Below are 71,349 nucleotides of genomic sequence, written 5' to 3' on the forward strand. Positions count from 1 at the left end.
TGTTATGCAGAATGTATAAAAAGTTTTTACAACTCATCAACAAAAACACAACCCAATTTTTAATATGGACAAAGGATTTGGATACATCTTTCCCCAGTGCAATCATAGAAATGGTGAATACCACTTGAAAAGATATTAAACATCAATCGTCCTTATGGAAATGGAGATTTAAACCACAGTGAGATACCCTTTTACACGCACTAAAAATGCTCTAATCAATACAACAATAAAATAACAAATGTTGTTAAAGATGTTGAGAAATTGGAACCCTTCAACCTTGCTTGTGGAAATGTAAAATGGTGGAGACTATGTGTAAAAGAGTTTGGCAATTCCCCCCCCCCAAAAAAAAAGATAAAAACATAGAATTACCATATGGCCCAACAATACAACTCCTAGATGTATATCTCGAAGATTGAAAACAGTTGTTTAAACAAAGTGCATGTGCACATACATAGCAGTACTGTTCACAATAGCCACATTGTAGAAACTATGCAAATGCCTGTCGGTGTGTGAATGGATAAACAACCTGGGGCAGACCCTTAAGCAGGAATATTATTCTGTCATACAAAGAAATAAAGTAAAATGTTGTGGCTGTAGAGAATACTGGTTTCTCAGAAAGCTATCACAGAACTCCACATCTGCACTTACATCTGGAAATTTAAAGCAAAGCCTTGAGCAGATATTCATGTTCCCGTATTCATAGCAGCTTCTTCACAACAGCCAAAAGATGGAAGCAACCCAAGTAACTATTCACAGGTGAGTAAATAAACAAAATGTAGTATATACACAATGGAATATAATTCAGCCTTCAAAAGGAAGAGAGTTCTGACACACACCTGCACACCGACTGAACTTGGCAGTCATTATGCTGAGTGAAATGAGCCAGTGACAGAAGGAAAATACACTATGGTTCCACTTAAGTGAGGTGTCCAGAAAAGTCATACTCAGAGACACCAAGTAGAATATGGCTGTAGGGGCCGAGGGGAAAGGGGAATTGGGATTTAGGGTTTAATAGATACAGAGTTTCCCTAGGGGAACATGACAACGTTCTGGAGATGGATGTACAACAGTGTGAATGCAGTTAATGCCAGACAACTGTATGCTTAAAGTGACTTACGTGGTAAGTGTTATGTTACATACATTTAATCAGAATTTAAAAAGGAAGGACTGATACACATCACAACATGGGTGAATGCAGAAAACATCCTCAGTGACAGAAGCCATCCAGAAAAGGCCACTCAGGAACCATCTTGCTCCTTTTTTTTTTTTTTAACATTTATTATTTATTGTTGAAAAAGAGAGACAGAGACAGGTCATGATAGGGGGAGGGGTTAGCAAGAGGGAGACACAGAATCTCAAGCAATCTGTAGGCTCTGAGCTGTTAGCACACAGCCAGAAGCAGGTGCTCCTACCCATCAACTTCAAGATCACGACCTGATGTGAACTCGGCGTTTAGCAGACTGAGACCCCAGGCGCCCCAGGAACCACCTTGCTCTTTAAATCCCCCCAGGTTACACAGATAGGGGAAAGTCTCAGGAGCACTTCCCCAAAAGAAGCCAGATCAGATTGGGAAAAGACATTTCACAGTGGGGCAGGTGGGGACACTTGAAGTGGGCCTGTGGTCTGGGGTCTAATGTGGAAACGCAGGGATTTCCTCATTTGGGGTTCTGTGGTGGTTTCTCGGGAGGGTGTCCCTGTTTGGGGTAAAACGCACCAAAGTATCTCGTGTGAAGTGGCAAACGCGGTAAAGAAACGAGCCTCCAGGTAAAGCGTATTTGCGCTGCCGTGACACGTTCACTGCACGTCTGAAATCACAGAGTAAGGTGCTCCTGCAAACAACAGTGTCAGCCCCACACGATAGAAGCAAGAGAGGGGTCAAACGCTGTGACGTAGGCCCACGCCCAGACCCAGCTCACCCAGGCGGAGAGGCCACGGGCCCTGCAGGAGGCAGCACGTGAGCCAGAGGCACGTGGGAGGGTTCTATTGGTGGCCACGTGTCTTGGGTGCAGCGGAAGCAGTGGGATTTGGAATTCCGGTTGTCCACAAGACGCCACTAAGAAGCTGTTAGAACTGCGAAAACCAATGAAGGGACATCTCCCGGAAGTGGACTCGGGAGGCGGGGAGGGGAGGCTGGAAGGCGGAGCCCACCACCCAGGGTCAGGCTGGGGAACAACCCACGGCTACAGACCCAAGATTAGAACCCTCCGCGGAGAGAACCCCCCGGCTCAGGCCCCACCAGGGGAAGCCTTGCCCTGCGGCCCCTGCAGGAAACCCACCGCCCCTGCAGCTGGGCCCGGGAGGCGCCTGCCCGCCCTGCAGCCCTGCTTTCCTCCTGCGGACTTCGCTTCAAAACCACGCTCCCAACTTCCTCTTCTCCGCGAAACAGCGCTCCTCTCCGTGTGCTCCCCGCTCGGCCGCGGTTTTGCCACAGCTTGCTGGGCCCGGATGGCAATTCTCCGCTACTCCTGAAGAAACCCACTTTGGCTGGTAACATAACTGGCGGGTTATTTCCAAGGGCAACGGAAGGAGCAACGAGGACACTCGCAGGATAGGAGAGCAGCACACACACACCACGTGCACGTCTGCACGCTCCTGACGACCCGTCGGAAAGAGAAAGGAAGAGACGGTGCCATTTGCAACCGCGGCGGAAGGAACGACGTGCCCCAGAGGAAATCTGAGCAAGGAGGTGGCAGGCCTGCTGTCCCAGGACAGGGCACTGGGGACAGAAAGGGAGGAAGACGCACGGGGGCGGAGAGCTGCTCTGTGCTCCTGGCCGCGGAGGAACCGCCCCTGTGAGCACGTCTGTCCTGCCCGGAGCCATCTGCAGCTCCGGGGTGTCGCACAGAAGTCCCCACGGCGCCGTCGCAGACTCGGGAGGGACACCCCGCCCCGCGCGGAGGCCGAAGGGACCCGCGAGGCCAGAGCGGCGGGAGTGCGAGCTCCGCCAGGGGAGCCCGCTCCTGGACCGCGAACCGCATGAGGCAGCGGCGGGAACCGAGTGGGCGCGGAGCAGGAAGACGGCCGCGCGGCCCCGCCGCCCGGCGCCGGTGAGGTAAGCCCCGCGGGGGACACAGTGTCACCGCGCACGAAGCCGCGCAGGGTCCTTTCCCCCCAGGGTCTGGCGAACAGCGCCCCCCTCAGCCTCCAGGTTCCGGAAGCTCCTCTTCCCGGGGCCTGGCTTTCTCCTCGCCTGCTCCTCCCTTGGCGGGACCTGAGGGGACCGGGTTGTTGTCAGTGTGGACGCGGGGCCACGTCCCCCTGAATCCTCCACAGTGGGTCCTGAGGAGACCGGGTTCTTGTCAGTGTGGACGCGGGGCCACGTCCCCCTGAATCCTCCACAGTGGGTCCTGAGGAGACCGGGTTGTTGTCAGTGTGGACGCAGGGCCACGTCCCCCTGAATCCTCCACAGTGGGCCCTAGGAGACCGGGTTCTTGTCAGTGTGGACGCGGGGCCACGTCCCCCAGTGTGGACGCAGGGCCACGTCCCCCTGAATCCTCCACAGTGGGTCCTGAGGAGACCGGGTTGTTGTCAGTGTGGACGCGGGGCCACGTCCCCCTGAATCCTCCACAGTGGGTCCTGAGGAGACCGGGTTCTTGTCAGTGTGGACGCGGGGCCACGTCCCCCAGTGTGGACGCAGGGCCACGTCCCCCACTGTGGACGCAGGGCCACGTCCCCCTGAATCCTCCACAGTGGGTCCTGAGGAGACCGGGTTCTTGTCAGTGTGGACGCGGGGCCACGTCCCCCTGAATCCTCCACAGTGGGTCCTGAGGAGATCAGGTTCTTGTCAGTGTGGACGCGGGGCCATGTCTTCCTGAATCCTCCACAGTGGGTCCTGAGGGGACCGAGTTGTTGTCAGTGTGGACGCGGGGCCACGTCCCCCAGTATGGACGCGGGGCCACGTCCCCCGGAATCCTCCACAGTGGGTCCTGAGGAGACCGGGTTCTTGTCAGTGTGGACGCAGGCCCAAGTCCTCCCGAATCCTCCACAGCGGGTTCTGACGAAACCTGGTCTTGTCGGTGTGGACACGGGCCCTCGTCTCCCCGAAGTCTCCACAGAAGGTCCTGTGGAGACCGGGTTCTTGTCAGTGTGGACGCGGGGCCACGTCCCCCTGAATCCTCCACAGTGGGTCCTGAGGAGACTGGGTTCTTGTCCGTGTGGACGCAGGTCCAGTTCCTTCCAAATCCTCCACAGCGAGTCCTGAAAAGCCGGATTCTTGTTGGTGTGGACACGGGACCTTGTACGCCCGAAGTCTCCACAACGGATCCTAAGGAGACCGGGTTCTTGTCGGTGTGGACGTGGGCCCTGGTCCACACAGAGTCTCCACAGTGGGTCCTGATGAAACTGGTTCTTGTAAGCGTGGACACGGGCCCTCATACTCCTGAATCCTCTGCCGCCGGTCCTGAGGGGACCAGGTTCTTGTAGGTTTGGATGTTGGCCCTCGTCCTCTCGAATCCTCCACAGTGGGTCCTGAGGGGACCGGGTTCTTGTCTGTGTGGACGCAAGCCCAGGTCCTCCCGAATCCTCCACAGCGGTTCCTGACGAAACTGGGTTCTTGTCGGTGTGGACACAGGCCCTCGTCTCCCCGAAGTCTCGGATTCTTGTCGGTTTGGACGCGGGCCCTCGTCTTCCTGAATCCTCCACAGCGGGTCCTGTGGAGGCTGAGTTCTTGTCAGTGGGGACGCAGGGCCACGTCCCTCTGAATCCTCCACAGTGGGTCCTGAGGAGACTGGGTCCTTGTCTGTGTGGACGCCGGCCCGGGTCCTCCCGAATCCTCCACAGCGGGTCCTGACGAAACCGGGTTCTTGTCGGTGTGGACCTGGGCCCTCGTCCTCTGGAATCCTCCACAGGGGGTCCTGATGAAACCGGTTCTTATCAGCATGGATGCATGCCCTCCTCTGCCGAAAGTCTCCACAGTGGGTCCTGAGATCAGGTTCTTGTCACGTGGACAGGAACCTATGTCGTCCTGTTCCCCCACTGTGCATGTAATGGCACAGACTTAAGGTCAGAGTGGTCCTTCATGAAGAGCTCCTTAGATGGTGTTGTCAAGGGCCTCTCCTCCAGGTTGGAAATGGTCAAGGATCTTGGGCGCATGACACAAGGCAAAAACAAAGAACAAAAACCCCACACTCCTTGAATTGTCCCCATTCTATCTTAGAGGTGGATTGGGTCTCTCCCAGTGGGCCTGTGCTGCCATGCCATAAAAATCCAGGTCCCAGGAATCAGAGCTTCTTTCTTCCTACCTCTGTGGGCTCTGGGGGCTTGGGGAGAGTCTTCCTCAGAGCCTTCCCCCTTTTTTGTCTGTGTCTCCTGCCCTGTGCCTTGGTGTGCTTGTCATGGTCTTTTGATAGAGTGAAAAGTCTGGAGGCTCCTCTAGGGTGTCTCTGTAAAGAGGCTGTGGATACTTTGAGTTTTTCAGTGAATGATGACTTTGGCAGTCTTGGACCAATCCAGCCAGCTGCAGCATGTCAAGTGCTGTAAGCAACAGCTTGGAGCCAATGACGAAGACCCACAAAAGCCAATCAATGTCCTTGTCTCCCTCCCTTTGGACAAATGATTCCAGGAAGCCTTGCATTTCCATGATGGTATAGTGCCTGTCACCATTTCTGTCTCTCACGCTGGTCCTTGGACATGTAGGTGTAGTGGATCGTGACAGGGAAAATCTGGGATAGAAGTTATTTCTTCCCAGAGTCATGTTCTGTGGCCTCCCACACTGAGGTGTCCCACCCAATACCTGACAGGTGGGGAGCCATTGGCGACAGCAGCGAGGATTGCAGCCACTAGGGGGAGCTTGCCTTGGCCAAGACCTCCACCCTGGGTGCCATGATGCTCCTTGTAGATTTGCCTCCATCACTAGCTAGGCCTGGCTAATCAAGCACAACACCACGGTGCTGGCCGCAACACAGTGGACCAAGCAGCTGGCGTCTTCTTCAACACTAATCTAGGAACACTGTCCTCGGTGTCCACCTCCTTTGGAGGTGAATAGGAAATACACACCCCTGCACCCAGACTGGTGCCTGCTTGTTGGTCTCTGCAGGGAGTCTGACCTTTTATGGCACTGATAATTTAGGGTGAGGGTTTCTGGCAACACCTGGCATAAGCCCAAATCAAAGCTACAGACCACCAGCAAGCACCAGCTCCTTCCCACAGCAGCTGAGACGTGAGGGTGAGGAATGAGTGAGCCATTCTTAGGTCTAAGGCATTGTAGGGGGGCATCAGCTAGGCTCCCAATCCCATCCTTGGGGATAAATGTATTGTGGGACCTCAGCTTCTGGACTGAATTAAGAACATGTAGACTGTGACCTGCTGAAGGAAGTGGCAACAGCAAGTCACAGTGGGTGACAGGCAGCTCCCTAGGCATCTGAGCTCTCGTTTGGGGTACATGAGATGTGTGGGCCCCTTGTGACTGAAGGTGGGGTTTCAGTACACCCCCAACAAAGGAAATGGAAGCACAGGATTTATGGCTTACAGAGCCCAGAACAAGAGGGCACAAGGACCCAGGGAAGGGCAGGCCTCCATCCCACATTCGCCATGATCAGGACATAGAAAACAGGGTAGCAAGTACAGGATTTCTTGGGAGCGGATGGGGCTGAATTCGCTAACTTTCACAGGCTCACCTCTGTGTTATTCTAGAAGGTGCTTGGGAAACCAAAGTGGGAACCCTAGGCAGATTCTTATCTACGGTTAAACTCACTGAAAAGTAGGCAAGAGAAAGAGAGCAGGGATTCACCTTTCCCGGTCTCCCTCTGGATGCCAGAGTCATCCATAGACACTTGTGCCTACCTTTCTGATTGATGTATGGGGTGCTCCTTTCAGCTTCATGGTCTCAGTCTCCCACATTTGGAAATTTGCTCTCCAGAGAGGCACAGCTTGCGCTAGGTGGAACCTAATGGCAGTCCCCTTCCCTCACAGCCCGCAGACACCCCCGTGTGGACAGGCAGTATGGGTGGGTGGTAGCCCTCCATTATCCTGAGCCCACATGGGACTGGGGGAAGACAGATTACCTGGAGAATGAGAAACTTTTCAGTCCACAACAGCGTAGTTTTGGAGAAAACTCATGAAGTTGCCAAGAAGGAGCTTGTGTCAACTTCTCTTAATTCTGGAACCAGACACTTCTGCTCAAGACACAGCTCTGACTCAGGTCCTCTTCCCAGAAACTAAGGCTCAGTTTGGGCTCTTACAGGCTTAAAAACTACATAAAAGCCACAAGCATGCAGTTTTCAAGTTTTATTTCAGAGTGCTGGTCGGTGACCCATGAGAGACCTGGTGTCAGAGCTGTGATGTCCCTGAGGACCCCTGTGTCTCCCGCAGACCCTTGGAAACGTGGATGTCAGCTGTGCCGCCTCAATACTGTATTTTTACAGATGCACCAGATGCATTGTCTATAGTTGTTCAGGGGTCTGGAGGCTAAATTATGGATTGTCTTCTCCAAAAATCTCTTCCTTAACTTTCTCTGTGTTTATAGTTCTGACATTTCCAGAAACAACAAAGAGGAATGCAGCTATTATGGCATAAATGTGACCAAAACCCACTCTGAGATATACCATGGATTCATGACTTTGCCTGACTGGCTGAATTCTTCTGGGAGGGGTCCACAGTCTGTGCTCCCACCAGTGCCTTGTCCGTGCACCATGGAGGATCCCAGCCTGTGTGGCAGTGGCAGTTCCTGTTATGGTTGCACATCCCTCTGTGACTGCATTTCTCTGGGATACAGTCATAATTCAGCTGAGCCCCACTGCCAGTGCAGTAGGTATCCCGACAGAACTATCCAGAAGCACAGGAAGTACCAGTTCTCACATGAGGAATCTGGGTTGTTCCTGTGCTACGATGTGAATCCAGCCCCAAACATCAGAACCCTGGATCTCAGACAGATGGAATCCAACATGTTCTTGCAGCTGAGGGAGATGTGTGACATTCCTACACTGCAGCCTTCCACAAGGCACGCCAGTATGGGAACAGGTTCAGCGTTGACTTCCCCGGGGTGTTCTGCGGTGTCCATGTCGGCTGCCTTTGTGATTTATGGTATAGCAGACATCTTCACCTTTCCCAGAATTTCTGCCAAAGCTTTCTTGGCAGTGAATAGTGCGGTCAGTGCAGTTTCCATGATAGCAGCAGCCCTCTTCAGTGCACCCGGTTCCATCTTGCATATGGAAGTCACAGGGTACGCCAAGGTCACCCCATGGCAGAACTCTGGAAGATCACGTATATTTTGGATTGGTCTGCAGGGTGTCCAAGCAGCGGAGTTGGTGCAGTCTGTATAGCATCTGCCTGTATTACATTTGCCCCCAGGGGTTCAGATACAATCACGCATACAGCCTAGATTGCTGTAGCACTGGTTGAATGAGCCGCAGTCACACTGCTTTCCTGGATCCACTATGTAGTTTCCATAATGATAGTGGGTCAGGCTTTTATTTAAATGCACCATTTCAGTGTTGAACATGCACTTGCCTGTTCCACAATTCATTATGTGCTGCATATGAATGAAGGAACAGTTACTGAAAGCTTCCATTATACCAGTTAGTTGGGTCCTAAGGCAGCTGGACCTTTTTTGGCAAGCACATTCATCAGTGTCAATGCACGAGCCACAATTTCTTGCCATCTGATGTGTTGCTATGACAGACAAGAGTAAATAATGTCTGCCTAAATAACCCAGAATGATGGCATATAAGCCATTGGTGGATGGCATATAGAATATACAACTGGACTGCCATGAACCTCATGGGGCCCATCTCAAATCACATTAAGGGTGAATGTGTTTTAAGAAATCGAAAATACTTTCACTCATACTATTGAAGAGGAAAAAAAGGGGCTCTGATGCAACACATAATTGCCTGTGTGAGCTTGATGTCTCTCACTATAAATGACCATGAAACCAATAACTTACATCAATAGCATGAAATATGGACTCAATTAAGCTAACTAGCCTTACTAGGAATTGGGCACTTTTTTCCACGTGGTTAACACACTATACATTGTTTTGAAACTGAAAGCAAGTCCTTTGAAAATTCTGTGATGGGATGAACAGAACTTACTAGAGATCCTTGGGGCTGCACTGGCATTTCCTTGAGGAACAGGGGGTCCCCTGTCCTCCTTATATCCCCGGTTATAAGTAGGTCCCATTGCACAGATGTCCTCGACTATCTGAGAAACAAAGTGTTCAAATGATTGGAAATCACCGAGGGGTCTCATTTCATAGGCAAGTTAATCCAACTTCATGATATCTTCAAGGCTGCCATAGCCTGTGTCAATTGTGACCATGGAAAAAGGAATCTCCTCCAGGTAGCTGAGGTAGTAACAGTCTGGAGGCATGAAGGGTTAGTCCACCTGCAAGGCTCCCTGAGCATCCTGAGTCATCATCAGCAGAGTCTGGACCAAAAGAGTTTCTTGTGCCGCATGTGCATAACATGTCTCTTGCCCCAAAACGCAGGCTATAGGACGGACAGCCAGGCCTCTGAATGCCCTTGCTGTGGTGTGGCTCCTTCCTTTGAATTACCATCTCAGAGGAGATGTAGCACCATGAGGGATGCCCTTGAGAACCCTGCACAGGAGCCAGCACTGCCGAGAGTGCAAATAGCAAGAGGGGTGCCCTCAGGGTGACCTGGTCCTCTGCCAGCCTCATGCCCCTGCTCAGAGACATCTGCCAGTGAGAATGGATAAATGGAGGATCCTCAGCAAAGCCAGGTCTAGACCATCAGAGAGAACAGAGGGCTGTGCCAGGTGGCCAGCACCCTGCACGTGGGGGCCACCTGTGGGGTTAGGCAACAGTCCCACGGTGTGGCATTGGGTGACCCTGCACATCAGTTCGGCTGGGGAGGATATGGGAGGGGCAGGTGGGCCATGGTCAAGAGTGGTCACATGGACATGGGTAGGGATTTGGACCCAGAGGCATGGCTCTAGTCAACACCTTTAATCTTTCCTCCAGCTACTTGCATATGGGCTATGCAGTTATATCACCCTTAACTTCTCTACCAATTCCATGTCCTGTGGTACTGCTGGGTCACTTTCTTTGGATGACTACTTTTCCTCATTACGGAGACCACTGCTTTTGCTTCCTTGTGATGCGGAGGTAAACATTGTCAATTTTACCTTTATGGGTGATGCAAAAATCTCTTTGTAGTTTTGTGTGTCTTATTCTCCTTGGCTATTAGTTTGGAAGCCATTTGATCCTTTTGGTTTTTGCTTTGAAGGTTCCTCTGAGTTCACTGAGGAAAACATTTGTCAGTATTCTGAGTGATGATTGGTGAACTACAAGGTTGTATTTTAGTATTTTCTTATGCCAGCTGGGGAGAACAGAAAGTACTGCTGACCATGTGTGAGCCCCAGGGGTTTTCTCCTCTAATCCCTTATGGGGGTTCTTTCCTGGCCTCTGGCAGTCTCCTCCCATGTAGTTTGGTTCCCTCTTCAGCTGGAGATGCAGGGAAGTTGAGGTTAATTTGGCAGCTTGCACCATGCAGTCTGCCCATGATCAAAAGATGGTATTGACCATGGCACTGCCTTGTTTAAGTACCCTCTACTGCTTTAAAACGCCCTGGGTCAGGGAGAAACCTCAGAGGTGACGTTTGGACAAGAGTTTGCCTTCTCCCCAGTGGCTGGCCTTCTGAATATAGCTCAAATTCCTTTGCCACCCAAACTAAAACTTTGAACATTGACCTTTCCAGCAACAGGCAGCTGAATTTGGGTTTTGATAACAATGAAATGGAGAGTGAAATGGCAGTTTCCAGGGCCTGGCAGGGAGGGTCAATGAGGAGTAGATCTCAAGGGCTATGATTTTGTGTTATGCAAGATGACAAGTTTTAAAGGGGTCTCCACATCATTACCCCTGTAATTATCAATACTGTAATGTATGGTTAAAATTTTGTGAAGAGTGTGGGTCTCATTTTCAGTGAGATCTTACCACAATATAAAAGTGGAAGACACGAGTTTTGCTTCTCACACAACAGTGTGCTGAACTGCATGGACACACTCTCTACTGATAATTTGAAAACAATTAAAAAAAACTTATATGTTTTGAAAACTAACCCTGAGGATATGTCATTTACAGATATCTTCTTCCATTCCATAGGTTGCTTTTTTGTTTTGTTGATTGTTTCCTTCACTGTGCAGAAGCTTGCTATTTTGAGGTAGTCTCTCTCTATATATAATTTTCTTGTATTATATTAATGTAAATTCAATCTGTTAACATACAGCGTAGTACTCATTTTAGGGGTAGAATTTAGAGAACCATCGCATACATATAACACCCAGTTCTCATTTCACCCAGTGCCCTCCTTAATGGCCACATGCCATTTAGCCCACCTCCCCCACTTCCCCTCAGTTTGTTCTCTGTATTTAAGAGTGTCTTCTGGTTTCCTCCCTCTCTGTTTTGATTTATTTTATTTTTCCTTTCTGTATGTTGTGTTTCTTATATTCCACTAATGTGTGAAATCATAGGATATTTGACTTTTTCTGACTGACTTGTTCCACTTAGCATAATACACTGTAGTTCCATCCACATTATTGTAATTGGCAAGATGTCATTCTTTTTGATGGCTAAGTAATATTGCATTGTATATATTTACCACCTCTTCTTTATGCATTCATGTGTTGATGAATATTTGGGCTGTTCCACAATTTGTTTTTTGTTGATAAGGCTGCCATAAAGATTGGGATGCACGTGCCCTTTCGAATCAGCATTTTGGTATCCTTTGGATACCTTTGGTATCCTTGGATAAATGCAATTGCTTGATCACAGGATAGTTCCGTTTTTCATTTTTTGAGGAATCTCCACACTGTTTTCCAGAGTGGCTGCGCCAGTTTGCATTACCATCAACAGTGCGAAAGGGTTTCGCTTTCTCTGCATCCTTGCTGACATTTTGTGTGTTCTGAATTGTTAATTTTAGTCATTGTGACAGGTGTGAGTTGGTATCTCATTGTGGTTTTGCTTTATATTTCACTGATGAAGAGTGTTGTTGAGCATCTTTATTCGTGTCTTTTTGCCATCTGGATGTCTTCTTTGGAAAAATATGTATTCATGTCTTCTGCCCATTTCTTCACTGGATTATTTGTTTTTTGAGTGTTGAGTTTGGTAAGTTCTTTATAGATTTTGGATACTAACCCATTGTCTGAGATGTCATACAAATATCTCCCCCCATTTTGTCAGTTGCCTTTTAGTTTTGTTGATTTGTTCTTTGCTGTGCAGAAGCTTTTTATCTTGATGAGATCCCAATAGTTTATTTTTGCTATTGTTTCCCTTGCCTCTGGGGACATGTCTAGTAAGAACTTGTTCTGGCCAAGGTCAAAGAGGTTGGTGCCTGTGTCGTCCTCTAGGATTTTGATGGTTTCCTGTCTCCCATTTAGGTCTTTCATTCAATTTGTATTTATTTTTGTGTGTACTGTAAGAAAGTGGTCCAGGTTCCTTACAAGTTCACGATGCTGTCCAGTTTTCCCAACACCAGTTTTTGAAGGGACTTTTTCCATTTGATAGTCTTTCCTGCTCTGTCAAAGATTAGTTGATCATATAGTGATGTGTCCATTTCAGGGTTTTCTAATCTTTTCCATCAATCTATGTGTTTTTTTTTTTTTGCCAGTATCATCCTGTCTTGACGACTACAGCATTGTAATATAGCTTGATATCCAGAATTGTGATGCCTCCAGGTTTTTTTCTTTTTCAAGATCTTTGGTTATTTGGGGTCTTTTGTGGTTCCATGATAATTTTAGAGTTATTTGTTCTAGCTCTGTGAAAAATGCTGGTATTATTTGACAGGAAATTGAATTATTTGCATTGAATGTCTAGATTGCTTTGGATAGTATTGTCATTTAACAATGATTTTTCTTTTGATCCATGTGCATGGAATATTTTTTCCATTTCTTTGTGTTTTCTTCAATTTCTTCCATAAATGTCCCAGACTTTTCAGAGTACAGATCTTGTACCTCTTTACTTAGGTTTATTTCTAGTATATTATGGTTTTGGTGTAATTTTAAATGGGATTGATTCCTTGATTTCTCTTTCTCCTGCTTCATTATTGGTGTATAGAAATGTAACAAATTTCTATATGTTGATTTTGTATGCTACAAATTTACAGGTTTATTGTAGCAGTTCTAGCGGGGTTTTTTTTTGGTGGAGTCTTTAAGGTTTCTATATATGGTATAAAGTTCAACTCCAGAACTGAATAATCCTATTAAAAAATGGCCAGAAGACATGAATAAGCATTTTTCCAAATGTGACCTACAGATTGTCACTAAACACATGAAAAGATGGTCAACATCACTCCTCATCAGGGAAATATAAATCCAAACTACAATGAAATATCAACTCACACTGGTCAGAAAGGCTGAACTCAACAGCACAAGAAACAACAGGTGTTGGTGAGGATGCAGAGAAAGAGGATCCTTTTGGAGGTGCTGGTGGGAATGCACACTGGCACAGCCACTATGGAAAACAGCATGGAGGTTCCTTAGAAAGCTAAAAATACAACTACGTTACGATAGAACAAATGCACTACTAGGTATTTACCCAAAGGATACAAAAATACTAATTTAAGGGAATTGTACCTCTCTGTTTATAGCAGCTATGTCACAAACAGCCCAGCTATGGAAACAACCCAGCCGAAGTATGCATTGATTGATGAATGGGTATAGAATACGTGGTATATCTACATAACCCCGTCCACGCACACTGGAATATTTCTCAGCCGTAAAAGGAATGACATTAGCTATTGTTAAGGACAGGGATGGGCCTAGAGAGTATTATATTTACGGAAATAAGTCAGAGAAAGACAAATATATGATTTCATCCATATGTAGAATTTAAGAAACAACAAATGGGCAAAGGGACAAATAAGAGAGAAGAGGCAAACCAAGAAATAGGCGATTTTTTCAATGTTCACTTATTTATTTAGAGAGAGAATGGGAGGTGGGGCAGAGGCAGATGGGAAGAGAATCCCAAGGAAACGTCGTGCTGTCAGTGCAGAAACCAAAGTGGGGCTCGATCTCAGGAATGATGAGATCAAGACAAGAGCCCAGATCAAGAGTCGTGGGCCTAACCCATGGAACCACGTAAGCCCCACGAAACAGATACTTAACTATAGGGGAAAAACTGATGGTTACCCTGGGGAGGGTGTGTGGAGGGATGGGGAGGTAGTTGATGGGGATTAAGGGGAGCGCTCATCACGAACACTGGGTGCTGTATTGCAATGTTGAATCACTATATTTTACACCTGAAAGTAATAGTACATTGCATGTTAACTAACTGGAATTTGAAGAAAAACTCAAATAATGTATTTATAGTGCCTGCAAATGGCCATGTTGGCATACAGCCCATGAAGAAGCATTTATTGCAGAAAATATACTACCAGAAAGAATACCTAGACTATTTGAACTAAGGTATGTTCTTTTCCTTTCCCACCCCAGATCAGCAAGAAGAAACTCCAGTGCAAGTAACTGTGACTATAGGCATGTGCCCCTGAGCCTGGCTGCAACCTCCCCTCCAGACTGTTGTAGCCAATACACACGGTTCCCGGTGACCAGCTCCTGTTCAGAGGACTCTTTCCCAGAGGGACAGGATGTCAGTGACCCTAAGCTGTTTGCTGTTGAGGCCAAGCCCCAGCAGGTGCCACTGAGATGTGCGACTCACTCATTGTTGGCAGCCCCACTCCCAGGAAGGAAGCTCTGCCCTGGGCACAGTCCACTAGGGATGCTGGGAACCTGATCACCCCAGACCTGACTTGTATGGCAGGAGTCTCATGCCACCAGGACAAGCAAGCCACAAGGCAGTGAAGCTGCCAGCCACCCCTAAACAGAGCCCTCAGTTTCCAAACTGTTTGGAATCCTGTTTGTCCCCGACACGCCCTGCAGCTGCAGACCTTTGCCCAGAGTATTGCCCAGGGTAAGGGGGAGATGGAGTAATCCTCTAATCCAAGGAGCAAATCTGTTCCTATAGAACTGACTTCATTTCCAGCTAAGTGTGAGGAAGAAGGTCTGGGCCTCATGTTGTGGGAGAGTCAGGTGCAGGAGACAGATGGTTTCAGTGGAGGATTCCTAACCTACTCCCCCTCACCTGCAGGAGAGAGCCAGAGCCAGGGACAGTGGAGGGAACAGCTCCTGTCAGAACACACATCAGAGTATGGTCTCAACAACTCTCCATTCAGAGGAGTCCGAGGTTGTAGGGTTCAGTCTGTGGAGACTCCATACATCAGAGGGTGGTTGAACATAGGAGTGCTGTCAAATGAAGCAGAGTATCTCATCATGTGGTTTGGGAAAGAAAGAGATAAGGAATGCCCAACCAAACCACTGTCACCATGGTCTGGCTGTGTGAATGTCCCAGGTCACACCACCTCTGTAATTATGGGACTACCGCCCTTCCCTCCACATCATGTCTTTGAGTTTCACCTGATTTCAGGTGTGCATCAGTAGTGTCACAGTTCTCTGGCAAAGCCTCCCATTGATGGAAGTTTCGTAGTTGGTTTATTCCTTTATATTTAGAAAGACTTTTGCCTTATTCTGAGCTCCTAACACTAAGAAAGATGCTGTAAATATTTACACACCATTTATTTTCTGAGCATGGGATTTCATTCTTCAGGGACAAATACTCGGGAGTGGTATTTCCAGGTTCCTTTTTATGTCATCCATGTATAATTTCATAAGCAACAGCCAACGGTTTTCCAGAGCTGGTGTTTGTTTGTCAATCCTTCCTGCATTGTTTGAGGCCCCACGTATGCTGGATGCTCACCTGGATGTTGTTGTCAGAGTTGTTCATACCTGAGCCATTGGGATGTGTGTATAGGGCATCTGTTGCATTCTTGATTTGAATTTCCCTGACAGTCGATGGTGTGAAGAGTCTTCTCCAGTCAGTAACTAATGTGTCTATAACCTCAAGGATAGGATGTCTACTACACAAGGCTGTGCTTGTTTGATGGAGGTTTGTTTCCTTTCTTCCTATTGACTGTTGAGGGTTGTTAGCATATTCAAGATGCAGGTCCCTTGGTGGTTATGCAATTTGTGAATGTTGTCTCTTACTCTGTAACTTATCTTACTATTGGTATTCACGTGGGCAGATAAGCGGAATTGATTTTCACAAAGTCTATTTATACCATTTCTTTTTATGGGTCTTGTGTTCTTAGCTATAGTTTTCCTTTTCTTGATGATTGATTGCTTATGACTAATATTTTTTTAAAATGTTTATTCTTGATAGAGAGAGAGAGACAGAACGTGAGCGGGGAAAAGCAGAGAGAGAGGGAGACACAGAATCTGAAGCAGGCTCCAGGTTCTGAGCTGTCAGCATAGGGCCTGACAACGGGGCTCAAACCCTCAAATTGTGACACCGAGACCTGAGCTGAAGTGAGACACTTAACTGACTCAACCATCCAGGCACCCCACTGATTTCTTGACTTACAATGTAACTAAAAGTCTTGTTTTTTTTTCTGGTTTCTCTCAATGTTGACATGTTCCCTATTTGGTCTCTGGTGACTTAGAGTTTTGTCGTTTGTTTTTAAATTTATAGACTCTAGCAAATCATTTTCGTGGCATGGTTTTTCCTAATATATGGAAATTAAGTGGAAATATAGGAAATTGAAGTTCAAATTTCACAAGAGTTGCCATTCTGTGTCTCTTTGGCCAGACTGCTCATCAGATTTGATAGATATGCTCCTGGGGTCCAAAAACACGTTTACCTTTTCAGGTGGTGGGCTTTCTATATGTCTCAGGAGCCGCTGAGCTCTGTGCACACAACTGAGTTCTTGACACAATTTTTCCTTCGCAATTCTATGTGAAACCCTCAAAATCCATTTTTTGCATTGCCAATTTTAGACACTTCATGAATAGAATGCATTGAAGCTCTTGTATCATTTCCTAAAATTATTTTACTCTTGCGTGTTTGGGACTGTAATTTTTCTTCTTCCTTCCAAGGGGAGCTCATATCTGCATTTGTGGAATTCTTCCAGGCTTCTCATCTCTTAATACTTTCCCAACGTGCTGTGCAGTTTTTGACCAAATGAATACTTAGGTTTATTTGTACTCTACCACATTGGGTGATAGGAGCCGCGAGAGAGGCTGCATCATATGGGTTTTTTTTTTTTGTCCCCTTGTATGTTACCTGTCATATTGAATGTTTATAGAACATATAGCCCCTCACTTTCATGAACCACTAACAGGGGACATGGTTCTCTTCAAGAGACAGGAAAGGAAGACAAGGGAGCTGAGACAGCAAGTCGGGGAAGGAAACCCAGAGCTTCTCAGGAAGCGTCAACTGTCCACACTTTCCAGTTCTGCAGATGTGGGTCCCTGCTGAGGCCCAACCTGGGTTCTTGTGCAGGTGTCTGGACAAGCTGCCCATGATGTGTGGGCACAGGGGAGTTGGGAAGGGCAGCTGTGGTTTGAATTCCAGCCCACCTGGCACTGCTGTGAAAATTCATGAGTATGTTAATTTATGTCCACCATCAGTTAGGGATATAATGAGTAAATGCAAGACGTTAGACTCACTACCTTAGATTCCATGTTCATGACAATTTGTGACAACAATTCTCCCTTCCTTTTTTCCACTTTTTAAATTTTTTAAGTTTGTGTTTAAATATTTGTTAGTTAACATATTGTGTAATATTAATTTCAGTAGTAGAATTTATTGGTTCATCACTTACATTAACACCCAGTACTCATCACAACACGTGGCCTCCTTAATCCCCAACACCCATTATCCCATCCCCCACACACCTGCCCTCCAGCAACCCTCAGTTTGGTCTCTAACCTTAGAGGTTTTTTTTTTTTATGATTTCTTGCTCTTTTTCCCCTTCCCCTAGATCTAAATTCCCCATAGGAGGAAATCATATGGTGTTTGTCATCTTTGACTGACTTACTTTGCTTAGCATGATGCCCTGTAGCTGCATCAACATCTTTGCAAATGGCAAGATTTCATTCTTTTTTATGACTGAGTAATATGCCATTCTATACATATAGCAGATTAATCACATGGTGGACTTTTGGTCTCTTTCCTCAGTTTGGCTGTCATAGTTAATGCTGCTGTACACATTGGGGTGCATGTACTTCCTCAAATCAGAAGTTTTGTATGCTTTGGATGAATTCCTAGTAGAGCAATTGCTGGAGTGGAAGGTTGTTTAATTTTTAGTTTTTAAACTGTTTTCTGGAATGGTCCGGGCACTTTGCATTCCCACCAAGAGTGTAAAAGGGTTCCCTTCTCTCCTCATCCTCATCAATATCTGTTGTTTCCTGAGTTGTTAATTGTAGCCATTCTGACAGGTGTGCAGTCATCTCTCATTGTAGTTTTGATTTGTAATTCTCTGATGATGAGTGATGTTGAGCATATGTTCGTCTGTGTCGGTTAGCCATCGGAATGCTTTGTTTGGAAAAGTATCTCCTCATGTCTTCTGCCCATTTCTCCACTGGATTCTTTGTATTTTGGGTGTTGAGTTTGAGAAGTTTTTTTAATAGATTTTGGATAGTAAGCCTTTATCAGATATGTGGTTTGCAAATACCTTTTTAATTTCTGTAGAATGCCTTTTAGATTAGTTGATTGTTTCTTTAGCTGTGCAGAAGGTTTTTATTTTGATGAGGTCCCAGTAGTTCAAGTTTGCTGTTGTTTCCCTTGCCTCTCTAGACACGTCTAGTAAGAAGTTGCTATGTCCGAAGTCCAGGAGGTTGCTGCCTGTTCTCCTCTAGGATTTGATGGTCTCCTGTCTCACATTTAGGTCTTCCACCCATTTGGATTTATTTTTGTGTATGGAGTAAGAAAGTGGTTCAGTTTCATTCTTCTGCATGTTCTGGTCCAGTTTTCCCAACACCCTCTGTTGACAAGGCTGTCTTTTTTCCCATTACATAGTCTTTCCTACTTCATCCAAGATGAGGTGGCCATACATTTGTGAGTCCATATCTGGGTTTACTCTTCTGTTCTCTTGATCTATGTGTCTCTTTTGTGCTTGTAGCTTACTGTCTTGATAAGTACAGCTTGTAATATAGCATGAAATCCATAATCATGAAGTCTCCCGTTTCTTTGTGTAGCATAGACATTTCAACACTACTTGCTCCTTAAATCCATGAACATTGAAGGTGTTTCCACTTCCTTGTGTCATCCTCAGTTTCTTTCACCGTTTTTAGAGTCTTCAGAGTATAGATATTTTAACTCTTTAGGTATCCTATTATATTTGGTGCAATTGTAAACGGGATGGATAGTTTTTTTATTTTTCTTTCTGTTTCTTCATTATTGCTGTGTAGAAATGCAGCCGATTTCAGTATGTTGATACTGTATCTTGTGACTTTGCTGAATTTGTGTATCAGTTCTTGCAATATTTTGGTGGAGTCTTGAGTTTTTTATATAGAGTGTCATGTCATCTGTGAAGAGGGAATGTTTGACTTCTTCTTTTCCAACTTGTATGCCTTTATTTTTTGTTGTTGTCTGTTTTTGAGGATAAGACTTCCACTGCTGTGTTAAGTAGAATGATGGGTGTGGACATCCCTCTTGTGTTCCTGACAGTAGAGGAAAAGGTTTTTTTTCCCCACTGAGGATATTAGCTGTGGGGTTTTCATGTACGGACTTTATGATGTTGAGGTGTGTTTCCTCTACCCCTTGTTGAGGGTTTTATCAAGAAAGGATGCTGTACTATGTCAATTTTTTTTGCATCTATTGAGAGGGTCATATCATTCGTATCCTTTCTCTGATTGATGGTATGTATTACATTGATTTATTTGTGACTATTGAACCACCCTTACAGCCAAGGAATAAATCCCACCTGGTCACGTTAAAGGATCCTTTTAATGTCTTGTTGGATTCAATTTGCAAGTATTTTCTTTCTTTTTTTTGTAACGTTTATTTATTTTTGAGACAGAGAGAGACAGAGCATGAATGGGGGAGGGTCAGAGAGAGGGAGACACAGAATCTGAAACAGGCTCCAGGCTCTGAGCTGTCAGCACAGAGCCTGACACGGGGCTCGAACTCACGGACCGCAAGATTACGACCTGAGCCAAAGTTGGACGCTTAACCGACTGAGCCACCCAGGCGCCCCTGCAAGTATTTTCTTGACAATTGTTGTATTCTTGCTCATTAGGGCTAGTGGCATGTAAGTCTCATTTTTAGTGGGGTTTAATCTGGTTTGGAACCGTGATCATACTCATCTTATAGAATGAATTTGGAAGTTTTCTTTCCATTTCTATTATTTGGAACAGTTTGTGAAGACAGGAATATTCTATTCTACTTAAATAGAATATTTTACACTCTTCTTAAATATCTGGTAGAATTCACCTGTGAACCTATCTGGCCCTGGATTTTTGTGTGTCAGTAGATTTTTGATTAATGATTCAATTTCTTTGCTCATTATCAGTCTGTTCACGTTTTCTATTTCTTCCTTTTTCAGTTTAGGTAGTTTACATTATTCTGGGAATTTATCCATTTCTTCCAGATTGCCCAATTTGTTGGCATATAAATCTCCAAACTATTTTCTCATAGTTGTATTTCTGTGGTGTCAGTCGCGATGTCTCCTCTCAAATTCTGATTATATTTACTTTCGTCCCTTCTCTTTTGTTTTTGCCAAGTCTGCCCATGGGTTTATCATTTTTATTTATTCTTACAAAAACCAACTTATAGTTTCATTCATCTGTTCTACTGTTTTTCTTTGTTTCTATATCATTTATTTCTGCTCTAATCTTTTTTGTTTACCTGTTCCTGCTGGCTTTAGGGTTCATTTGTTGTTCTTTTTCTAGCTCCTTTAGTTGTAAAGTGGTTGTGTGTTTGAGACCTTTCTTCTTTCTTGAGTTTGGCCTGTACTGCTATATATTTCACTCTTCCATCAACTTTGCTGCCTCCAGATGGTTTGGAACTGGCATGTTTTCATTTTCATTTGCTTCCATGTATTTTTTATTGCTTCTGTAATTTCCTGAAAATCTCATTCAGCTTTTACTACAATGTTCTTTAACCTAATGTATTGGCAGTGTTGCTCAAATTTTTCTTGTGGTCGACTTCAAGTTTCATAGTGTTGTGGTTTGAAAATACGCATGGAATGATCTCAGTCTTTTTGTACTTGTAGAGGGCTGATTTGTGACATAGTATGTGATCTGTTCTGGAGAATGTTCCATGCACACTCAAAAAGAATGTGTATTCTGGTGCTTTAGGATGGAATGTTGTGAATATATCTGTTAAGTCCATTCAGTCCATGTGTCTTTCAAAGCCATTGTTTCCTTATTGATTTTCAGCTTAGATTGTCTTTCCATTGTTGTAAGTGGAGTGTTAATGTTCTCTATTATTACTATTGTCTATTATCAATGAGTTTCTTTATGTTTCTTATTAATTGAGTTATATATTTCAGTGCTTACATTTTTGGGGTATAAATATTTAAAGCTTCAGATCTTCTTGTTGGATAGACCCCTTTATGATGATATACTGCCTTCCTGATCTCTTGTAACAAACTTTGGTTTGAAAACTAGTTAGTGTGATATGAGTGTGGTACTACAACTTTCTTTTGACGTCCATTAGCATGATAAATTGTTCACCCTCCCCTCACTTTCAATCTACAGGTGTTTTAGGTTGAAAATGAGTCAATAGTGTGCAGTGTATAGAAGGATCTTGTATTTGTTTTTATCCATTCCGGTATCCTATGTCTTTTGATTGGAGCATTTTGCCCATTTACATTCACAGTAATTATTGATAGATATAAACTTAGTGCCATAGTGTTACCTCCAAAGTCATTGTTTCTGGAGATTTTCTCTGTTTATTTCTAGTCTTTGTTACTTTTAGTCTTCCTTTCCCACTCAAAGGGTCCCCTTTAATTTCTCGCAGGGCTGATTTAGAGACCATGAACTCCTTTGGTTTTTGTTTGTCTGGGAAATTCTATCACTCCTTGTATCTGAATGACTGCCTTACTGGAGAAAGTATTCTTAGCTGCAAAATTTTCAATTGCGCATGTTGAGGATATGATGCCACTCCCTACTTGCATGAAGGTTTCTGTAGAGACATCTGCCATAGTTTTTTTTTAATCTTCCCTTGTTAGTTAGCAACTTCTTTTGTGTTGATGCTTTTATGGTTTTTCTTTATCTGGATATTTTGCCATTTTCCTATGATATGTCTCAGTGTTGGCCTGCTTTTTTTTTTTTTATTTTAATGGGTGTTCTCTCTGCCTTCTAGATGTGGATGTCTGTTTCCTTCCCCAGCTTGTGGAAATTTTCACTATAATTCACTCAGCTAAATTGTATCCCCTTTTTCTCCCTCTTATTCTTTTGGGACTCCTTTCAAAAGAATGTTATTACAGTTTATGGAGTTGCTGATTTCCCTAAGTGTATGTTTGTGATGCAATATTTTAATTTTCCTCTTCTTTCCAGCTTCATTTCCCCCATACTTTTATCTTCTATGTCCCTTCCTCATTCATCTGCTTCTTTCAGCCTTGAGGTCATTATATCCAATCAGTTTCACATCTCGGTTACAACATTTAAAATTTCATCCTGACTAGTTTTTAGGTCTTTTCTGTTTGCAGTAAGGGTATCCCTCATGTCTCATATATTTTCCTCAAGCACAGCTAGTATCCTTATGATACTTTTTGAAAATCCTGTTTCATTATGAGAGTTTTCAGAAATTCTGTTTGAGGCACATTAGTTTATGTGTTTTAATTATATCCCTCACAATGACCTTTTATCATTTTTTCTTTTAGGATGAGTTCCTCCATCATGTTGTTGTCTATGTCTCTGCCTTCTTAAATGTTTTAGAAAATCCTGTTATCTTTTCTGCTTCTAGGGTAGTATCTTTATTGAGGAGTGTTCACATACTGTCCAGGGCCTGACACTTCATGAAGCATTTGTTTTATGTTCCGTGGCACTGTGCTGTCGTGTTTTGGCTGCTCTGTCCCTCAGGACAGTCCTCTGCAGATTTTCTCCTTGCCTCCAGTGGGGAGTGTTGGACTTTGTGCCCAGTGTTGTGAGTTTTAACTAGGTGAGTTTGGTCTGCTTGTTAAAAGAGGCTAATTCCTATCTCCCCTAGAGGTGAGGATATGCGTCACTGTATGATCAGCTGACTTGGTGCGTGTGGGGGTTTACGGTGGTCTTTGGAGGAAGGGGTGCAGTGGTGGTCTGGTTGCCAGGCACTCTTTCCTAGTAAGCAAGCACTTGATGGGGGCTGGAGTAGGTGGAGCTTGGTGTTAGTGGCTCAGCTTGCACTGGGGATGCTGTGCTGCTGAGTGAAATCTGTCCATGCTGATTGGTGGGAGGAAATATTGGCATCAGCTCCCTCTCTAGTCCCTGGAGTTGGAGTTCCCAGCCTCCCCTGTTCAGGAAGCCCTCACACAGAGAGAACACTTGTGGGTCCCAGGCTTCTGTCAGAATTGCTTTCACCCTGTCTGCGTCCAAGCCATTGGCCCATCTGGTGGCACAGGGCTCTTATGTTTTATCTCAGGAGCTCTAGCTGGGTTTGAAAACTCCAAATTGTGTGAACTCAATATGACAGGGACCCCACTGATCCTCTGGGAGAGGGTCTTGATGTGCTGTGCCTGGAGCTGATTTACCCCAGATGGGCAGCTGCATCAATACTAGGGGCTTGGAGTGCATGGTGAAGAACAACCAGAAGGCAGCGTCCAGCTAGCTGCTCTCAGAAGAGGCTCCTATGCTAATGATCAGGGAACTTTAATGGTGCCTGTCAGCTCTCCTGTCCTATGAGAGGCAATGCCCCGTCTCCCAAATGCACTCCACAAAGGGAATTGTCTCTCCCCATGCGACCCAGGGGATACTCAGACCACAGTTCCCCTTATGGGCCTCTGCCCTCCTCCACAGGAGCACTGCTGTGCCCACCAGACTCCACCCCAATGATGGGATTGACTTTTAAATCTTCAGTCTTTGAGCTCCACGTTTACAGGGGGTTGACTTGTCATGATTAACTTTATAGGTTATCTTGACTGTGTCATGGGTGCCCAGATTCACCACTGTTTCTGTGGATGTCTGTGATGTGTTCCAGAAGAGATTGGCATTTCCATCCATGGTTTCTTTCTGCCTGGGCACCACCCATTCCATTAAGTTTGTCAATAGAATCTGATGCAGATGGAGGACGAATTCCCTCATTTTTACTTCCCATGTGCTTGTTTGAACTGGAATATTGGTCTCCTCTGGCCCTTTTTCTGAGAGTTACATCATCAGCTCTCCACGTTCTGAGACTAGACACTAGTCAGAATCAGACAAGAATTACATCACTGGTTTTCCTGGGTCTTCAGCTTGTGACAGTAGATCATGGGTCTTCTCAACATATTTAGTTATGGAAACCAATGACATTTGGGTTGTGTTCCTCAGGGGAATCTTGACTAATACATGGAGATTGTTTGTCTCTCCTTTAGAGTAATTGAATAAAGCTGTAGCTCATTTAAAGTCCTGAGTAGCAAAGGGCTATGAAGAAAGTGTCACGTTGTTTGACTGGGACAAGGGCTGGGTGAGGATAAGGAGGAGCTGTGGGATCCTGTGGTCCTGGCTGCACAGGGAGCGCATCTGGGAATCCTGTAAATGTGCAGCTGTTGTGCCTCAGGAAATCTGTAATTCACTCATGTTGAGGGACCGGAGTAAGCAAGTGCAAACAACTGTGTCTTTGTGCATGTTAGTCTAGTTTCCCTATGACAACCCAGTTGCTAATTCAGAGAGTTAATAGGTAAACACAGAATCATATAACCAGGGAGGCTCCCTGGGGAAACTGCTGTGTGGAGAGGAAGCCCCAGACCCTGACAGGAAACCTGCCTGTAACCTCCATCTGCACCTGCGCCTGGGAACACAAAGGAGAATTGTGCATAGTGTGCGCCCCCTGGTGGTGCTGATCCCCTCCTGCAGGGAGGTTTGTGTCTGGGCTCCCAGTGATGTCCCCTCACTGTGTCTTTCGCACAGTAATATGTGGCCGTGTCGTCGGTCTTGAGGTTGTTCATCTGCAGATACAGCGTGTTCTTGGCGTTGTCTCTGGAGATGGTGAATCGGCCCTTCACGGAGTCTGCGTAGTATGTGCTACCTGTACTACCATAATTGCTGCGACCCACTGCAGCCCCTTCCCTGGAGCCTGGCGAACCCAGCTCATTGCATAGCTACTGAAGGTGAATCCAGAGGCCACACAGGTGAGTCTCAGGGACCCCCCAGGCTTCACCAGGTCTCCCCCAGACTCCACCAGCTGCACGTCACACTGGACACCTGCAGACACAAGACATGTTGGTCAGGAAACTGTCACACATTCACTGTTTCACTCATATCCATTCACAGACTCAGTGTCCCTCGTTCACCATGAATTACCTTTTAAAAGAGCAACCAGGAACACCCAGCCCAGCACAAACTCCATGGTGAGGTGTGTGTGTTCTGTGCTGATCACAGAATGGGAACACCTGGGACTCCCGGGGCTGGGGCTCGTCTCCCAGCTGCACGGTCGGGCTGGGTTGGTTTTATCAGCACAGAAAGGGCCCCATTTGCATGTCCTCTGACATATATATCAAGCTCCAGACTTAGGTTTGATTGTGTAAAAGTGAATGACAGGGTTAGGGATGCACTTCTACATTAGTTTGTGTGGATGGCGGTGTGACAATATGAAGAATTCTTTTTTTTTTCAGTTTTGGATTTTTACCTTTATTAATGGAGGCTTCGCATAATCTTTAAGAAACATTTACCTCAACAGCATGATCACGCAATATTTTCTCTTAAAATATTTTAATTTTTTTATTATTAATTAGTATTTATTTTTAGTTTTAAAAATTAACATCGAAATTAGTTATTATATAGTGCAACAATGATTTCAGGAGTAGATTCCTTAGTGCCCCTTACCAGTTTAGCCCATCCCCCCTCCCACAACCCCTCCAGTAGCCCTCTGTTTGTTCTCCATATTTATGAGTCTCTTATGCTCTGTCCCCTCCATGTTTTCATGTTATTTTGGTTTCCCTTCCCTTATGTTCATCTGTTTTGTCTCTTAAAGTCCTCATATGAGTGAAGTCATATGAGTTTTGTCTTTCTCTGACTGACTCATTTCACTTCGCATAATACCCTCCAGTTCCATCCACATAGTTGCAAATGGCAAGATTTCACTCTTTTTGATTGCCAAGTAATACTCCACTGTATATATTTACCCCTTCTTCTTTATCCATTCATCCATCGATGGACATTTGGCTCTTTCCATACTTTGGCTATTGTTGATAGTGCTGCGATAAACATGGGGGTGCATGTGTCCCTTTGAAACAGAACACCTGTGTGCCGTGGATAAATGCCTAGTAGTGCAATTGCTGGTTCATAGGGGAGTTCTATTTTTAGTTTTGTGAGGAATCTCCATACAGTTTTCCAGAGTGGCTGCACCAACTTGCATTGCCCCCAAAAATGCAAAAGAGATCCTCTCTCTGCATCCTCGCCAACGTCTGTTGTTGACTGAGTTGTTAAGGTAGCCATTCTGACAGGTGTCAGGTGGTATCTCATTAGGGTTTTGATTGGCATTTCCATGATGATGAGTGATGTGGAGCATTTTTTCATGTGTCGGTTGGCCATCTGGATGTCTTCTTTGGAGAAGTGTCTATTCATGTCTTTTTCCCGTTTCTTCACTGGATTGTGTTTTGGGTGTTGAGTTTGATAAATTCTTTATAGATTTTGGATACTAACTCTTTATCTGAGATGTCATTTGCAAGTATCTTCTCCCATTCTGTCAGTTGAATTTTAGTTTTGCTGATTGTTGCTTTCACTGTGCAGAAACTTTTGATTTTGATGAGGTCCCAGTAGTTCATTTTTGCTTTTGTTTCCCTTGCCTCTGGGGACGTGTTGAGTAGGAAGTTGGTGTGGCCAAGATCAAAGATGTTTTTGCCTGCTTTCTGCTCGAGGATTTTGATGGCTTCCTGACTTACATTGAGGTCTTTCATCCATTTTGAATTTTATTTTTGTGTATGGTGTAAGAAAGTGGTCCTGGTTCATTCTTCTGCCTGTCGCTGTCCAGTTTTCCCAGCACCACCTGCTGAAGACACTGTCTTTATTCCATTGGATAGTCTTTCCTGCTTTGCGAAAGATTAGTTGGCCATACATTTGTGGGTCCATTTCTGGATTTCGTATTCTGTTCCATTGATCTGAGTGTCTGTTCTTGTTTTTTTTTTTTATTGTTTTTGGCATTTATTTATTACTTTTCAGAGACAGAGACAGAGCATGAGCGGGGGAGTGTCAGAGAGAGAGGAAGACACAGAATTCCAAGCAGGCTTCAGGCTCTGAGCTGTCAGCACACAGCCTGATGTGGGACTCTAACTCACGAACTGCCAGATCGTGACCTGAGTCAAAGTCGGATGCGTAACAGACTGATCCACTCAGATGCCCCTGAGTGTCTGTTCTTGTGCCATTACCATACTGTCTTGATGATTACAGCTTTGAAGTACAGCTTGAAGTGTGGGATTGTGATGCCTCCTGCTTTGGTTTTGTTTTTCAAGATCGCCTTGGCTATTCGGGGTCTTTTCTGTTCCATACAAATTTTAGGATTATTTTTTCTAGCTCTGTGAAAAATGCTGGTGTCACTTTGATCGGGATTGCATTGAATATGTAGATTGATTTTGGTACTATTGGCATTTTAACAATATTTGTTCTTCCTATTCAGGAGCATGGAATCTTTTTCCATATTTTGTCTTCTTCAATTTCTTTTATAAGCTTTCTATAGTTTTCAGTGTAAAGATTTTTCACCTCTTTGGTTAGATTTATTCCTGGGTATTTTATGGTTTTTGTGCTACTGTAAATGGGATAGATTCCTTGATTTCTCTTTCTGTTGCTTCATTGTTGGTGTATAGGAATGCAACCGATTTCTCTGTGTTGATTGTGTATCCTGCCACTTTGCTGAATTCATGAATCAATTCTAGCAGTTTTTTGGTGGGGTCTTTTGGGTTTTCCATATAGAGTATCATGACATCTGTGAAGAGTGAAAGTTTGACCGCCTCCTGGCTGATTTGGATGCCTTTTATTTATTTGTGTTTTCTGATTGCAGAGGCTATGACTTCCAATACTATGTTGAATAAAAGTGGCGAGAGTGGACATCCCTGTCTTGTTCCTGACCTTAGGGAGAAAGCTCTTAGTTTTTCCCCATTGAGGATGATATTAGCATTGGGTCATTCATAGATGGCTTTTATGATCTCGAGGTATGGTCCTTCTATCCCTACTTTCTTGAGGGTTTTTATCAAGAAAGGATGTTGTATTTTGTCAAATGCTTTCTCTGCATCTATGGAGAGGATCATATGGTTCCTGTCCTTTTATCAATGTTATGAATCACGTTAATTGTTTTACAGATATTGAGCCAGCCCTGCATCTCAGGTATAAATCCCACTTGGTCGTGGTGAATAATTTTTTAATGTATTATTGTTTCCGGTTGGATAATATCTTGTTGAGGATTTTTGCATCCATGTTCATCAGGGAAATTGGTGTATAGTTGTCTTTTTAAGTGTTGTCTCTGTCTGTTTTTGGAATCAAGGTAATGCTGGCTTCATAGAAAGAGCTGGGAAGTTTTCCTTCCATTTCTATTTTTTGGAACACCTTCAAGAGAATAGGTGTTAACTCTTCCTTAAATGTTTGGTAGAATTCCCCTGGAAAGCCATCTGGTCCTGGACTGTTGTCTTTTGGCAGATTTTTGATTACTAATTCGATTTCCTTACTGGTTAGGGGTCTGTTCAAATTTTCTATTTCTTCCTGTTTCAGTTTTGGTAGTGTATATGTTTCTTGGAATTTGTCCATTTCTTCCAGATTGCCCATTTTATTGGCATATAATTGCTCATAACTTTCTCTTATTACTGTTTTTATTTCTGTTGTGTTGGTTGTGATCTCTCCTCTGTCATTCTTGATTTTATTCATTTGGGTCCTTTCCTTTTTCTTTTTGATCAAACTGAATAGTGGTTTATCAATTTTGTTAATTCTTTCAAAGCACCAGCTTTTAGTTTCATTGATCTGTTCTACTGTGTTTTGGTTTCAATAGCACTAATTTCTGCTCTAATCTTTATTATTTCCTGCCTTCTGCTGGTTTTGGGTTTTATTTGCTGTTTTTTTTCCAGCTCTTTAGTCATAAGGTTAGGTTGTGTATCTGAGATCTTTCTTCCTTCTTTAGGAAGGCCTGGATTGCTATATACTTTCCACTTATGACCGCCTTTGCTGCATCCTAGAGGTTATCATTGTGGTGTTATCATTTTCATTGACTTCCATATACTTTTTAATTTCTTCTTTAACTGCTTGGTTAGCCCATTCATTCTTTAGTAGGTTCTTCAGTCTCTAATTATTTGTTACCTTTCCAAATTTTTTTCCTGTGGTTGATTTTGAGTTCATGGCATTGTGGTCTGAAAATATGCATGGTATGATCTCGATCTTTTTGTACTTACTTAGGGCTGATTTGTGTCCCAGTATATGGTCTATTCTGGAGAAAGCTCCATGTGCACTGGAGAGAATGCATATTCTGTTGCTTTAGGATGAAATGTTCTGAATATATTTGTTAAGTCCTTCTGGTCGAGTGTGTCATTGAAAGCCATTGTTTTCTTGTTGATTTTTTGATCAGGTGATGTGTTCATTATTGTGAGTGAGGTGTTGAAGTCTCCTACTATTATGGTATTCTTATAGGTGAGTTTCTTTATGTTTCTGATTAATTGATTTCTATATTTGGGCGCTCTCACAATTGGCGCATAAATGGTTACAATCGTTAGGTCTTCTTGGTGGATAGACCCTTTGATTATGAATGATGTAATGCCATTCTGCATCTCTTGATGCAGTCTTTATTTTAAAGTCTAGATTGTCTGATATCAATATGGCTACTCCGGCTTTCTTTTGTTGAACATTAGCATGATAGATGGTTCTCCATCCCCTTATTTTCAATCTGGAGGCGTCTTTAGGTCTAAAGTGGGTCTCTTGTAAAAAGCGTATAGATGGATCTTGTTTTCTTCTCCATTCTGTTACCCTATGTCTTTTGATTGGGGCATTGAGTCCATTGACGTTTAGAGTGAGTACTGAAAGATATGAGTTTATTGCTATTATGATGCTTGTAGAGTTGGAGTTAATGGTGGTGTTCTTTGGTCTTTCTAACCTTTGTTGATTTTGGTATTTATTTATTTATACAGATATATTTTCATCTTTTCTCCCCTCAGAGAGTCTCCCTTAAAATTTCTTGCAGGGCTGGTTTAGTGGTCACAAACTCATTTAATTTTTGTTTGTATGGGAATCTTTTCATGTGCCTTCTATTTTGAATGACATCCTTGCTGGATACAGAATTCTTGGCTGCATATTTTTCTGATTTAGCACACTGAATACATCCCGCCACTCCTTTGTGGCCTGCCAACTTTCTGTGGATAGGTCTGCTAAACCTGATCTGTCTTCCCTTGTAAGTTATGGACTTTGTTTCCCTGTTGGTTTTATGATTCTCTCCTTGCCTGAGTACTTTGTCAATTTGACTATGATGTGCCTTGTTGATGGTCGGTTTTGGTGGAATCTAATTGGAGTCCTCCGTGTTTCCTGGATTTTGATGTCTGTGTCTTTGCCCAGGTTAGGAAAGATTTCTGCTATGATTTGCTCACATAACCCTTCCACCCCTATTTCTCTCTTCCACTTCTGGGACCCCTGTGATTCTCATGTTGTTCCTTTTTAATGAGTCACTGATTTCTCTAATTCTTAAATCTTGCTCTTTTGCCTTAATCTCCCTCTTTTTTTCTGCTTCATTATTCTCTATAAGGTTGTCCTCTATCAAGCTGATTCTCTGTTCTGCCTAATCTATCTGTGCCACCGCTGCATCCATCTGTGATTGCAGCCCAGTTATAGCATTTTAAATTTCATTCTGGCTATTTTTTACTTCTTTTATCTCTGCAGAAAGAGATTCTAATCTATTTTTGACTGCAGCTAGTATTCTTATTATTGTGATTCTAAATTCTGGTTCAGAAATCTTGCTTATATCTGTGTTGGTTAAATCCCTGGCTGTCGTTTCTTTGTGGTCTTTCTTTTGGGGTGAATTCCTTCGTTTTGTCATTTTGAAGGGAGAAAAGGAATTAATGAGGTCGCAAAAGTGAAATAAAAAGATAAAATTACAAAAATATTAAAATTAAAAATTAAACACACGGAAGCAAATTGAATGGAATATGCTAGATCCTAGGTGTGTTTTGTTCTGGGTGTTGAAATTGGTTTGACAGAGAAAAATATGGGAGGGGGAGAAAAAAAAGGAAATAATTAGAGAATTTGAAAAAATGAATACACTGAAGTAGACTGAAATGAGATGATGGGAGTAAAATATAGTTTGAAAAAATATAAAGAAAAGTAAAGAATATAGTAGAAAAAATAAGGAAAAATATTTTTAATAAAAATTAAAAATAAATGTGATTTTTTTCTTTTTCTGTATTCTAGAAAAAAGAGAGGAATCAAAAAAGAGAAAAAAGATAAAAAAAGTAAAAAAAGGAAATCATTTGAAAATTCAAAAAGTGAATACACCATAGTAGACTAAAATAAAATGATGGAAGTAAAATAGAATTTGAGAAAATTTACATAAAAGCAATCAATATAGTAAAAAAATTAAATAAAATATTTTTAATAAAAATTGAAAGTAAAATCAAGTTTTTCTCATTTTGCATTACAGAAAAACTACAGAAACAAAGAAGAGAAAAAAAGAAAAAGAAAGAAAAAATAAAAAGGAAATTGTTTGGAAATTTGAAAACGAGAATACACTGACGTAGGGTAAAATAAAATGATGGAAGTAAAATAGAACTTTTACTAAAATTCAGAAATGTAAAAAATATAGTAATAAAAATTAAAGAAAATATTTTTAATAATAATTGATAATAAAAATAATTTTTTCTGTTTCTACATTCAAGAAAAAGAAAAGCGTAAAAGAGAGAAAGAAAAAAAGAAAAATTGACTAGATGAATCGGCTAACAGATTGAAGTAGGACTGAAATTACTTCCTTATCCCCTAGATGTCAGTCTATGTAGCTCTTTATAGTCCATAAAGTAAGTGGCAGTGAGACTTGTATTCCTGAAGAGCCCTGTTGGCCCAGTTGGGCGGGGTTCAGTGTAATGGCTCTGCTGTCCACTAGATGGCGCTTTTAGGCTCCTGGGGTGGATTGTTGCGGTGCTTGTAGGTGCGAATGCACATGCGCGGGAGAAGTGAAAATGGCGCCACTCAGGTATCCAGTCTCTTCTCCTGGATCAGCAATCGGGCACCCATCCTCTGTCTTCAACCCTTGTCCACTCCCTGCTCCTTCACTCTCCGTGACCAGGCCCCAGGCCGCACCTCTGTCCCAAGTTTTGTCACAGACGCGGCTGTTTTCCCCGGTCCCTTACGTCCAAAGGACCGCAGCTTTGACCTGTTCTGCCCCTCTGTGGGAGGGTCTCACCAAGCAATGTCCTAATGAGCAATGGCCGAGTATCAGCAGCACCTAGGAACGCTTGCTGGACCCTGTTGTTGTCAGTGCCCCGAGACTTTGGCCAGGTGCCAGCCCGCCCCAGAAAAAATTCGCAAGAGAGTGTAGCAGCAGCGTTTCATGGATTATGGAAAATCATAACACACGTCTGGCATCAGGCTTCACCCTAAACGACCTTGTTCCAGCAGCAGCGAATGTGGCCGTTTTCCGGGGTCTGCTGGGACCAGAGGGCTTTGGCAGTCTCCTCCAAATGTCCTTCCAGCAGTGCAACTGCCTCTCCCGGTGTGGCCTGAGAACATCCCGGACCCCACTCTGTTCCTGGGATTCTCCCTTCCCACCAGAGCACCTCCAGGTATCGAGCTGTGGAGTTGCAGCCTTTGGACTCCCCTTGTTTACAGTCTTAGTGGAATTTACATACTCTCCTTTCTCCTTTCTCCCTTTTTAGTTGAGTCCCTGTGGCTGTTTCCAATTTTCCACTTTCTCTCCAGCTGCTTTTGGGGAGGGGTGCTTTTCCTTTATTCTCCCCCACTCCCCAGTCTCCGTCCTCTCTCCGCCTGCAAAAGCACCTCCCTTCCTGCAGCTTCGTGCTCCCCAAGGTCCCCTCTCCACGCCACGTACTTGTTGAATTCTGTGGTTCAGGTTGTGCAGATTGTTGTGTTAATCCTCAATCAGTTTTCTAGGTGTGTAGGATGGTTTAGTGTTGGTCTGGCTGTATTTCATGGACGCGAGACACACAAAAGTCTTCCATGTTGTTCCGCCATCTTGTCTCCTCCCCCATTGACTGCCTGATTTTCATTTGAACATTTGAGGATATTATGCCACTCCCTTCTTTCCTGCAGGTTTCTGTGGACACTTCTGCCATAATCTTTTATCTTCCTGTATTCATTAGCAAACTCTTTTGTCTTCATGTTTATAGGTTTTTTTAATCTGTGTATTTTGTGAGTTTTACTATGTTATGTCTCAGAGTCAGCCTGCTTTTTTTTTTTTTTTAATTTTAATGGGAGTTCTCTGTGACTCATAGATGTGGACGTCTGTTTCCTTCACCATTTAGTGGAAATTTTCCACTCTAATGCACTCAGACAAAACTTCTCCCCTTTTTTCTCCCTCTCTTCTTCTTCTGGGACTCCTTTGAAAATAATTTTATTACACTTTATGGAGTTGCTGATTCCCTAAGTATACGTATGTGATGCAATGTTTTAATTTTCCTCTTCTTTCCTGCTTCATTTCTCACAAAATTTTATCTTCCATGTCATTTACTCATTCATCTGCTTCTTTCTGCCTTGAGTTCATTATATCCAATCAGGTTCACGTCTCGGTTACAGCATTTTAAAGATTTCAGCCTGACTGGGTTTTAGGTCTTTTCCATCTGTAGTCAGGGTATTCTCATGTCTTCTAGGCTTTCTCAAGCATAGCTAGTATCCTTATGATAGTTTTTAAAAGTTCAGTTTCCTTATGATAGGTATTAAATTCTGTTTGAAGCTTATTATTTATATGTGTTTTAATTATATCCCTGGCAATGTCCTTTATGGCTTTTTCTTTTGGCATGAATTCCTCCATCACTCTGTATGTCCATGTCTCCGCTTTTTTTTTTTAACATTTTATTTTTTATTTTTGAGACAGAGAGAGACAGAGCATGAATGGGGGAGGGTCAGAGAGAGGGAAAACAGAATCTGAAACAGGCTCCAGGCTCTGAGCTGTTAGCACAGAGCCCGACGCGGGGCTCAAACTCACGGACCGCGAGATCATGACCTGAGCCGAAGTCGGCCGCTTAACCGACTGAGCCACCCAGGTGCCCCTCTCCGCTTTCTTAAGTGTTTTAGTAAAATCCTGTTATGTTTTCTGCTTCTAGAGTAGTGTCTTTTTTGAGAAATGTTTACATACTGTTAACAACCTGACATTCTGGAAGCATTTCTTGCATGTGCTGTGTGCACTGTGCTGTCTTGTATTGGCTGCTCTGTCCCTGAGGTCAGTCCTCTGCAGAGATCTCCTTGCCTCCAGGGGAGAGTTTTTCAACTTTGTCCATAGTGTTGTGAGTTTTAACTAGGTGAGTTTGGTCTCCTTATTAAAAGAGGCTAATTCCTATTTCCCCTAGAGGTGAAGCTATGCCTCACTCTATGGTCAGTAGACTTCGTGCCTGTGGGGGTATATGGTGGTCTTTGGAGGGAGGGATGCAATGGTGATCTGGGTTGTAGGCACTCTTTCCCTAGTAAGGAAGCACCTGAGGAAGGAAAGGTGGGTATGTCTTGGTGTCAGTGGCTCAGTATCTACTGGGGGGTGTTGTGCTGCTCACTGAATTCTGTCCATGATAATTGGTGGGAGGAAATATTGGCATCAACTCCTTCTCTAGTCCCTGCAGTTGGAGTTTCCAGCCACCCCTGTTCAGGAAGCCCTCACATAGAGAGAACAATCTGTACTCATGGGTCCCAGGCTTCCTTCAGAACCCGGCCTTCACCCTGCCTTTGTCCAATCCATTGGCACACCTGGCAGCTCAGGGCTCTTATGTTTTATCTCAGGAGGTCTAGCTGGGTTTGAATACACCAAATTGTATGAACTCAATGTGACAGGGACCCCACTGATCCTCTGGGACAGTGTGTTGCTGTGATGTGGTTGGAGCTGGTTATCCCAGAAGGGCAGTTGCATGAACTCTAGGAGCTTGGAGTTAATGGTGAGGAAGAACAAGAAGGCAGCATTCAGTTAGCTTCTCTCAGCAGAGGCTCCTATGGTAATGACCAGGGCAGTGCAATGGTGCCTGTCAGCTCTCCTGCCCCATGAGGGGCAATGCCCTGTCTCCCAAATGCACTCGAAGAAGGTAACTGTCTCACCTGATATGACCCAGGGGATCCTCAAACCGCAGCCGTCCCTATGGGCCTCGGGGCTCCTTCTCCACAGGAGTACTGCTATGCCCACCAGGGTCCACCCCAGTGATGGCATGGAGTTCTAAATCTTCAGTTTTTGAACTGGACATTTACAACAGGCTGACTTGTCATGATTACGTTTATGTGTCATCTTGACTGCGTCATGGGTGTCCAGATTCATGACTGTTTCTGTGTATGTCTGTGATGAGTTTCCAGAAGAGATTGGCATTTCCATCCATGGTTTCTTTCTGCCTGGGCATCACCCATTCCATCATAGTTCTGAGTAGAATCCAATGCAGAGGGAGGAAGATTTCCCTCATTTTTACTTCCCATGTGCTTGTTTGAACTGGAACAATTGGAATTGGTCTCCTCCTGCCCTTGTTCTTAGAGTTACATCATAGGCTCTGCAGGTTCTGAGACTACACACTAGTTCAGAATCAGGCGAGAATTATACCACAGGTTTTCCTGGCTCCCCAACTTGTGACAGTAGATCATGGGACTTCTCCACATATTTTGTCATGGAAACCAATGTGCCTTGGGTTCTGTTGCTCGAGGGAATCCTGACTAATACATGCAGATGATTTATCTCTTGTTTAGAGGAATCGAATAAAGCTGTAGCTCATTTAAAGTCCTGAGTAGCAAAGTGTCATGAAGGAAGTGTCACGTTGTTTGATTGGGACAAGGGCTGGGTGAAGATAATGGGGAGCTGTGGGAGCTTGTGGTCCTGGCTGCACAGGGAGTGCATCTGGGACTCATGTAAAGGTGCAGCTGTTGTGCCTCAGGAAATCTGTAATTCACTCATGTTGAGGGACAGGAGTAAGGAATGCAAACAACTGTGTCTTTGTGCATGTTAGGGTAGTTTTCCTATGAAAACAATGATCTAATTCACACAGGTAATAGGTAAACACAGAATCCTGTGTCCAGAGAGGCTCCCTGGAGAAACTGCTTTGTGGACAGGAAGCCCCAGACCCTGAGAGGAAACCTTCCTGTAACCTCCATCTTCACCTGCTCCTGGCAACACAAAGCAGAATTGTGCATAGTGTGCACCCCCTGGTGGTGCTGATCACCTCCTGCAGGGAGGTTTGTGTCTGGGCTCCCAGTGAGGTCCCCTCACCCTGTGTCTTGCACAGTAATATGTGGCCTTGTCCTCGGCCTGCAGGTTGTTCATTTGCAGATACAGCGTGTTCTTGGAGTTGTCTCTGGAGATGGGGAGTCAGCCCTTTACCGAGTCTGCGTAGTACATGCTACTTCCATCATCATAAATATATGTGAGCCACTACACCCCTTCCCTGGAGCCTGGCGAACCCAGCTCATTCCATATCTACTGAAGGTGAATCCAGAGGCTACACAGGAGAGTCTCAGGGACCCCCCAGGCTGCACCAGCTCTCGTCCAGACTCTGTCAGCTTCACGTCACCCTGGACACCTGCAGACACAAGACATGTTGGTCAGGAAACTGTCACACATCCACTGTTTCACAGTCATATCCATTCACAGACTCTGTGTCCCTCGTTCACCAGGAATTACCTTTTAAAAGAGCAACCAGGAAAACCCAGCCCAGCACAAACTCCATGGTGAGGTGTCTGTTCTGTCCTGATCAGAGAATGGGAACACCTGGGACTCCCGGGGCTGGGGCTCCTCTCCCAGCTGCAGAGTCTGGGATGGGCTGGTTTTATCAGCACAGAGAGGACCCCATTTGCATTTGCTCTGACATATATATCAAGCTCCAGTCTTAGATTTGATTCTTTAAAAGTGAACAACAGTGTTAGGGACGCACTTGTAGTTTAGTTTGTGTAGATGGTGCTGTGACAATTTGAATAATTGTATTCAGCGAGTACAGGTGTATTTGCAGTCATGTGTGCATTTTTACAGGTCTTTCAACAACATAGAACATTTTCACTCTACAAGTATTTAACATACTTTTTGAAGTTTAACCCAAAATACTTCATTCTCTGCCATTTTCACTTGTATAATTTTGTTATTTATTTTGCATGTATTTTCATGCTGGTGTGTAGAATCACAGGTGGTTTATTTTTATTTATTTTCTTTGTTCATTTTGCATCCTGCTCTTTTCCTCATTTAAAAAAACTGGTTCTAATATTTTTTGTGGAATCTCTAGGGTTTTGTTATGTTTAAGATCAATGTCACCTGCAAACAAGTAGTTTTCCTTCCTCCTTACTGATTTAAATGTCTTTTATTTTTTTTATTCCATATTTTTTTCTGGTTACGTCTTCCAGTGGTAGGAGAAGAAAGCTTTTCCCTTCTTTTCTTCTGGGATTTAGCCAGTGTAAGGATTCAATTGACATAAGACCTATCTACAGGAGAGAATAAATTTCATTTTGTAAGTGCATGGCCTTCCTAATGACATGACACCCAGAGAAAGGACAAAGCAGGTGGCACTTGTGTCTTTCAGACAACAAAACATTGGATTTGGCAAGAGTTATGTTTGGGGTATTATGTTAGTCACCAAGTAAGTAGGTTTGTTTGCATAGCCTTCTTGTCCCTGTGTTCCTTATTCTGGTGCTAACGATGGTTCTTCCCTCTTGGTACACGGGAGGGAGATTTATATCCTGCTGTCAAGGGACGATGGAGAGTCTGAGTGTACTTGGACTCTGTCTCAAGTGACTTTCACCCAAATAAGCAGTGTGACAAGATGACATAGTTTGAGGTGGCATATGTATTCTTCACGTTATCATGGGGAATACTTATGTTAGGGGTGACCATCATTGCCTGGCTCCTGATTTGACAGGAAAGCCTTCAGCATTTTACCGTTCAATATGCTGTCAGGTGTGGGCTTTTCATAGTGGCCATGATCATGTGGAGGTAATTTCCTTCAGTTCCTTTTTAATTGGGTTCTTTTTAAATGATGAACATGTGTTGATTTTTGTCTAATGTTTTTTTGAATCAATTAATGATGGCTTTGATTCAGTCATTCCCTCTGTTAATGGTGGACATCACATTTATGCATCTGTGTATGTTGAAGGATCCTTGCATCCCTGGAGTGAATCCCACTGGATTATGTTGTATGATCCTCTCAATGTTCTGTTGAATTCAGTATGCTCAGATTTTGTGAAGGAATTTTGCATGTATGTTCATTTGAGATAGTGACCTGTAGTTTCCCTTCTTGGGGTGTCTTTCTTTGGTTTTGGTGTGAAAACAATGCTGTCCTCACAAATTTCATTTGGCTGTTTTTTTATCAGTGGTTTGTAATAGTTTGAGAAATATTAGCATTAATTCCTCTTTAAATACTTAGTAGAAGTTTTAATAAAGCCATGGACTCCTATGCAGATTTCTTGGAGGGCGAGGCTTTAGATAGAGAAATCTTATTAATTTTTCTTTTGTTCATTTTGTATTTTTCCATGAAACAGTGTTGGTGGACTACATTATGGCATAAAATGTGTAATTTGTTCCTGGTGATCTAATTGTTGGCCTATAAATACCTAAGTTTTTCTTTAATGATCCTTTTCATGTCTTTAGTTCAGTTATGTCTCCTCTTTCAATTCTGATGGCATTTGTTTGAGTCTTCCCTATTTCCCCAGGCTACCTATTTGTTTCAAATTTTATATACTTTTCCAAATACAAATTTTTATGTAATTGATTTGTTTTCTGTATTTGTGATAGTCTCTATTTTCTGTCTGCTTTATATTTTTATGTTATTTTTATGTTTATCTTGTTATGTCAGTAAAAATGCCAATGACTTTTTTAAGGAACCTGAAAAATATACAATTCATTTGAAAGCACACAACACATGGAAGCAACAAAACAATCATGACGTCGAGAGAACCTGGAGACATCACACTTCTCTCTTTCTAAAGATATTGCAGAGGTACATTAACCACAACAGTGTGCTGCTGGCATCAAATGAGACATTTAGGCCAGTGGAGCTCATTACGGAGCCCAGAAGTAGAAGTTTGCAGATGCAGTGAGCAAATCCTCCACGAGATTTCCAACAATGCACAGTGGGGGGAGGATAGTGTCTCCTAAACATGGTGTTGACTAGGGGCTCCTGTGTGGCTCCGTAAGTTAAGCATCCCACTTCCACTCAGGTCATGATCTCACGGTTTGTGGGTTCGAGCCTCACATCAGGCTCCTGCTGACAGCTGATAACGAGGAGCTATGGGATCCTGTGGTCCTAGATGCAAAGTGAGCGCACCTGGGACTCCTGTAAATGTTCAGTTCATGTGCATCAGGATACGTGTAAACCATTGATATTTAGTACAAGGGTAAGCAATTGTAAGAGACTCTATCTCTTGTTCATGTAAATATAGTGTTCCTGGTAAAACAAACTTTGTAAACCAGACCCGAGTAGGTAAGCACAGAATCATGTGTCCAGAGAGGCTTCCTGGGGGAAACTGCTATAAGGAGAGGAAGCCCCAGGCCATGGCACAAAACCTTCCAACAACCCCTACCTGCACCTGCTCCTGGGAACACAAACAGAATGGTGCATAGTGTGCATCCCCTGGCGGTCCTGATCTTCTTCTACAGGGCGGTTTGTGTCTGGGCTCACACTGACAACCCCTCACTGTGTCCTTGCACAGTAATACATGGCCGTGTCTGCAGACCTCTGACTGCTTAGCTCCATGTAGGCTGTGTTTGTGGATGTGTCTGCTGTCAGAGTGAGTCTGCCCTGGAACTTCTGTGCATAGCTTGTAGAATCATCTTCAGGGTCAATGCTTCCCATCCACTCAAGCCCTTGTGCAGGAGCCTGTCGCACCCAGTGCATATAGTAATCAGTGAAGCTGTATCCAGATGCTTTGCAGAAGATCTTCACTGATGCCCCACAAAATGGGGTAATAAATGCGTCCTGGCTTCCATCTCTTAGATGAAGATATCTAAAAGCCCTGGAGTAGCAGCGTCAAGTGTCTTCTCACTGCCTGAGTTCATTAAATGCTCTGATGGAACAGGATATTTAAACACCCTTTAGCATCCCTCACCTACTGATATTTTAGATTGCTTTCTGGAAAAGGAAACACTGGCTTCTGACAGGAAAGCCTTCCTCACCCCTTGTGCACCTACTCACCTGGGGTAGCAGCCTGGTGCTGGGTAGTACTGAAAGCTCCCTGCAGTCTAGGCCCGGCCCTGCAGGGAGGTTCCTGTCAAGACTCACAGGGCATTTATTCCAGTGTCTCTACTCCAGCATTACATGGTGGAGGGGAGCAGAATATGCCACCCCAAATATGCCGCTGGAATGAAACATGCTTGAGAAACAGTCAGTGCAGAGACGCACTGACCATCCTTTGTTCCCTAAACAGAATATAAATCTCCTATGTGAAATACACCCTTTTTGTACCAGGAGGGGAGAAATGTCCTTAGCACCAGAAAAAGGAATTCAGGCCCCAGAATGCTGTGCAGAGAAACCTTAGTTCTTCACTACTGTAGTAACACTAAGCACATTGAAGCTCTCACTTTTTCCCCATTGAGGATGATATTAGTGTTGGGTCATTCATATATGGCTTTTATGATCTCGAGGTATGCTCCTTCTATCCCTACTTTCTTGAGGGTTTTTATCAAGAAAGGATGCCGTATTTTGTCGAATGCTTTCTCTGCATCTATGGAGAGGATCATGTGGTTCTTGTCCTTTCTTTTATTGATGTGATGAATCACGTTAATTGCTTTGCAGATATTGAACCAGCCCTGCATCCCAGGTATAAATCCCACTTGGTCGTGGTGAATAATTTTTTTAATGTATTGTAGGATCTGGTAGGCTAATATCTTGTTGAGGATTTTTGCATCCATGTTCATCAAGGAAATTGGTCTATAGTTCTTTTTAGTGTGGTCTCTGTATGCTTTTGGAATCAAGGTAATTCTGGCTTCAGAAAGAGTCTGGAAGTTTTCCTTCCGTTTCTATATTTTGGAACAGCTTCAAGAGAAGAGGTGTTAACTCTTCCTTAAATGTTTGGTAGAATCCCCTGGAAAGCCATCTGGCCCTGGTGTCTTGTTTTTGACAGATTTTTGTTTACTAATACTATTTCCTTACTGGTTATGGGTCTGTTCAAATTTTTATATTTCTTCCTGTTTCCGTTTGGTAGTGTATATGTTTCTAGGAATTTGCCCATTTCTTCCAGATTGCCCATTTTATTGGCATATAATTGCTCATAATATTCTCTTACTATTGTTTTTATTTCTGTTGTGTTGGTTGTGATCTTTCCTCTGTCATTCTTGATTTTACTTATTTGCATCCTTTCCTTTTTCTTTTGGATCAAACTGGCTAGTGGTTTATCAATTTTGTTCATTTTTCAAAGAACCTGCTTCCGGTTTTATTGATTTGGTCTACTGTTTTTTTGGTTTCGATAGCATTAATTTCTTTTGTAATCTTTATTATTTCCTGTCTTCTGCTGGTTTTGGGTTCTATTTGCTGTTCTTTTTCCAGCTCCTTAAGGTGTAAGGTTAGGTTGTGTATCTGAGATCTTTCTTCCTTCTTTAGGAAGGCCTGGAATGCTATATACTTTCATCTTATGACCACCTTTGCTGCGTCCCACAGGTTTTGGGTTGTGGTGTTATCATTTTAATTGACTTCCATATATTTTTTAACTTCCTCTTAACTGCTTGGTTAGACCATTCATTCTTTAGTAGGATGTTCTTTAGTCTCCAAGTATTTTTTACTTTTCGAAATTTCTTCTTGTGGTTGATTTTGAGTTTCACAGCATTGTGTTCTGAAAATATGCACAGTATGATCTCAATCTTTTTGTACTTACTTAGGGCTGATTTGTGTCCCAGTATATGGTCTATTCTGGAGAACGTTCCATGTGCGCTGGAGAAGAATGCATATTCTGCTGCTTTAGGATGAAATATTCTGAATATATCTGTTAAGTCCATCTGGTCCAGTGTGTCATTCAAAGCCATTCTTTCCTTGTCAATTTTTTGTTGAGATGATCTGTCCATTGCTGTGAGTGGGGTGTTGAAGTCTCCTAATATTATGGTATTACTATCGGTGAGTTTCTTTATGTTTGTGATTAATTGATTTATATATTTGTGTGCTCTCCCATTTGGCACATAAATGTTTACAACTATTGGGTCTTCTTCATCTATAGACCCCTTGATCATGATATAATGCCCTTCTGCATCTCTTGATACAGTATTTTTAAGTCTAGATTGTCTGATATAAGTATGGCTACTCGGGCTTTCTTTTGTTGACCATTAGCATGATAGATGGTTCTCCATCCCCTTATGTTCAATCTGAAGGTGTCTTCAGGTCTAAAGTGGGTCTCTTGTGAACAGCATATAGATGGATCTTGTTTTCTTATCCATTCCGTTACCCTATGTCTTTTGATTGGGGCATTGAGTCCACTGAGGTTTAGAGTGAGTACTGAAAGATGTGAGTTTATTGCCATGATGATGCTTGTAGATCTGGAGTTTCTGATGGTGTGCTCTGGTCGTTTCTCATCTTTCTTGCTTTTGATATATATATATTTTTTTTTTTTTTCATCTTTTGTCCCCTCAGAGAGTCCCCCTTAAAATTTTTTGCAGGGCTGGTTTAGTGGTCAAAAACTCTTTTAATTTTTGTTTGTCTGGGAAACTTTTATCTCACCTTATATTTTGAATGACAGCCTTCCTGGATAAAGAATTCTTGTCTGCATACTTTCTGATTCAGCACACTGAATAGACTCCGCCACTCCTTTCCGGCCTGCTGAGATTCTGTGGATAGGTGTGCTGCAAACCTGATCTGTCTTCCCTTGTATGTTAGGGACTTTTTTTTTCCTTTCTGCTTTCATGATTCTCTCCTTGCCTGAGTATTTTGTGCATTTGACTATGATATGCCTTGTTGCTGGCCAGTTTTTGTTGAATCTAATGGGGGTCCTCTGTGCTTCCTGGATTTTGATGTCTGTGTCTTTGCCCAGGTTAGGAAAGTTTTCCGCTATGATTGGCTCACATAACCCTTCTACCCCTATTTCTCTTTCTTCCTCTTCTGGGACTCCTATGATTCTGATGTTCCTTTTTAATGAGTCACTGGTTTCTCTAATTCTTAAATCATGCCCTTTTGCCTTAATCTCCCTCTTTTTTTTCTGCTTCATTATTTCCTATTAGTTTCTCCTCTGTATCGCTGATTCTCTGTTCTGCCTCATCCATCCTTACCACAGCTGCATCCGTCCGTGATTGCAGTTCAGGTATAGCATTTTTCATTTCATTCTGGCTATTTTTTTTCTTACTTCTCTTAACTCTTCAGGAGGGATTCTAATCTATTTTTGACTCCATATAGTGTTCTTATTATCGTGATTCTAAATTCTGGTTCAGACATCTTGCTTGTACCTGTGTTGGTTAAATTCCTGGCTGTCGTTTCTTCGTGGTCTTTCTTTTGGGGTGAATTCCTTTGTTTTGTCATTTTGAAGAGAGAAAAGGAATTAATGAAGTAGAAATATTGAGATAAAACAAATAAAATTACAAAAATATTAAAATTAAAAATTAAACACACACACACACACACACACACACAAATCTAATAGTTAATGCTTGATCCTAGTTGTGTTTTGTTTCGGTGTTGAAAGTGGTTTGACAGATTAGGGAAAAAAAAGGGGGCAAAGTAAATCATTTGAGAATTTGAAAAAATGAATACACTGATGTAGAGTAAAATGGGTAGATGGGAGTAAAATAGAATTTGAAAATAATATAGACAAAAGTAAAGTATATAGTAGAAAAAATTAAATAAAAATATTTTTAATAAAAATTATGAATTTTTTGTTGTGTATTTAAGAAAAAAGTAAAGAAATGAAAAAGAGAATAAAGATAAAGAAAAGAAAAAAAAGAAATAATTTGATAATTTGAAAAAGTGAATATACTGTAGTAGACTAAAGTAAAATGATGGAAATAAAAGGGAATTTGAAAAAATTTACATAAAACTAAAAAAACATACTAATGACAAATATGATTATTTTGTAAATATGAAATTTATTGTCAAATAGGTTTCTATACAACACCCAATGATCATCCCAACAGGCGCCCTCCTCAATACCCATCACCCACCCTCCCCACCCTCCCACCCCCATCAACCCTCAGTTTATTCAGTTATTAAGAGTCTGTTATGGTTTGACTCCCTCCCTATAACTTTTTTTTTCCCCCTTCCCATGGTCTTCTGTCAAGTTTCTCAGGATCCAAATAAGAGTGAAAACATACGGTATCTGTCTTTCTCCATATGACTAATTTCACTCAGCACAACACTCTCCAGATCCATCCATGTTGCTACAAAAGGCCACATTTCATTCTTTCTCAATGTCAGGTAGTATTCCATTTTGAATAGATACCACAATTCCTTTATCCAATCATTAGTTGATGGACATTTAGACTCTTTCCATAATTTGGCTATTGTTCAAAGTGGTGCTATAAACATTGGGGTACAAGTACCCCTATGTATCAGCACTCCTGTATCCTTTGGGTAAATTCCTAGCAGTGCTATTGCTGGGTCATAGGGTAGACCTATTTTCAATTTTTTTTTTTTTTTAATTTTTTTTTCAACGTTTTTTATTTATTTTTGGGACAGAGAGAGACAGAGCATGAACGGGGGAGGGGCACAGAGAGAGGGAGACACAGAATCGGAAACAGGCTCCAGGCTCCGAGCCATCAGCCCAGAGCCTGACGCGGGGCTCGAACTCACGGACCGCGAGATCGTGACCTGGCTGAAGTCGGACGCTTAACCGACTGCGCCACCCAGGCACCCCACAATTTTTTAGGAACATCCACACTAGTTTCCAGAAAGGATGCACCAGTTTGCATTCCCACCAACAGTGCAAGAGGGCCTTACATAAAATATAGTGCCTTACATCAATCCCTTGAAGCATTGAGTCAGTCAAACTAACAAGCCTTATGAGGAATCGGGCACATTTTGACACGTTGTTGAACACACTATACATTGTTTTGGAACCGAGAACAAGTCCTTTCAAAATCCCATGATGGGATGAATACAACTTACTAGAGATCCTAGGGGCTGCACTGATATTTGCTTGAGAGAACAGGGGGTTCCTAACCTCCTTAAATCCCAGGTTATAAGTAGGTCCCGTTGCATTGGTGTCTGCCACTATCTGAGAAACAACGTGTTCAAACCGTTGGGAATGGCTGAGGGGTCTGATTTCATAGGCAAGGTCATCCAACTTCATGATACCTTCAAGGCCCCCATAGCACGTGTCCATGGTGACCATGGAAAGAGGAATCTCCTCCAGGTAGCTGAGGTAGTAACAGTCTGGAGGGATGAAGGGGTAGTCCATCTGCAAGGGTCCCTGATCATCCTGAGTCATCATCAGCAACTGTCTGGACCAAAAGAGTTTCTTGTGCCTCATGTGGATAACATGGCTCTTGCCCCCAAAATGCAGGCTATAGGACAGCCAGCCAGGCATCTGAACGCCCTTGCCGTGGTGCAACTCCTTCTTGGGAATTACCACCTCAGAAGAGATGTAGCGCCATGAGGGACGACCTTGAGAACCTTGGACAGGAGCCAGCAATGCCCAGAGCGCAAACAGCAAGAGGGGTGCCCTCAGGGTGACCTGGTCCTCTGCCAGCCTCATGCCCCTGCTCAGGGACATCTGCCAGTGAGAATGGATAAATGGAGGATCCTCAGCAAAACCAGGTCTAGACCATCAGACAGAACAGAGGGCTGTACCAGGTGGCCAGCACCCTACACCTCGGGGCCACCTGTGGGGTTAGGTAACAGTCACAGGGTGTGGCATTGGGTGACCCTGCTCATCAGTTCACCTGGGGTGGATGTGGGAGAGTCAGGTGGGCCATGGTCAACAGTGCTCACATGGACATGGGTAGGGACTTGGACCCAGAAACACGGCTCTATACAACACATTCCATCTTTTCTCCTTCTACTTGGATACGGGATATGCAATTATAACACACTGAACTTCTCTACCAATTCCATGTCCTGTGGTACTGCTGGGTCACTTTCTCTGGATGACTGCTTTTCCTCATTATGGAGACCAATGCTTCCTACTTCCATGGGATATGGAGGTAGACTGTCAACTTTACCTTTGTACGTATTGAAAAACATCGCTTTGTAATGTTACATGTCTTATTCTGGTTGGCTATTAGTTTGCAAGCCATTTGATCCTTTTGGTTTTTGGTTTGAAGCTTCCTCTGTGTTTACTGAGGAAACATTTCCCAGTATTCTGTGTCATGATTGGTGAAGTACAAAGTTGTATTTTAGTATTTTCTTATGCCATCTGGTGAGAACAGAAAGTACTGCTGAACATGTGTGAGCCCCAGGGGATTTCCCCTCTAATCCCTTATTGTGGTTCTTTCCTGGCCTCTGGCAGTCCTCTGCCATGCCTGTGAGTTTCTCTCCTCAGGTGGAGATAGATGCAGGGGAGTTGAGGTTACCTTGGCAGCTTGCACTATGGAGGACGCACATGATTGAAAATGGTATCCACCATGGAACTCCCTTGTTTAAGTACTGTCTAGCCCTTTAAAATCCTCTGGGTTGGGCAGAAACCCTCAGAGTTGGCTTTTGGAGAAGAGTCTGCCTTAGCTCCGGGTGGCTGGTCTCCTAAATAAAGCTCAACTTCTTTTCCCACCAAAACTAAAACTTTGAACATTGACCTTTCCAGAAATACTCAGCTGAATTTGGGATTTGATAACAATAAAATGGAGAGTGGAATGGCGGTTGTCAGGGGCTGGCAGGATGGGGCAATGAGGAGTAGATCTCAAGGGCTATGATTTTCTGTTATGCAAGATGATTAAGTTCTAGAGGGGTCTCCACAACATTACCCCTGTCATTAACAGTACTGTACTGTATGGTTCAAATTTTGTGAAGAGTGTTGGTCTCATGTTCAGTGAGATCCTAACACAAAACACAAGTGGAAGACACGAATTTTGCTTCTCACATGACAGTATGCTGAACGGCATGGACACACTCTCTACTGGTAATGTGAAAATAATTTAAAAACATTTGCATAGTTTTAATACTAACCCTGAGGATATGTCATTTACAAATATCTTCTTCCATTCCATAGGTTGCCTTTTAGTTTTGTTGATTGTTTCCCTCACTGTGCAGAAGTGTGCTATTTTGAGGTAGTCCCAATAGTTCATATATGTATGTATTTAATATTCTTGTTTTATTTTTAATTTAAATTCAAGTCTTCAGGCTTTGAGCTCCACGTTTACAGGAAGTTGACTTGTCATGATTAACTTTATGGGTTATCTGGACTGAGTCATGGGTGCCCAGATTCACCACTGTTTCTGTGGATGTCTGTGATGTGTTTCCAGAAGAGACTGGCATTTCCTTCCATGGTTTCTGTCTGGGCATCACCCATTCCATTAAGGTTGTGAATAGAATCTGATGCAGAGGGAGGAAGAATTCCCTCATTTTTACTTCCCATGTGCTTGTTTGAACTGGAACAGTGGTCCACTCTGGCCCTTGTTATGAGAGTTATATCATCAGATCTCTACGTTCTGAGACTAGACCCTAGTTCAGAATCAGACATATTACATCACTGGTTTTCCTGGGTCTCCAGCTTGTGACAGTAGATCATGGGACTTCCCAACCTCTTTAGTCATGGAAACCAACGTGCTTTGGGTTCTGTTCCTCAGGAGAATCCAGACTAATACATGGAGATGATTTATCTCTTGTTTAGAGGAATTGAATAAAGCTGTAGCTCATTTAACGTCCTGAGTAGCAAGTGCCAGGAGGGAGTGTCACGTTGTTTGATTGGACAAGGGCTGGGTGAGGATAATGGGGAGCTGTGGGATCCTGTGGTCTTGGCTGCACAGGGAGTGCATGTGGGACACCTCTAATGGTTCAGCTGTTGTGCCTCAGGAAATCTGTAATTCACTCATGTTGAGGGACAGGAGTAAGCAATGGAAACATCTGTGTCTTTTGTGCATTTTAGTGCAGTTTTCCTATGACAACAGGTATCTAATTCAGAGAGTTAATAGGTAAGCACAGAATCCCATGTCCAGAGAGGCTCCCTGGGGAAACTGCTGTGTTGACAGGAAGCCCCAGACCCTGACAGGAAACCTGCCTGTAACCTCCATCTGCACCTGCTCATGGGAACACAAAGCAGAATTGTGCATAGTGTGCGCCCACTGGTGGTGCTGATCCCCTCCTGCAGGGAGGTTTGTGTGTGGGCTCCCAGCGAGGTCCCCTCACCCAGTCTCTTGCACAGTAATATGTGGCCATGTCTTCGGCCCTCAGGTTCATCTGCAGATACAGCGTATTCTTGGCGTTGTCTCTGGAGATGGTGAATCGGCCCTTCACCGAGTCTGCATAGCTTGTGCTCCTTCCGTCATATCTAATATATGCGACCCACTGCAGTCCCTTTCCTGGAGCCTGGCGGACCCAGTTCATGTCGTAGCCACTGAAGGTGAATCCAGAGGCCACACAGGTGAGTCTCAGGGACCCCCCAGACTCCACCAGCTGCACGTCACACTGGACACCTGCAGACACAAGACATCTTGGTCAGGAAACTGTCACACATCCACTGGTTCTCACTCATACCCACTCACATACTCAGTGTCTCTCGTTCACCATGAATTACCTTTTAAAAAAGCAACAAGGAAAACCAAGCCAAGCACATACTCCATGGTGAGGTGTCTGTGTTCTGTCCTGATCACAGAATGGGAACACCTGGGATGCCTGGAGCTGGGGCTCCTCTCCCAGCTGCACAGTCGGGCTGGGATGGTTTTATCAGCACAGAGAAGGCCCTATTTGCATGTCCTCTTACATATATATCACACTGCAGACTTAGATTTGCTTCTTTAAAAGTGAATGGCAGGTTTAGGGATTCACTTCTAATCATCAGAGATGATGCAGAGATGCACTAATCATCAGAGAATTCCACCCCCGATCCACTGAGATATCACCTCACAACTGATAGCAAGGCTATTATAAAATAAGGCAAACACAACCAGAACATCTCAAGTGTTGCTGAGGATGTGGAGAACAGGCAATCCTAGAATTCACTTGATGGGAGTGCAACATAGTGTAGTTACTATGGAAAAGTGCGGTGAAATAACCCACTAAACTGAGTTCCTAATCTGCTCCCATACAGTTGACTTCATGTCCAGCTGAGTGTGAGGAAGGTCTGGGCCTCATGTTCTGTGGAGAGGCAGGTGCAGAGACAGGTGGATCCAGTGGATGATTCCTTAACTACTTCAGTAGAATGGACCCCTGGCTGACCGTTTTGTAAGACTTGACTCAGTGTGCCTCCCCACTGGTTGTCTCTGGCTTCCTGAACTGGATGGAGAAAAAAAGCAGTGAAGAGTAGAAACTACTCGTTTCTCTCACAGGAACGTGTAAATACTGAGAATCCTTGAGAGAAAGTCGTGGAGTTGATGAAGATGCTGTGGGGTTTCGACAACCACAAGGGTCTTTACTCATGGTCTCTCTTCATGGGCATCAAAGGAAAACCTTAAGGAAAATAAAAGGAGAGAGGAGCTGCTCAAGTATATTAAATTTAGATCACTTGAATGAGTCAGTCTCCTCTGTTTGAAAATCACTTACATCTATTTTAAATGGTGGCCCGTGTACTTGTGAGGCACAGGTCTGTATATGAATTGATTTATCCCCGAGCTTGGTCTCTGTCAAGGTCGGCACTACTATATGACTGTTCACTCTAAATGTTAGAAGACAACTGTGTTAGTAAAAGGTTTAGGAAACAGTGTGTACTGTTTACTGGTCAGGTTGAAGTTTGCAGGGCCTGATGAGAAAGATGCTTAACAGGAAACCTGACCCTGAAACACTGGTTCTGGATATGAATTCTGAGATCTTGGGTGCCCCCTGGAGACCTGTGAACCTCCAGGTTCCCTAGGTGGCTCCTGGTGTCCTGTGTGTTCCTGATGACCTGAGTGCCCCCAGGTTAACTGAGTGGCAACTAGTGACCTCAACGCCCCATGGAGACCTGAGCATCCCCCTGGAGGTCTGAGTGCTCCATGCAGAACTGAGCGACCCTGGTGTCCTCAGCTCCCCCTGGTAACCTGAGCACCCCAGCAGATCTCAGTTACCCCTGTTATCCTGAATGCCCCCTTGTGACTTTTAGGTAACCTCAGGGCAAATCGCAATTTTTGGGCCGATGCTCAGCTCTCAGAAGTCCTTTGTGGTGTTTGAGCCAGCTCTGTGGCTAGGCCTATCCTGTCCTGTTCACCCTTAGAGGGGGTTCTGATTGTGTTGCTGTTAATCCTGGGGGAACCTCCAAGGTGGTGGCCAGCACCTGCTTCATCCCTCTTCCTCTTGCCTAACAAACTGCCTAACTCTTGGACATGTGGCTCTTGTGGTCTGGACCCTAGTATGTGATATAGAATATATGATAGTATGTGAACCATCCACTGCATCCACTCTGCTGGGGTCGGTGGATCCAATTCCACCAGAAATTACTGGTTGAGATGGAGAACCCCAAGATGCTGCTAGTGAGGTGCAGAGTGTGCAAGGCACTCACCAGTTGGGCACAACCCCTGCAGCTGCACCTGGGACAGGACCCCTGGGGACAAGGAGACTCAGCCTGGGCCAGTCACCAGCAGTCACAACCATTCCCATCATCCCACATCTGACATCTGAAACCCTCACCTTTGGGACCTCTCACCAGGCACAAGGAAGGCCCTGCAGTCTCTTCTGTTTCTCGAATACAGTTCTGCCTTCCTTAGGGACTTCAGCACTGTCTGAGGAGAGAGCGGTGTGGGCTCCCACACCCTGAGATTGAAGTTTACTCTAGATCTTGAGAAGTTTGCCTGTGTGGGAGGGAGCACGTCCTGATAAGTGGGCAAAAATTGAGTCAGGCTCCCCTTGTCCTTCCAGGTCCTCCTGTGGGCATCTCTTTGTGGATCCGCAGGCTTGTTGGTCCTCGGTCAAGACAACACTTGGTCTATGAATTGTGTTGGAGGCAGGTCAAGTGATCGCCTCACCTTTCTGATCAGAGAGTGAACAAATGAGTGGACCACAATTCACTATACTCTATCTGTCCGAAAGATATTTGAAGGGATCCATATTTTCTCCAGAAAACTTTCCAAATCAAGTCTTTAAATACATTCAATTTTAACAGTCATTCCACACATAACTGTATAGGAAAAATCTATATTGATGTCCAGTCTGGTGTAAATATAACAAGAAAAGGACACTTGTTCCCAGGATCATATTTCTTTTAGTTTCCACACTGATGTATTAACCTCACCTGACAACCACCTGCAAAGCATGGGCACACCCGGAGACTTCTGATCTTGATGGTTCTCTGCTGATGGGGTTTGCTTCCTCAGTCATCTGCAAAGCTTGGAAGCAGTGCCGACATCTTTAAGTGCACAGACACCAAGACATGGACACCTTTCTGTCACCTGCAGATATGATTCCCATGCATGGCTGGTGTCTCCATCTCCTGAGAAATCCCCATCCAACACAAGGGGCTGTTAACTCAGGGAGGAGGCACAGATGTCACAGAAAAGTGGGGGACTCTTCACTGATCTGGACAGCGACCATCAGTATCTGAGGTAGGAAGTTAATGGCACTAAAACAACCACATTAATGAAAATGGATTGGCTGACCTGGACATCATTGGAATCTAAAAATCCGGAGCCTAAAAAATTGCAGAAAATGTTTTCATAGTCCTGAAGGCATGTGCCAAGAGGATAAATGCTGAGTTAGCTGAATAGACTTCAAATAGAGATCAGAATGCTAGATAGTAGATAGATGATAAGTGGATAGGTGATGGATGATAGAGGGTAGATAGATGATAGATAGATAATAGATACTTTTATGTTATATTAAAGTCATTATAGAGGATTCACATCATTATGAATGTATTAAAATGAAATTATCCACTATTGGCAATATTTTTTAAAAGACCATAATTTCATATGGAAAAGAATATTTGACACCAACTTGAGATATACAAAAGAAATAATTATGACTTCAATATTTTCTGAATACAGCTTCCACATGGGGTAGCACATGCCTCCTTGTAGATTCCTCCTCCCTCTGGGGCTTTGGCTTCCATTCCCATTTGTTTCCAGGGTCTCCCTTCCCAGGATGTCCTGAGCTCTGGGATGTGCAGGGACAAGAGCTCTGTCCCGGATCTGGACCATCGTCCCTCTGGCCTAACATTTACAGCTCCTTCCAGGCCCTTGCTCAACCACCAGGCTTCTGCCCACCAGGCTCCCTCCCTGCCTCCACCACCTGCCAGCCTCCTTCTGGACTCTTCCATTCATTTCCTGTGGATTTAACAACAGTTTATTAGGTTGGCAGGTCTCCTAATAATAATTCGCATTGAGGAAAGAACTGTATAGGTAAAACATGACAGACTCTCTCCACAATAGCCTTGAGTTCATTCCCATGATGTTATTATTTTGCATCCCATCTCAGCCCCTTGACCCCACAGTCTTGCCTTAGAAACTGTCACTTTCATGAACGGAAATAAATCTGTACCCCCTACACAACTGGTCCATCCTATCTATCTACTCTATATGGTCATCAGACAACCACCAAGCTGAGAAGGAACACAATACAGAGTGTGAAGACATAAGTATTTATAGAAATAATTTTATAAAATTTTATCTAATAATCAAAGTAATGAGATATTAACAGAAGTAACTTAAATATGGTAATGACCATGTTTATTATAAGATTCTATGAGTTTAGATGAACATAATCAAGTTACAGGACAACCGAGTAACCACAGGTCAAAGAAATGTATCCTTCTCAGGTCTATCCAAACCCTTTCCTTTGCACACCAATCAGTTTCCTATCTCTCCCTTTCTCTCTGGGCCTTGCATGTTCTCTGTCTCAAAAATAAATAAACATTACAAAATAAAGATACGTACAGGTCAGTGATATTTAAGGGAGAACCCAGAAATAATCCCCTTCATCTTTAGTCAACTGAATTTTGACAAGAGCAGACAACATGACATTGGGGAGCAAATGGTCTTTTTAATAAAGGGTGCTAGACAGCTGGCTATCCATGTGCAGAGGAATGAAATTGCGTCCATATCTCACACCATATACAAACATCAAATCAAAATGGATCAACAGTTTAAATGTAAAATTATGACCTCTGGAAGCAATATATCAAGATAAATCTTCATGACCATTGGGTTTAGCAATGCTGTTAGAGATGACACCAAAGCACAAGCAAGGAAAGAAAAGTAGATAAATTTAGTTTTCTCAACATTAGAAACCTTTGTACACCAGAAGATGCTATCCCCAAAGTGAAAAGCCAAAGCCTAATGGAAGACAATATTTGCACAGTATTTGTCTGGTAAGAGCCTGTTATGCAGAATGTATAGTTTTTACAACTCATCAACAAAAAGAGAACCCAATTTTTTTTTTATTTTTTTATTTTTAAAAAAAAATTTTTTTTTCAACGTTTTTTATTTATTTTTGGGACAGAGAGAGACAGAGCATAGGGGCAGAGAGAGAGGGAGACACAGAATCCGAAACACTGCGGGGCTCGAACTCACGGACTGCGAGATCGTGACCTGGCTGAAGTCGGACGCTTAACCGACTACGCCACCCCGCCCCGACAACCCAATTTTTAATATGGACAAAGGATTTGGATATATCTTTCCCCGGTGCAATCATACAAATGGTGAATACCACTTGAAAAGATATTAAACATCAATAGTCCTTATGGAAATGGAGATTTAAACCACAGTGAGATACCCTTTGACACGCACTAAAAATGCTCTAATCAATACAACTATAAAATAACAAATGTTGGTAAAGATGTTGAGAAATTGGAACCCTTCAACCTTGCTTGTGGAAATGTAAAATGGTGGAGACTATGTGTAAAAGAGTTTGGCAATTCCCCCCCCCCCAAAAAAAAAGATAAAAACATAGAATTACCATATGGCCCAACAATACAACTCCTAGATGTATATCTCGAAGATTGAAAACAGTTGTTTAAACAAAGTGCATGTGCACATACATAGCAGTACTGTTCACAATAGCCACATTGTAGAAACTATGCAAATGCCTATCGGTGTGTGAATGGATAAACAACCTGGGGCAGACCCTTAAGCAGGAATATTATTCTGTCATACAAAGAAATAAAGTAAAATGTTGTGGCTGTAGAGAATACTGGTTTCTCAGAAAGCTATCACAGAACTCCACATCTGCACTTACATCTGGAAATTTAAAGCAAAGCCTTGAGCAGGTATTCATGTTCCCGTATTCATAGCAGCTTCTTCACAACAGCCAAAAGATGGAAGCAACCCAAGTAACTATTCACAGGTGAGTAAATAAACAAAATGTAGTATATACACAATGGAATATAATTCAGCCTTCAAAAGGAAGAGAGTTCTGACACACACCTGCACACCGACTGAACTTGGCAGTCATTATGCTGAGTGAAATGAGCCAGTGACAGAAGGAAAATACACTATGGTTCCACTTAAGTGAGGTGTCCAGAAAAGTCATACTCAGAGACACCAAGTAGAATGTGGCTGTAGGGGCCGAGGGGAAAGGGGAATTGGGATTTAGGGTTTAATAGATACAGAGTTTCCCTAGGGGAACATGACAACGTTCTGGAGATGGATGTACAACAGTGTGAATGCAGTTAATGCCAGACAACTGTATGCTTAAAGTGACTTACGTGGTAAGTGTTATGTTACATACATTTAATCAGAATTTAAAAAGGAAGGACTGATACACGTCACAACATGGGTGAATGCAGAAAACATCCTCAGTGACAGAAGCCATCCAGAAAAGGCCACTCAGGAACCATCTTGCTCCTTTTTTTTTTTTTTAACATTTATTATTTATTGTTGAAAAAGAGAGACAGAGACAGGTCATGATAGGGGGAGGGATTAGCAAGAGGGAGACACAGAATCTCAAGCAATCTGTAGGCTCTGAGCTGTTAGCACACAGCCAGAAGCAGGTGCTCGAACCCATCAACTTCAAGATCACGACCTGATGTGAACTCGGCGTTTAGCAGACTGAGACCCCAGGAGCCCCAGGAACCACCTTGCTCTTTAAATCCCCCCAGGTTACACAGATAGGGGAAAGTCTCAGGAGCACTTCCCCAAAAGAAGCCAGATCAGATTGGGAAAAGACATTTCACAGTGGGGCAGGTGGGGACACTTGAAGTGGGCCTGTGGTCTGGGGTCTAATGTGGAAACGCAGGGATTTCCTCATTTGGGGTTCTGTGGTGGTTTCTCGGGAGGGTGTCCCTGTTTGGGGTAAAACGCACCAAAGTATCTCGTGTGAAGCGGCAAACGCGGTAAAGAAATGAGCCTCCAGGTAAAGCGTATTTGCGCTGCTGTGACACGTTCACTGCACGTCTGAAATCACAGAGTAAGGTACTCCTGCAAACAACAGTGTCAGCCCCACACGATAGAAGCAAGAGAGGGGTCAAACGCTGTGACGTAGGCCCACGCCCAGACCCAGCTCACCCAGGCGGAGAGGCCACGGGCCCTGCAGGAGGCAGCACGTGAGCCAGAGGCACGTGGGAGGGTTCTATTGGTGGCCACGTGTCTGGGTGCAGCGGAAGCAGTGGGATTTGGAATTCCGGTTGTCCGCAAGACGCCACTAAGAAGCTGTTAGAACTGCGAAAAGCAATGAAGGGACATCTCCCGGAAGTGGACTCGGGAGGCGGGGAGGGGAGGCTGGAAGGCGGAGCCCACCACCCAGGGTCAGGCTGGGGAACAACCCACCGCTACAGACCCAAGATTAGAACCCTCCGCGGAGAGAAGCCCCCGGCTCAGGCCCCACCAGGGGAAGCCTTGCCCTGCGGCCCCTGCAGGAAACCCACCGCCCCTGCAGCTGGGCCGGGAGGCGCCTGCTCCCCTGCAGCCCTGCTTTCCTCCTGCGGACTTCGCTTCAAAACCACGCTCCCAACTTCCTCTTCTCCGCGAAACAGCGCTCCTCTCCGTGTGCTCCCCGCTCGGCCGCGGTTTTGCCACAGCTTGCTGGGCCCGGATGGCAATTCTCCGCTACTCCTGAAGAAACCCACTTTGGCTGGTAACATAACTGGCGGGTTATTTCCAAGGGCAACGGAAGGAGCAACGAGGACACTCGCAGGATAGGAGAGCAGCACACACACACCGCGTGCACGTCTGCACGCTCCTGACGACCCGTCGGAAAGAGAAAGGAAGAGACGGTGCCATTTGCAACCGCGGCGGAAGGAACGACGTGCCCCAGAGGAAATCTGAGCAAGGAGGTGGCAGGCCTGCTGTCCCAGGACAGGGCACTGGGGACAGAAAGGGAGGAAGACGCACGGGGGCGGAGAGCTGCTCTGTGCTCCTGGCCGCGGAGGAACCGCCCCTGTGAGCACGTCTGTCCTGCCCGGAGCCATCTGCAGCTCCGGGGTGTCGCACAGAAGTCCCCACGGCGCCGTGGCAGACTCGGGAGGGACACCCCGCCCCGCGCGGAGGCCGAAGGGACCCGCGAGGCCAGAGCGGCGGGAGTGCGAGCTCCGCCAGGGGAGCCCGCTCCTGGACCGCGAACCGCATGAGGCAGCGGCGGGAACCGAGTGGGCGCGGAGCAGGAACACGGCCGCGCGGCCCCGCCGCCCGGCGCCGGTGAGGTAAGCCCCGCGGGGGACACAGTGTCACCGCGCACGAAGCCGCGCAGGGTCCTTTCCCCCCAGGGTCTGGCGAACAGCGCCCCCCTCAGCCTCCAGGTTCCGGAAGCTCCTCTTCCCGGGGCCTGGCTTTCTCCTCGCCTGCTCCTCCCTTGGCGGGACCTGAGGGGACCGGGTTGTTGTCAGTGTGGACGCGGGGCCACGTCCCCCAGTGTGGACGCGGGGCCACGTCCCCCTGAATCCTCCACAGTGGGCCCTAGGAGACCGGGTTGTTGTCAGTGTGGACGCAGGGCCACGTCCCCCTGAATCCTCCACAGTGGGTCCTGAGGAGACCGGGTTCTTGTCAGTGTGGACGCAGGGCCACGTCCCCCAGTGTGGACGCAGGGCCACGTCCCCCTGAATCCTCCACAGTGGGCCCTAGGAGACCGGGTTGTTGTCAGTGTGGACGCGGGGCCACGTCCCCCAGTGTGGACGCAGGGCCACGTCCCCCTGAATCCTCCACAGTGGGCCCTAGGAGACCGGGTTGTTGTCAGTGTGGACGCGGGGCCACGTCCCCCTGAATCCTCCACAGTGGGCCCTAGGAGACCGGGTTGTTGTCAGTGTGGACACGGGGCCACGTCCCCCAGTGTGGACGCAGGGCCACGTCCCCCTGAATCCTCCACAGCGGGTCCTGACGAAACCGGGTTCTTGTCGGTGTGGACACGGGCCCTCATCCCCCTGAATCCTCCACAGTGGGTCCTGAGGAGACCGGGTTCTTGTCAGTGTGGACGCAGGGTTACGTCCCCCAGTGTGGACGCGGGGCCACGTCCCCCTGAATCCTCCACAGTGGGTCCTGAGGAGACCCGGTTCTTGTCAGTGTGGACGTGGGGCCACGTCCCCCTGAATCCTCCACAGTGGGTCCTGAGGAGACCGGGTTCTTGTCTGTGTGGACGCAGGCCCAAGTCCTCCCGAATCCTCCACAGCGGGTTCTGACGAAACCGGGTCTTGTCTGTGTGGACACGGGCCCTCGTCTCCCCGAAGTCTCCACAGAAGGTCCTGTGGAGACCGGGTTCTTGTCAGTGTGGACGCAGGGCCACGTCCCCCTGAATCCTCCACAGTGGGTCCTGAGGAGACTGGGTTCTTGTCCGTGTGGACGCAGGTCCAGGTCCTTCCAAATCCTCCACAGCGAGTCCTGAAAAGCCGGATTCTTGTTGGTGTGGACACGGGCCCTCATCCCCCCGAAGTCTCCACAGAAGGTCCTGTGGAGACCGGGTTGTTGTCAGTGTGGATGCGGGGCCATGTCCCCCTGAATCCTCCACAGTGGGTCCTGAGGACACCGGGTTCTTGTCCGTGTGGACGCAGGTCCAGGTCCTCCCGAATCCTCCATAGCGGGTCCTGAAAAGCCGGATTCTTGTTGGTGTGGACGCAGGGTCACGTCCCCCAGTGTGGACGCAGGAACACGTCCCCCTGAATCCTCCACAGTGGGCCCTAGGAGACCGGGTTCTTGTCAGTGTGGACGCGGGGCCACGTCCCCCTGAATCCTCCACAGTGGGTCCTGAGGAGACCGGGTTCTTGTCAGTGTGGACGCAGGGTCACGTCCCCCAGTGTGGACGCAGGAACACGTCCCCCTGAATCCTCCACAGTGGGCCCTAGGAGACCGGGTTCTTGTCAGTGTGGACGCGGGGCCACGTCCCCCTGAATCCTCCACAGTGGGTCTTGAGGAGACCGGGTTCTTGTCAGTGTGGACGCGGGGCCACATCCCCCAGTGTGGACGCAGGGCCACGTCCCTCTGAATCCTCCACAGTGGGCCCTAGGAGACCGGGTTCTTGTCAGTGTGGACGCAGGGCCACGTCCCTCTGAATCCTCCACAGTGGGTCCTGAGGAGACCGGGTTCTTGTCCGTGTGGACGTGGGGCCACGTCCCCCTGAATCCTCCACAGTGGGTCCTGAGGACACCGGGTTCTTGTCCGTGTGGATGCAGGTCCAGGTCCTCCCGAATCCTCCATAGCGGGTCCTGAAAAGACGGATTCTTGTTGGTGTGGACACGGGACCTTGTCCGCCCGAAGTCTCCACAACGGGTCCTGACGAAACTGGGTTCTTGTCGGTGTGGACACGGGCCCTCCTCCCCCCCGAAGTCTCCACAGAAGGTCCTGTGGAGACCGGGTTGTTGTCAGTGTGGATGCGGGGCCATGTCCCCCTGAATCCTCCACAGCGGGTCCTGAGGACACCGGGTTCTTGTCCGTGTGGACGCAGGCCCAGGTCCTCCCGAATCCTCCACAGCGGGTTCTGACGAAACCTGGTCTTGTCGGTGTGGACACGGGCCCTCGTCTCCCCGAAGTCTCCCCAGTGGGACCTGAGGAGACCGGGTTCTTGTCGGTGTGGACGTGGGCCCTAGCCCTCCCGAATCCTCCACATGGGGTCCTGATGAAACCGGTTCTTATCAGCATGGATGCATGCCCTCCTCCGCTCAAAGTCTCCACAGCGGGACCTGATGAGACCGGATTCTTGTTGGTTTGGACGCGGGCCCTCGTCTTCCCGAATCCTCACGGCGGGTCCTGTGGAGACTGAGTTCTTGTCAGTGTGGACACAGGGCCACGTCCCTCTGAATCCTCTACAGTGGGTCCTGAGGAGACCGGGTCCTTGTCTGTGTGGACGCCGGCCCAGGTCCTCCTGAATCCTCCACAATGGGTCCTGATGAAACCGGGTTCTTGTCGGTGTGGACCTGGGCCCTCGTCCTCTGGAATCCTGCACAGGGGGTCCTGATGAAACCGGTTCTTATCAGCATGGATGCATGCCCTCCTCTGCCCAAAGTCTCCACAGTGGGTCCTGAGATCAGGTTCTTGTCACGTGGACAGGCACCTATGTCGTCCTGTTCCCCCACTGTGCATGTAATGGCACAGACTTAAGGTCAGAGTGGTCCTTCATGAAGAGCTCCTTAGATGGTGTTGTCAAGGGTCTCTCCTCCAGGTTGGAAATGGTCAAGGATCTTGGGCGCATGACACAAGGCAAAAACAAAGAACAAAAACCCCACACTCCTTGAATTGTCCCCATTCTATCTTAGAGGTGGATTGGGTCTCTCCCAGTGGGCCTGTGCTGCCATGCCATAAAAATCCAAGTCCCAGGAATCAGAGCTTCTTTCTTCCTACCTCTGTGGGCTCTGGGGGCTTGGGGAGCGTCTTCCTCAGAGCCTTCCCCCTTTTTTGTCTGTGTCTCCTGCCCTGTGCCTTGGTGTGCTTGTCATGGTCTTTTGATAGAGTGAAAAGTCTGGAGGCTCCTCTAGGGTGTCTCTGTAAAGAGGCTGTGGATACTTTGAGTTTTTCAGTGAATGATAACTTTGGCAGTCTTGGACCAATCCAGCCAGCTGCAGCATGTCAAGTGCTGTAAGCAACAGCTCGGAGCCAATGACGAAGACCCACAAAAGCCAATCAGTGTCCTTGTCTCCCTCCCTTTGGACAAATGATTCCAGGAAGCCTTGCATTTCCATGATGGTATAGTGCCTGTCACCATTTCTGTCTCTCACGCTGGTCCTTGGACATGTAGGTGTAGTGGATCGTGACAGGGAAAATCTGGGATAGAAGTTATTTCTTCCCAGAGTCATGTTCTGTGGCCTCCCACACTGAGGTGTCCCACCCAATACCTGACAGGTGGGGAGCCATTGGCGACAGCAGCGAGGATTGCAGCCACTAGGGGGAGCTTGCCTTGGCCAAGACCTCCACCCTGGGTGCCATGATGCTCCTTGTAGATTTGCCTCCATCACTAGCTAGGCCTGGCTAATCAAGCACAACACCACGGTGCTGGCCGCAACACAGTGGACCAAGCAGCCGTTGTCTTCTTCGACACTAATCTAGGAACACTGTCCTCGGTGTCCACCTCCTTTGGAGGTGAATAGGAAATACACACCCCTGCACCCAGACTGGTGCCTGCTTGTTGGTCTCTGCAGGGAGTCTGACCTTTCATGGCACTGATAATTTAGGGTGAGGGTTTCTGGCAACACCTGGCATAAGCCCAAATCAAAGCTACAGACCACCAGCAAGCACCAGCTCCTTCCCACAGCAGCTGAGACGTGAGGGTGAGGAATGAGTGAGCCATTCTTAGGTCTAAGGCATTGTAGGGGGGCATCAGCTAGGCTCCCAATCCCATCCTTGGGGATAAATGTATTGTGGGACCTCAGCTTCTGGACTGAATTAAGAACATGTAGACTGTGACCTGCTGAAGGAAGTGGCAACAGCAAGTCACAGTGGGTGACAGGCAGCTCCCTAGGCATCTGAGCTCTCGTTTGGGGTACATGAGATGTGTGGGCCCCTTGTGACTGAAGGTGGGGTTTCAGTACACCCCCAACAAAGGAAATGGAAGCACAGGATTTATGACTTACAGAGCCCGGAACAAGAGGGCACAAGGACCCAGGGAAGGGCAGGCCTCCATCCCACATTCGCCATGATCAGGACATAGAAAACAGGGTAGCAAGTACAGGATTTCTTGGGAGCGGATGGGGCTGAATTCGCTAACTTTCACAGGCTCACCTCTGTGTTATTCTAGAAGGTGCTTGGGAAACCAAAGTGGGAACCCTAGGCAGATTCTTATCTACGGTTAAACTCACTGAAAAGTAGGCAAGAGAAAGAGAGCAGGGATTCACCTTTCCCGGTCTCCCTCTGGATGCCAGAGTCATCCATAGACACTTGTGCCTACCTTTCTGATTGATGTATGGGGTGCTCCTTTCAGCCTCATGGTCTCAGTCTCCCACATTTGGAAATTTGCTCTCCAGAGAGGCACAGCTTGCGCTAGGTGGAACCTAATGGCAGTCCCCTTCCCTCACAGCCCGCAGACACCCCCGTGTGGACAGGCAGTATGGGTGGGTGGTAGTCCTCCATTATCCTGAGCCCACATGGGACTGGGGGAAGACAGATTACCTGGAGAATGAGAAACCTTTCAGTCCACAACAGCGTAGTTTTGGAGAAAACTCATGAAGTTGCCAATGAAGGAGCTTGTGTCAACTTCTTTTAATTCTGGAACAGACACTTCTGCTCAAGACACAGCTCTGACTCAGGTCCTCTTCCCAGAAACTAAGGCTCAGTTTGGGCTCTTACAGGCCTAAAAACTACATAAAAGCCACAAGCATGCAGTTTTCAAGTTTTATTTCAGAGTGCTGGTCGGTGACCCATGAGAGACCTGGTGTCAGAGCTGTGATGTCCCTGAGGACCCCTGTGTCTCCCGCAGACCCTTGGAAACGTGGATGTCAGCTGTGCCGCCTCAATACTGTATTTTTACAGATGCACCAGATGCATTGTCTATAGTTGTTCAGGGGTCTGGAGGCTAAATTATGGATTGTCTTCTCCAAAAATCTCTTCCTTAACTTTCTCTGTGTTTATAGTTCTGACATTTCCAGAAACAACAAAGAGGAATGCAGCTATTATGGCATAAATGTGACCAAAACCCACTCTGAGATATACCATGGATTCATGACTTTGCCTGACTGGCTGAATTCTTCTGGGAGGGGTCCACAGTCTGTGCTCCCGCCAGTGCCTTGTCCGTGCACCATGGAGGATCCCAGCCTGTGTGGCAGTGGCAGTTCCTGTTATGGTTGCACATCCCTCTGTGACTGCATTTCTCTGGGATACAGTCATAATTCAGCTGAGCCCCACTGCCAGTGCAGTAGGTATCCCGACAGAACTATCCAGAAACACAGGAAGTACCAGTTCTCACATGAGGAATCTGGGTTGTTCCTGTGCTACGATGTGAATCCAGCCCCAAACATCAGAACCCAGGATCTCAGACAGATGGAATCCAACATGTTCTTGCAGCTGAGGGAGAAGTGTGACATTCCTACACTGCAGCCTTCCACACGGCACACCTGTATGGGAACAGGTTCAGCGTTGACTTCCCCGGGGTGTTCTGCGGTGTCCATGTCGGCTGCCTTTGTGATTTATGGTATAGCAGACATCTTCACCTTTCCCAGAATTTCTGCCAAAGCTTTCTTGGCAGTGAATAGTGCGGTCAGTGCAGTTTCCATGATAGCAGCAGCCCTCTTCAGTGCACCCGGTTCCATCTTGCATATGGAAGTCATCAGGGTATGCCAAGGTCACCCCATGGCAGAACTCTGGAAGATCACGTATATTTTCGATTGGTCTGCAGGGTGTCCAAGCAGCGGAGTTGGTGCAGTCTGTATAGCATCTGCCTGTATTACATTTGCCCCCAGGGGTTCAGATACAATCACGCATACAGCCTAGATTGCTGTAGCACTGGTTGAATGAGCCGCAGTCACACTGCTTTCCTGGATCCACTATGTAGTTTCCATAATGATAGTGGGTCAGGCTTTTATTTAAATGCACCATTTCAGTGTTGAACATGCACTTGCCTGTTCCACAATTCATTATGTGCTGCATATGAATGAAGGAACAGTTACTGAAAGCTTCCATTATACCAGTTAGTTGGGTCCTAAGGCAGCTGGACCTTTTTTGGCAAGCACATTCATCAGTGTCAATGCACAAGCCACAATTTCTTGCCATCTGATGTGTTGCTATGACAGACAAGAGTAAATAATGTCTGCCTAAATAACCCAGAATGATGGCATATAAGCCATTGGTGGATGGCATATAGAATATACAACTGGACTGCCATGAACCTCATGGGGCCCATCTCAAATCACATTAAGGGTGAATGTGTTTTAAGAAATCGAAAATACTTTCACTCATACTATTGAAGAGGAAAAAAAGGGGCTCTGATGCAACACATAATTGCCTGTGTGAGCTTGATGTCTCTCACTATAAATGACCATGAAACCAATAACTTACATCAATAGCATGAAATATGGACTCAATTAAGCTAACTAGCCTTACTAGGAATTGGGCACTTTTTTCCACGTGGTTAACACACTATACATTGTTTTGAAACTGAAAGCAAGTCCTTTGAAAATTCTGTGATGGGATGAACAGAACTTACTAGAGATCCTTGGGGCTGCACTGGCATTTCCTTGAGGAACAGGGGGTCCCCTGTCCTCCTTATATCCCCGGTTATAAGTAGGTCCCATTGCACAGATGTCCTCGACTATCTGAGAAACAAAGTGTTCAAATGATTGGAAATCACCGAGGGGTCTCATTTCATAGGCAAGTTAATCCAACTTCATGATATCTTCAAGGCTGCCATAGCCTGTGTCAATTGTGACCATGGAAAAAGGAATCTCCTCCAGGTAGCTGAGGTAGTAACAGTCTGGAGGCATGAAGGGTTAGTCCACCTGCAAGGCTCCCTGAGCATCCTGAGTCATCATCAGCAGAGTCTGGACCAAAAGAGTTTCTTGTGCCGCATGTGCATAACATGTCTCTTGCCCCAAAACGCAGGCTATAGGACGGACAGCCAGGCATCTGAATGCCCTTGCTGTGGTGCGGCTCCTTCCTTTGAATTACCATCTCAGAGGAGATGTAGCACCATGAGGGATGCCCTTGAGAACCCTGCACAGGAGCCAGCACTGCCGAGAGTGCAAATAGCAAGAGGGGTGCCCTCAGGGTGACCTGGTCCTCTGCCAGCCTCATGCCCCTGCTCAGAGACATCTGCCAGTGAGAATGGATAAATGGAGGATCCTCAGCAAAGCCAGGTCTAGACCATCAGAGAGAACAGAGGGCTGTGCCAGGTGGCCAGCACCCTGCACGTGGGGGCCACCTGTGGGGTTAGGCAACAGTCCCACGGTGTGGCATTGGGTGACCCTGCACATCAGTTCGGCTGGGGAGGATATGGGAGGGGCAGGTGGGCCATGGTCAAGAGTGGTCACATGGACATGGGTAGGGATTTGGACCCAGAGGCATGGCTCTAGTCAACACCTTTAATCTTTCCTCCAGCTACTTGCATATGGGCTATGCAGTTATATCACCCTTAACTTCTCTACCAATTCCATGTCCTGTGGTACTGCTGGGTCACTTTCTTTGGATGACTACTTTTCCTCATTACGGAGACCACTGCTTTTGCTTCCTTGTGATGCGGAGGTAAACATTGTCAATTTTACCTTTATGGGTGATGCAAAAATCTCTTTGTAGTTTTGTGTGTCTTATTCTCCTTGGCTATTAGTTTGGAAGCCATTTGATCCTTTTGGTTTTTGCTTTGAAGGTTCCTCTGAGTTCACTGAGGAAAACATTTGTCAGTATTCTGAGTGATGATTGGTGAACTACAAGGTTGTATTTTAGTATTTTCTTATGCCAGCTGGGGAGAACAGAAAGTACTGCTGACCATGTGTGAGCCCCAGGGGTTTTCTCCTCTAATCCCTTATGGGAGTTCTTTCCTGGCCTCTGGCAGTCTCCTCCCATGTAGTTTGGTTCCCTCTTCAGCTGGAGATGCAGGGAAGTTGAGGTTAATTTGGCAGCTTGCACCATGGAGTCTGCCCATGATCAAAAGATGGTATTGACCATGGCACTGCCTTGTTTAAGTACCCTCTACTGCTTTAAAACGCCCTGGGTCAGGGAGAAACCTCAGAGGTGGCGTTTGGACAAGAGTTTGCCTTCTCCCCAGTGGCTGGCCTTCTGAATATAGCTCAAATTCCTTTGCCACCCAAACTAAAACTTTGAACATTGACCTTTCCAGCAACAGGCAGCTGAATTTGGGTTTTGATAACAATGAAATGGAGAGTGAAATGGCAGTTTCCAGGGCCTGGCAGGGAGGGTCAATGAGGAGTAGATCTCAAGGGCTATGATTTTGTGTTATGCAAGATGACAAGTTTTAAAGGGGTCTCCACATCATTACCCCTGTAATTATCAATACTGTAATGTATGGTTAAAATTTTGTGAAGAGTGTGGGTCTCATTTTCAGTGAGATCTTACCACAATATAAAAGTGGAAGACACGAGTTTTGCTTCTCACACAACAGTGTGCTGAACTGCATGGACACACTCTCTACTGATAATTTGAAAACAATTAAAAAAAACTTATATGTTTTGAAAACTAACCCTGAGGATATGTCATTTACAGATATCTTCTTCCATTCCATAGGTTGCTTTTTTGTTTTGTTGATTGTTTCCTTCACTGTGCAGAAGCTTGCTATTTTGAGGTAGTCTCTCTCTATATATAATTTTCTTGTATTATATTAATGCAAATTCAATCTGTTAACATACAGCGTAGTACTCATTTTAGGGGTAGAATGTAGAGAACCATCGCATACATATAACACCCAGTTCTCATTTCACCCAGTGCCCTCCTTAATGGCCACATGCCATTTAGCCCACCTCCCCCACTTCCCCTCAGTTTGTTCTCTGTATTTAAGAGTGTCTTCTGGTTTCCTCCCTCTCTGTTTTGATTTATTTTATTTTTCCTTTCTGTATGTTGTGTTTCTTATATTCCACTAATGTGTGAAATCATAGGATATTTGACTTTTTCTGACTGACTTGTTCCACTTAGCATAATACACTGTAGTTCCATCCACATTATTGTAATTGGCAAGATGTCATTCTTTTTGATGGCTAAGTAATATTGCATTGTATATATTTACCACCTCTTCTTTATGCATTCATGTGTTGATGAATATTTGGGCTGTTCCACAATTTGTTTTTTGTTGATAAGGCTGCCATAAAGATTGGGATGCACGTGCCCTTTCGAATCAGCATTTTGGTATCCTTTGGATACCTTTGGTATCCTTGGATAAATGCAATTGCTTGATCACAGGATAGTTCCGTTTTTCATTTTTTGAGGAATCTCCACACTGTTTTCCAGAGTGGCTGCGCCAGTTTGCATTACCATCAACAGTGCGAAAGGGTTTCGCTTTCTCTGCATCCTTGCTGACATTTTGTGTTTTCTGAATTGTTAATTTTAGTCATTGTGACAGGTGTGAGTTGGTATCTCATTGTGGTTTTGCTTTATATTTCACTGATGAAGAGTGTTGTTGAGCATCTTTATTCGTGTCTTTTTGCCATCTGGATGTCTTCTTTGGAAAAATATGTATTCATGTCTTCTGCCCATTTCTTCACTGGATTATTTGTTTTTTGAGTGTTGAGTTTGGTAAGTTCTTTATAGATTTTGGATACTAACCCATTGTCTGAGATGTCATACAAATATCTCCCCCCATTTTGTCAGTTGCCTTTTAGTTTTGTTGATTTGTTCTTTGCTGTGCAGAAGCTTTTTATCTTGATGAGATCCCAATAGTTTATTTTTGCTATTGTTTCCCTTGCCTCTGGGGACATGTCTAGTAAGAACTTGTTCTGGCCAAGGTCAAAGAGGTTGGTGCCTGTGTTGTCCTCTAGGATTTTGATAGTTTCCTGTCTCCCATTTAGGTCTTTCATTCAATTTGTATTTATTTTGGTGTGTACTGTAAGAAAGTGGTCCAGGTTCCTTACAAGTTCACGATGCTGTCCAGTTTTCCCAACACCAGTTTTTGAAGGGACTTTTTCCATTTGATAGTCTTTCCTGCTCTGTCAAAGATTAGTTGATCATATAGTGATGTGTCCATTTCAGGGTTTTCTAATCTTTTCCATTAATCTATGTTGTTTTTTTTTTTTTTGCCAGTATCATCCTGTCTTGACGACTACAGCATTGTAATATAGCTTGATATCCAGAATTGTGATGCCTCCAGGTTTTTTTCTTTTTCAAGATCTTTGGTTATTTGGGGTCTTTTGTGGTTCCATGATAATTTTAGAGTTATTTGTTCTAGCTCTGTGAAAAATGCTGGTATTATTTGACAGGAAATTGAATTATTTGCATTGAATGTCTAGATTGCTTTGGATAGTATTGTCGTTTAACAATGATTTTTCTTTTGATCCATGTGCATGGAATATTTTTTCCATTTCTTTGTGTTTTCTTCAATTTCTTCCATAAATGTCCCAGACTTTTCAGAGTACAGATCTTGTACCTCTTTACTTAGGTTTATTTCTAGTATATTATGGTTTTGGTGTAATTTTAAATGGGATTGATTCCTTGATTTCTCTTTCTCCTGCTTCATTATTGGTGTATAGAAATGTAACAAATTTCTATATGTTGATTTTGTATGCTACAAATTTACAGGTTTATTGTAGCAGTTCTAGCGGGGTTTTTTTTTGGTGGAGTCTTTAAGGTTTCTATATATGGTATAAAGTTCAACTCCAGAACTGAATAATCCTATTAAAAAATGGCCAGAAGACATGAATAAGCATTTTTCCAAATGTGACCTACAGATTGTCAATAAACACATGAAAAGATGGTCAACATCACTCCTCATCAGGGAAATATAAATCCAAACTACAATGAAATATCAACTCACACTGGTCAGAAAGGCTGAACTCAACAGCACAAGAAACAACAGGTGTTGGTGAGGATGCAGAGAAAGAGGATCCTTTTGGAGGTGCTGGTGGGAATGCACACTGGCACAGCCACTATGGAAAACAGCATGGAGGTTCCTTAGAAAGCTAAAAATACAACTACGTTACGATAGAACAAATGCACTACTAGGTATTTACCCAAAGGATACAAAAATACTAATTTAAGGGAATTGTACCTCTCTGTTTATAGCAGCTATGTCACAAACAGCCCAGCTATGGAAACAACCCAGCCGAAGTATGCATTGATTGATGAATGGGTATAGAATACGTGGTATATCTACATAACCCCGTCCACGCACACTGGAATATTTCTCAGCCGTAAAAGGAATGACATTAGCTATTGTTAAGGACAGGGATGGGCCTAGAGAGTATTATATTTACGGAAATAAGTCAGAGAAAGACAAATATATGATTTCATCCATATGTAGAATTTAAGAAACAACAAATGGGCAAAGGGACAAATAAGAGAGAAGAGGCAAACCAAGAAATAGGCGATTTTTTCAATGTTCACTTATTTATTTAGAGAGAGAATGGGAGGTGGGGCAGAGGCAGATGGGAAGAGAATCCCAAGGAAACGTCGTGCTGTCAGTGCAGAAACCAAAGTGGGGCTCGATCTCAGGAATGATGAGATCAAGACAAGAGCCCAGATCAAGAGTCGTGGGCCTAACCCATGGAACCACGTAAGCCCCACGAAACAGATACTTAACTATAGGGGAAAAACTGATGGTTACCCTGGGGAGGGTGTGTGGAGGGATGGGGAGGTAGTTGATGGGGATTAAGGGGAGCGCTCATCACGAACACTGGGTGCTGTATTGCAATGTTGAATCACTATATTTTACACCTGAAAGTAATAGTACATTGCATGTTAACTAACTGGAATTTGAAGAAAAACTCAAATAATGTATTTATAGTGCCTGCAAATGGCCATGTTGGCATACAGCCCATGAAGAAGCATTTATTGCAGAAAATATACTACCAGAAAGAATACCTAGACTATTTGAACTAAGGTATGTTCTTTTCCTTTCCCACCCCAGATCAGCAAGAAGAAACTCCAGTGCAAGTAACTGTGACTATAGGCATGTGCCCCTGAGCCTGGCTGCAACCTCCCCTCCAGACTGTTGTAGCCAATACACACGGTTCCCGGTGACCAGCTCCTGTTCAGAGGACTCTTTCCCAGAGGGACAGGATGTCAGTGACCCTAAGCTGTTTGCTGTTGAGGCCAAGCCCCAGCAGGTGCCACTGAGATGTGCGACTCACTCATTGTTGGCAGCCCCACTCCCAGGAAGGAAGCTCTGCCCTGGGCACAGTCCACTAGGGATGCTGGGAACCTGATCACCCCAGACCTGACTTGTATGGCAGGAGTCTCATGCCACCAGGACAAGCAAGCCACAAGGCAGTGAAGCTGCCAGCCACCCCTAAACAGAGCCCTCAGTTTCCAAACTGTTTGGAATCCTGTTTGTCCCCGACACGCCCTGCAGCTGCAGACCTTTGCCCAGAGTATTGCCCAGGGTAAGGGGGAGATGGAGTAATCCTCTAATCCAAGGAGCAAATCTGTTCCTATAGAACTGACTTCATTTCCAGCTAAGTGTGAGGAAGAAGGTCTGGGCCTCATGTTGTGGGAGAGTCAGGTGCAGGAGACAGATGGTTTCAGTGGAGGATTCCTAACCTACTCCCCCTCACCTGCAGGAGAGAGCCAGAGCCAGGGACAGTGGAGGGAACAGCTCCTGTCAGAACACATATCAGACTATGGTCTCAACTACTCTCCATTCAGAGGAGTCCGAGGTTGTAGGGTTCAGTCTGTGGAGACTCCATACATCAGAGGGTGGTTGAACATAGGAGTGCTGTCAAATGAAGCAGAGTATCTCATCATGTGGTTTGGGAAAGAAAGAGATAAGGAATGCCCAACCAAACCACTGTCACCATGGTCTGGCTGTGTGAATGTCCCAGGTCACACCACCTCTGTAATTATGGGACTACCGCCCTTCCCTCCACATCATGTCTTTGAGTTTCACCTGATTTCAGGTGTGCATCAGTAGTGTCACAGTTCTCTGGCAAAGCCTCCCATTGATGGAATTTTCGTAGTTGGTTTATTCCTTTATATATAGAAAGACTTTTGCCTTATTCTGAGCTCCTAACACTAAGAAAGATGCTGTAAATATTTACACACCATTTATTTATTTATTTATTTATTTACCCAGGCGCCCCACACCATTTATTTTTTGAGCATGGGATTTCATTCTTCAGGGACAAATACTCGGGAGTGGTATTTCCAGGTTCCTTTTTATGTCATCCATGTATAATTTCATAAGCAACAGCCAACGGTTTTCCAGAGCTGGTGTTTGTTTGTCAATCCTTCCTGCATTGTTTGAGGCCCCACGTATGCTGGATGCTCACCTGGATGTTGTTGTCAGAGTTGTTCCTACCTGAGCCATTGGGATGTGTGTATAGGGCATCTGTTGCATTCTTGATTTGAATTTCCCTGACAGTCGATGGTGTGAAGAGTCTTCTCCAGTCAGTAACTAATGTGTCTATAACCTCAAGGATAGGATGTCTACTACACAAGGCTGTGCTTGTTTGATGGAGGTTTGTTTCCTTTCTTCCTATTGACTGTTGAGGGTTCTTAGCATATTCAAGATGCAGGTCCCTTGGTGGTTATGCAATTTGTGAATGTTGTCTCTTACTCTGTAACTTATCTTACTATTGGTATTCACGTGGGCAGATAAGCGGAATTGATTTTCACAAAGTCTATTTATACCATTTCTTTTTATGGGTGTTGTGTTCTTAGCTATAGTTTTCCTTTTCTTGATGATTGATTGCTTATTACTAATATTTTTTTTTAAATGTTTATTCTTGATAGAGAGAGAGAGAGAGACAGAACGTGAGCGGGGAAAAGCAGAGAGAGAGGGAGACACAGAATCTGAAGCAGGCTCCAGGTTCTGAGCTGTCAGCATAGGGCCTGACAACGGGGCTCAAACCCTCAAATTGTGACACCGAGACCTGAGCTGAAGTGAGACACTTAACTGACTCAACCATCCAGGCACCCCACTGATTTCTTGACTTACAATGTAACTAAAAGTCTTGTTTTTTTTTTCTGGTTTCTCTCAATGTTGACATGTTCCCTATTTGGTCTCTGTTGACTTAGAGTTTTGTCGTTTGTTTTTAAATTTATAGACTCTAGCAAATCATTTTCGTGGCATGGTTTTTCCTAATATATGGAAATTAAGTGGAAATATAGGAAATTGAAGTTCAAATTTCACAAGAGTTGCCATTCTGTGTCTCTTTGGCCAGACTGCTCATCAGATTTGATAGATATGCTCCTGGGGTCCAAAAACACGTTTACCTTTTCAGGTGGTGGGCTTTCTATATGTCTCAGGAGCCGCTGAGCTCTGTGCACACAACTGAGTTCTTGACACAATTTTTCCTTCGCAATTCTATGTGAAACCCTCAAAATCCATTTTTTGCATTGCCAATTTTAGACACTTCATGAATAGAATGCATTGAAGCTCTTGTATCATTTCCTAAAATTATTTTACTCTTGCGTGTTTGGGA

The 71,349-nt window shown here is 44.9% G+C and overlaps 2 protein-coding genes, 1 pseudogene and 1 gene segment (V, D, J or C); 2 read left to right on the plus strand and 2 right to left on the minus strand.

Moving 5' to 3' along the window:
- Nucleotides 1-2,082: 2,082 nt before the first annotated feature.
- Nucleotides 2,083-15,079, plus strand: LOC122222700. Its single transcript, XM_042943237.1, has 3 exons — nt 2,083-2,448; nt 2,694-3,052; nt 14,386-15,079. Exons 1-3 carry the CDS (start codon nt 2,083-2,085, stop codon nt 14,681-14,683), a joined length of 1,023 nt encoding a protein of 340 aa, XP_042799171.1. The 3' UTR covers nt 14,684-15,079.
- A 9,658-nt stretch (nt 15,080-24,737) lies between these two features.
- LOC122223229 lies at nt 24,738-25,102 on the minus strand (the record flags this gene model as incomplete). The annotated part of the segment is given in 1 exon segment: nt 24,738-25,102. A coding segment is annotated over 1 exon segment (365 nt), but the record flags the coding sequence as incomplete, so codon positions are not given.
- Nucleotides 25,103-36,201: 11,099 nt separating this feature from the next.
- Nucleotides 36,202-36,710, minus strand: LOC122223230 (annotated as a pseudogene).
- Nucleotides 36,711-55,597: 18,887 nt separating this feature from the next.
- On the plus strand, nt 55,598-69,865 carry LOC122222701. Its single transcript, XM_042943238.1, has 3 exons — nt 55,598-56,000; nt 56,193-56,565; nt 68,835-69,865. Exons 1-3 carry the CDS (start codon nt 55,598-55,600, stop codon nt 69,130-69,132), a joined length of 1,074 nt encoding a protein of 357 aa, XP_042799172.1. The 3' UTR covers nt 69,133-69,865.
- Nucleotides 69,866-71,349: the final 1,484 nt, after the last annotated feature.

This window comes from Panthera leo, chromosome B3, assembly GCF_018350215.1.
Source record: "Panthera leo isolate Ple1 chromosome B3, P.leo_Ple1_pat1.1, whole genome shotgun sequence".
Lineage (NCBI taxonomy): Eukaryota > Metazoa > Chordata > Mammalia > Carnivora > Felidae > Panthera > Panthera leo.

Bases quoted from the DNA above. Each gene is read 5' to 3' on its own strand.
- LOC122222700 (XM_042943237.1), top strand. From the start codon at position 2,083: ATGAAGGGACATCTCCCGGAAGTGGACTCGGGAGGCGGGGAGGGGAGG. The intron at 2,449-2,693 runs GCAATTCTCCGC...AGGAGGTGGCAG, and splicing joins CAGCTTGCTGGGCCCGGATG to GCCTGCTGTCCCAGGACAGG. The intron at 3,053-14,385 runs GTAAGCCCCGCG...TTCCCACCCCAG, and splicing joins CGCCGCCCGGCGCCGGTGAG to ATCAGCAAGAAGAAACTCCA.
- LOC122222701 (XM_042943238.1), top strand. From the start codon at position 55,598: ATGAAGGGACATCTCCCGGAAGTGGACTCGGGAGGCGGGGAGGGGAGG. The intron at 56,001-56,192 runs GTAACATAACTG...AGGAAATCTGAG, and splicing joins GAAGAAACCCACTTTGGCTG to CAAGGAGGTGGCAGGCCTGC. The intron at 56,566-68,834 runs GTAAGCCCCGCG...TTCCCACCCCAG, and splicing joins CGCCGCCCGGCGCCGGTGAG to ATCAGCAAGAAGAAACTCCA.